Below are 72089 nucleotides of genomic sequence, written 5' to 3'. Positions count from 1 at the left end.
CCCCACATGGTGAAGCACTCACCATAATGGGGCATCTCCCCCCTCCCCTCTTGCTTAGGGTGACCAAATGCCCTTCTGTTCATCCTTCATCAAAACCTTTTCACAAGAAAAGCTCTTGTGAACAGGCAGGAAAGCCTTTTTCAATTGTTTAGAAATAAAAAGATATCAGAAATCATCTAGTCTAATACTCTTACTTTATAAAAGGATACACCAAAACTTAGAAAGATTAGCTTGCTCAAGGTTTAAAACATTCTCAAGCCTACAGCAGCAGTTCTCAAAAGAGAACCACTAAAGACCCCTTAGCTGCTAAGTCACTTCAGTCGTGTCCGACTCTGTGCGACCCCATAGACAGGAGCCCATTAGGCTCCCTCGTCCCTGGGATTCTCCAGGCAAGAACACTGAAATGGGTTGCCATTTCCTTCTCCAATACATGAAAGTGAAGTCGCTCAATCGTATCCCACTCTTCCCGACGCCATGGACCGCAGCCTACCGGGCTCCTCCGCCTGTGGGATTCTCCAGGCAAGAGTACTGGAGTGGGTTGCCATTGCCTTCTCCCCCTTTGTTTACTAAATACCAGCAAAACTTGTCTGATTTTAAGTACTTCAAATACATCTCAATTTGGGCACTTATATACATGAATAGAAAATAGAGTCTTAAGCAAATATTTTTAAGGCTTCCCAGGTGGTGCTAGTAGTGAAGAACCTACCTGCCAACTCAGGAGACATGAGAGACACAGGTTCGATCCCTGGGTCGGGAAGATCCCCTGGAGAAGGAAATGGCAACCCTCTCCAGTATTCTTGCCTGGAGAATATATTTAGTGACATCAAAACTGTAAAAGACCCCTTTACACTCTCAAAAATGAGAATCTCAGGGAGCATTTATGGAAGGAGCATATGTATTGGTATTTACTGTGCTGTGTGCTGTGCTTAGTTGCTCAGTCATGTCTGACTCTTTGCGACCCGATGGACTGTAGCCCACCAGGCTCCTCTGTTCATGGGATTTCCCAGGCAAGAATACTGCAGTGGGTTGCCATGCCCTCCTCCAAGGGATCTTCCCAACCCAGGGATCGAACCCAGGTCTCCCACATTGCAGGTGGATTCTTTACCATCCGAGCCACCAGGGAAGCCCAGTATTTACTGTACCAGAAATTAAAACAGAGAAAAATATGTTCAGTAATCAGTAATTTATTGAAAATAGCAATAATAAACCTATTTTAATAATAAAACTATTTTTCATAAAAATGACTATCTCCTAAAACTAAAAAATATCTAATGAGAGAAGTAACATTGTTTTATACTTTGCACATTTCATTGCTGTCTGATTTAGCAGAGAAGAGCTGAATTCTCAAATCCACTTCTGCATTCAGTCCGGTACAATATTATACATCATGTTACCTGCCAAAAATTCCACTGTACCCTTATGAGAGTGAAAATAATAATGTCTCAACATTATTATGAGAATAGTTTTGACCTTGTATATCCTCTGAAAGGATGCCAGGTTCCACAAGGATTCCCTGACCACATTTTGAGAACTGTAGGTGAACACCTGTAGTCAATGTCTCTCAACTCTCCATCTGCCGCCTTTACATCCTAGGACACTATTATAGTTATTTTATCCTTTACCAATTAAAAAAAAGTCAAAATTTCTGTTAAGAGTGTTACAGAAAACTCTGAAGACTACATTAGGGATGTCAGACTTGTAAAAAGAAGTTGCATGAGTCACTTCAAAAGGTCAGTTTTCTCTTCAGGGAAACTGAACTAAAATTATGAAAGATATATGCAAATATTGCTGTGGGTAGTGAAAACAAGCAGTGGTTTCTAGCACTTGGCAATCCAGATAGGAGCTATTCTTTGGCACTGAACTGTTTTTCTCTAGGAAACTATATATGATACAGTATAGGGTGAAAAACAGTACTGCCTTTAATTTAACAATAGTTGATGGCTTAAGTCATACAGTTTAGGACAATCGGTGAGTTTAGGACTTTTAAAGTCTTCATCCTATGATTGGGAAGACAATAAAGGTTACTGTATGGAGGAAAGTTTCAGTCCTGAGACCTACAGAATGAAGAAAAGGCTCTGCAAAGCCAGGTATCTGCCTGTCTCCTGCTTCTTCATAGCTCTCAGCTCTGTTTAGCTCTGCTTGGCTCCACACTCTCCTACCTATGCCCTCTGTTTCATGACCCCAAGAAAGGTATCCTTTTTTCCAGGTTTAATCCAGACAGGGCCCCAAGTTCCGAGCACAGCAGGGCAGGAGGTCCCAAAGCACTGCACGCACCCCTCAGGGCAGTCAGACTCCCTGGACCTGGACAATGAGCTGCAGAGAAAGAGGAGAGGAAATGCAGGGGCCAGAACTCTGCTGGAGGCAGGCCATGCGGGTGGCAGATTGACCCCAGGGCAGCCAGCAGCAGCAAGGCCAGGAAGCCAGACATCCTAGAGTGTGAAATCAAGTGGGCCATAGAAAGCATTCCTAGGAATGAACCCAGTTGAGATGATGGAATTCTAGCTAAGCTATTCCAAATCCTAAAAGATGATGCTGTTAAAATGCTGCACCCAATATGCCAGCAAATTTGGAAAACTCAGCAGTGGCCGTAAGACTGGAAAAGGTCAGTTTTCATTCCAATCCCAAAGAAAGCAATGCCAAAGAATGTTAAAACTAATGTACAATTGCACTCATTTTACATGCCAGCAAAATTATATTCAAAATCCCTCAAGCAAGGTTTCAGCAGTACATGAACTGAAAACTTACAGATGTACAAACTGGATTTAGAAAAGGCAGAGGGACGGAAGATCAAATTGCCAACATAAACTGGATCACAGAAAAAGCAAGGGAATTCCAAAAAAATATGTACTTCTGCTTCACTGACTATGCTAAAGCCTTTGATTGTGTGGATCACAACAAACTGGAAAAATTAGAGATGGGAATACCAGACCACCTTATCTGTCAAACCTGTATGGGGGTCAAGAAGCAACAGTTAGAATTGGACATGGAACAACAGACTGATTCCAAATTGGGAAAGGAGTACCTCAAGGCTGTATATGTCACCCTGCATATTTAACTTATATGCAGAATACATCATGTGAAACATCAGGCTGGATGACTCACAAACTAGAATCAAGATTGCCAGGAGAAAGCTAGAGCACTTTCTAACACCATACACAAAAATAAACTCAAAATGGATTAAAGACCTAAATGTACGACCAGAAACTATAAAACTGTTAGAGGAAAACATAGGCAGCATACTCGCTGACATAAATCACAGCAAGATCTTTTATGATCCACCTCCTGGAGTAATGGAAATAAAAACAATAATAAATAAATGAGACCTAATTAAATTTAAAAGCTTTTGCACAACAAAGAAAGCTAGAAGCAAGGTGAAAAGACAACCCTCAGAATGGGAGAAAATTACAGCAACTGCAACAACTGAGAAAGAATTAATCTCCAAAATATACAAGTAGTTCATGCAGCTCAATACTAGGAAAACAGCTCAATCAAAAAATGGGCAAAGACCTAAACAGACACTTCTCCAAAGAAGACATACAAATGGCTAATAAACACATGAAGAGACGCTCAACATCACTCATTATTAGAGAAATGCAAATCAAAACCACAATGAGGTATCATCTCACACCAATCAGAATGGCTGCCATCAAAAAGTCTATACAATAAACGTTGGAGATGGTATGGAGAAAAAGGAACCCTCTTATACTATTAGCGGGAATGCAAACTGGTACAGCCACTATGGAGAACAGTGTGGAGATTCCTTAAAAAACCAGAATAGAATTGCCATATAATCCAGAAATCCCACTGCTAGGCATATACTCCAAGGAAACTAAAACTGAAAGAGACACATGTACCCCAGTGTTCACTGCAGCACTATTTACAATTGCTAGGACATGGAAGCAACCTAGATGTCCATCAACAGATGAATGGATAAGGAAGTTGTGGCACATATGCAAAATGGAATATTACTTAGCTATAAAAAGAATGCATATTTGAGTCAGTTCTAATGAAGTAAATGAACCTAGAGCCTATTATATGGAGTGAAGTAACTCAGAAAGAGAAATACAAATACTGTATATTAGCATATTATATGGAATTTTAAAAGATGGTACCAATGATCCTACTTATAGGGCAGCAAAGGAGACATAAAGAACAGACTTTTGGACTCAGTGGGAGGATACGGTGGGATGATCTGAGAGAATAGCATTGAAACATATACATTACCATATGTAAAAAAGATGACCAGTGAAAGTTCGTGCATAAAGCTGAACACCCAAAGCCAGTGCTTGGGGATAACTTAGATGGATAGGGTGGGGAGGGAGTTGGGAGGCGGGTTCAGTGATGGGGGACACATGTGTACCTGTGGCCAATTCATGTTGATGTATGGCAAAAACCATCAAAATATTGTAATTATCCTCTAATTACAATACATGAATTAATTTTTAAAAATAAAAGCAAAAAAAAGAGAAAAGATTGCTGGGAGAAATATCAACAACCTCAGATATACGGATGATACCACTTTAATGGCAGAAAGTAAAAAGGAACTAAAGAGCCCTTTAATGAAATTGAAAGAGGACAGTGAAAAAAGTCGGCTTAAAACTCAACATTCAAAAAACTAGGATCATGGCATCCAGTCCCATCACTTCATGGCAAAAAGATGGGGGAAAAGTAAAAATAGTGACAGATTTTATTTTCTTGGGCTCCAAAATCACTGTGGACAGTGACTGTAGTCATGAAATTAAAAGACATTTGTTCCTTGGAAGAAAGATCATCTATATCGTATTTCTAGATTCCACATATATGCATTAAATACACAATACTTGTTTATCTTCTGACTCACTTCACTCTGTATGACAGTCTCTAGGTCCCTTCACATCTCTGCAAATGGCACAAATTTATTCTTTTTTATGGCTGAGTAATGTTTCTTTGTATTACTTTGCTGACAAAGATCCATATAGTCAAAGCTATGGTTTTTCCAGTAGTCATGTATGGACATAAGAGTTGGACCATAAAGAAGGCTGAATGTTGAAGAATTGATGCTTTTCAATTATGGGGCTGCAGAAGACTCCTGAGTGTCCCTTGGACAGCTAGGAGGATCAAATAAGTCAATCTGAAAGGAAGCCAACCCTGAATATTCATTGGAAGGACTTATGCTAAAGCTGAAGCTCCAATACTTTGGTCACTTGATGCAAAGAGCAAACTCATTAAAAAAAGATCCTGATGCTGAGAAACATTGAGGGCAAAAGGAGATTGAGGCCAACAGAGGATAAGATAGTTGAATGGCATCATTGACTCAATGTATGTGAATTTGAGCAAACTCGGGGAGATAGTGAAGGACAGGGAAACCTGTGTGCTGCAGTCCACGGGGTTGCAAAGAGCCAGATACAACTGAATGATTGAACAACAATCCAGACACTGGAATATAGTTGCAAAGCTGCTAAGAAACACAAATACCCAGATCCAGTAACATATCAAAAGAGTGCGGTGAACTGTGGTGGATGAGTGGCCAGTTAATTTCAGGGTTGTGGATAAGTTCCAATGTTAAGAAATTGTGCACTGTTGTTGGGATTGTAAATTGGCACAGCTACTATGGAAAACAGTATGGAGGTTTCTCAAAAAACTAAAAATAGAGCTACCATATGACCCAACAGTCCCCTCCTGAGAAAACCATAATTCAAAATGATACATGCACCCTGATGTTCCTTGCAATACTATTTACAATGACCAGGACATGGAAGCAACAAAAATGTCCACCAACAGAGGACTGGATAAAGAAGATGTGGTGCATATATACAAAGAAACATGACTCAGCCATAAAAAAGAATGAATCTGTGCCATTTGCAGAGAGGTGAAGGGACTTAGAGACTATCATACAGAGTGAAGTGAGTCAGAAGATAAACAAGCATTGTATATTAATGCATATATGTGGAATCTAGAAATACGATATAGATGATCTTATTTGCAAAGCATCAATAGAGACAGACATAGGGAACAAATGTATGGCTATCGAGGAGGAACGCAGGGAGCGGGGTGGGAGGAACTGAGAGACTGGGACTGACAAATACACACTACTTTATATAAAATCAATAACTTAGGTAAACCTACTGTATAGCACAGGGAACTCTACTCTGTGTGTTCTGTGGTGACCTAAATACGAAGGAAATCTAAAAAAGAGAGGGTATGTGTATATAACTGATTCACTTTGGTGAACAGCAGAAACTAATACAGCACTGTAAATCAATTTTACTCTAATAAAAATTAGGAAAAAATGGATTTAAAAATTAAGGAAATCCAGTCATTTCTGGCAACATGGATGAACCCTGAGGGCATTATACTAAGTGCAATAAGTGAGACAAAGAAAAGCAAATACTGTATGTTATCACTTATATGTAAAAATTTTTTAAAAGGCAATCTCATCAAAACGGAGATCAAATTTGTGGTTACCAGAAGCTGGAGCTGAAAGAATTAGAGGAAAATGGTCAAAGGTACAAATTTCCAGTTATAAGATAAATAAGTACTGGGTATGTAATGCACAGCACAATGACTGTAGTTAACACTGCTATATGGCCTATTTGAAAGTTGTTAAGAAAGTAAATCCTAAAATACGGTTTTCCTTTTTTATTTTTTTAACTATGAGATGATGAATGTTAAATAAACAAATGAAAACAACAACAAAAATGAATCTATGGGGTAATGACTGAAAAACTTTTAGCGTGTACTCAAATCATCTATCACAGTTCAAATTTTACAGTGTTTTAGAAACTCACCTCTACTTAGGAAAAAGGAAGATTTCTTGGGTCCACCTTCCAGCAGTTCCATGACTAAGGAAGCTTTGCTTTCAGAGAAAACGCCAGTTAGTTTTGATGCAGACAGGATTCCACTGCTCTTTGAGGATAAAGGATGGTCAGATGGTGCTAAATGCAGGTTGAAAAGACTCCCACTTAGTGCTTGCCATTTGCAAGGTTTTGGAAGGAGCCAGGAATCCGGGTTTTCATTATACACACAATTGGAATTCGACACAGGTATTCCAAAAACTGCCCTTTAAGAACTCGTGATAAGGACTTCCCTGGTGGTCCAGTGGTTAAGTATCTGCATTCCAGTGCAGAGGATACAGGTTTGATCCCTAGTAAGATCCCATGCGCCCTGGGGCAACTAAGCCATCGCACCACAATGCCTGATCTCTCCTGCCACAACTAAGACAGAATGCAGCCAAATAAATATTGAAAAAAATAAAAGAACTAATGATATAATGATATGGCTACTGTCTCTCACACTTCTAAAACTGCAAGCCAAAGAAATACATTTAACCTTTTATTGAGTACATATTTCTGTATGTGTATCTTTGGAAGGAATGATGCTAAAGCTGAAACTCCAGTACTTCGGCCACCTCATGCGAAGAGTTGACTGATTGGAAAAGACTCTGATGCTGGGAGGGACTGAGGGCAGGAGGAAAAGGGGATGACTGAGGATGAAATGGCTGGATGGCATCACCGACTCGATGGACGTGAGTTTGAGTGAATTCCGGGAAATGGTGATGGACAGGGAGGTCTGGAGTGCTGCGATTCATGGGGTCGCAGAGTCGGACACGACTGAGTGACTGAACTGAACTGAACAGAACTGATGTAAATATGCATGTATGTTCAAAATGGGTACAAAATTCTGGGAACAATACTTACCCTGACATAGCCTATAATTCTAAAGGTTAATGGAACAAAAAATTTCCTTTCATTTTCCTCCCTCTAGGTCTGGTTTCTCTTTGTTGTTCCCCATAAAGGGGAGAGTCCTCCACTTCTCTTTTAAATGTATATTTGGGTCCCTTTCCAAATGCAAATTCCACCTTATCTGTGGTTATTTAGGATAGATTTCAAAGCTTGTGATTTCAAAGGTAGATTGTGTTTACTTTTGAGGACTTCCCAGACTGCAGTGTAGATATTCAAACCAACAGTATTTGGAAGGTGGGGGTGTCTCCTTTTGTTCTCTAAAAGCACCAATAAAATTGTGGAAGTGGGAAATTTAGTGAAGTTAACCAGTGGTTTCTTGATGATCGATACTCCCCTCATTCTTCCTTGCAGATATTGAGAAAACAAAAGCCCTATTTCAGAAACACCTGAGGCTATGGACTCATTTCCAAACTAGAACAATGTGCTCTGATATTTCATCTCCACTAGTACTCTTGCCTGGAAAATCTCATGGACGGTGGAGCCTGGTGGGCTGCTGTCTATGGGGTCGCTAGGAGTCGGACACGACTGAAGCAACTTAGCAGCAGTAGCAGCAGCAGTCTCTTCTATTAAAAAAAAAAAAAAAAAAAGTGTTGGCCCACTACATTGATTAACCCATGTGCAACTCACAGGGTGAAATGCACCAGTCTAAGACCTATCGGGAAAGGAGGATTCGCTGCAAGGTCCCAGGTTTAAAGGGCTTCCCAGGTTGTACTAGTGATAAAGAATCTGCCTGCCAATGTAGGAGACACAAGAGATGCTGGTTCCATCCTTTGTGTCCGGAAACTCCCCTGGAGAAGAAAATGGCAACCCACATCAGTATTCTTGCCTCAGAAATCTCATGGATGGAGGAGCCTTGCCAGCTACAGTCCATGGGGTCACAAAAAGTCATACCGGACAGAACAATCCAGGTTAAAAGAGCTCCCTGTTCTCATTCTGAATGGCATTCAATAGGCAACATGCAGATTTTTTTTTTTTTCTTAAGCCCCAAGCCTCTTGATGAAAGTGAAAGTGGAGAGTGAAAAAGTTGGCCTAAAGCTCAACTTTCAGAAAACAAAGATCATGGCATCTGGTCCCATCACTTCATGGGAAATAGATGGGGAAACAGTGGAAACAGTGTCAGACTTTATTTTGGGGGGCTCCAAAATCACTGCAGATGGTGATTGCAGCCATGAAATTAAAAGACACTTACTCCTTGGAAGAAAAGTTATGACCAACCTAGATAGCATATTCAAAAGCAGAGGCATTACTTTGCCGACTAAGGTCCGTCTAGTCAAGGCTATGGTTTTTCCTGTGGTCATGTATGGATGTGAGAGTTGGACTGTGAAGAAGGCTGAGCGCTGAAGAATTGATGCTTTTGAACTGTGGTGTTGGAGAAGACTCTTGAGAGTCCCTTGGACTGCAACGAGATTCAACCAGTCCATTCTCAAGGAGATCAGCCCTGGGATTTCTTTGGAAGGAATGATGCTAAAGCTGAAGCTCCAGTACTTTGGCCACCTCATGCTGAGTTGACTCATTGGAAAAGACTCTGATGCTGGGAGGGGTTGGGGGCAGGAGGAGAAGGGGACGACAGAGGATGAGACGGCTGGATGGCATCACAGACTCGATGGACGTGAGTCTGAGTGAACTCCGGGAGTTGGTGATGGACAGGGAGGTCTGGCATGCTGCGATTCATGGGGTCGCAGAGAGTCGGACACAACTGAGCAACTGAACTGAACTGAACTGAGAAAAGACCCTGATACAGAGAAAGATCAGAGGCAGGAGGAGAAGGGGATGACAGAGGATGAGATGGTTGGATGGCATCATCGACTCAAAGGGCATGAGTTTGAGCACGCTTTGGGAGATGGTGAAGGACAGGGAAGCCTGGTGTGCTGTAGTCCATGGGGTCACAAAGACTCAGAACAACAACAGGAAATGTGCAAAAGGTGCTATCAGAGAAGTCACTGGAAGTAGAAAGAGAGGGAAGGCAAATTCACAATACCTGGAGAGTAGCTGTAGTTTGAGAAATGGAAGCTCAGACTCAGGCGAGATTTTCCGTGCGGCGATGGTTCTCAACTGTAAGACCAGTTTTTTATTTGCAGATGTGAGGAATCCCCACAGGCACAGACCAGCAGTGGGCACAAGAAAGCCCAGGGAGGGCCACGCCTTTTGTTCCTGCTCATTCCTTCAATTTCTGTCATCAAATCCGAACAATAGAGAGGCATGAACCTGCTAGCTTCTCCTTCTTCCTCTTCTTTTTTTCAGAAATCTCCCTAAGAAAATTACTTGTGTTTAAATTTTCTTTAAACAACCTTTCACCCTAGAAATGGGAGAACTGAAATTCTGGTTAATTCTGATTTCAAACATCTGCACGGCATTTTTGGAATAGATATTGATCCCCGAGGCCTCCCGCAATTTCACCCTTACAATGGTGTTAGGGCCAACATGAGATTTTCTTACAACGGAGTTGGTGTCACAGAACCAAAGTTGTTAACGAGTCATTACCTACTGTGGCGGGCAGCTCCTGGGTCTGGTCATCTGCAGGAGTGCAGCGCCACGGGGTAGGCTGTTTAAAATATATTGCCCACCCTCAGAAATTCCTGAGCCAGGGTGAAATGTACTTGGCTGGATGTGCACACATCTGGACCCTCCCCTTCCCAGTCTGAAGTGACTGACTAGGCCACAGTTCAAGACTCTCCATTATGGCCAGCCCATCCCTCCCTCAGTTCGTGGCCTTTGTAAGGCTCAACCACCCCTGCGTCAAAGAAATTGACCCTGGCAGGGCAGGTCCCCAGAAACTCCTAGAGCCTGGTGTGTGTGTGTGTGTGTGTTCGGGGGGGCGGTGTCCACAGGTTGAAATGGGCTAGGAGAGACATCACTTTGAGGACAAAGGTCCATATAGTCAAAGTGAAAGAAGAAAGTAAAGTTGCTCAGTCGTGTCTGACTCTTTGTGACCCCATGGATCCTCTGTTCATGGGATTTTCCAGGCAATAGTACTGGAATGGATTGCCATTTCCTTCTCCAGTGGATCTTCCCAACCCAGGAATCGAACCCAAGTCTCCCGCATTGTAGACAGACGTTTTACCGTCTGAGCCACCATAGATGGATATGAGAGTTGGACCATAAAGAAGAAGGCTGAGCATAGAAGCTTTAAAGCACTGATGCTTTAAAAATTGTGGTGTTGGAGAAGACTCTTGAGAGTCCCTTGGACAATAAGATCAAACCAGTCAATCCTAAAGGAAATCAACCTTGAATATTCACTGGAAGGACTGATACTTTGGCCACCTGATTCGAAGAGCCGACTCATTGGTAAAGACCCTGATGCTGGGAAAGATTGAAGGCAGGAAGAGAAGGGGTCAATAGAGGATGAAATGATTGGATGGCATCACTAACTCAATGGACATGAGTTTGAGCAAATTCTGGGAGACAGTGAAGGACAGGGAAGCCTGGTATGCTGCAGTCCATGAGTTAGGGGAAGCACAATGACTGAAACTGCCCACCCTGGCCAGGCACCACAGTAACCATTTGCATGAATTATATTTTAAGACAGGAGGTCCCAGTAAGGAACACAGAACTAACAAGCCATCACCAATGGATAAATTTGAAAGAGGTCCAAAGGAGATGCCCCGTGTCCTCAGTTCAGTTCAGTTCAATTGCATCCGACTCTTTGTGACCCCATGGACTGCAGCATGCCAGGCTTCCCTGTCCATCACCAACTCCCAGAGCTTACTCAAACTCACGTCCATTGAGTCAGTGATGCCATCCAACCATCTCATCCTCTGTTGTCACCTTCTCCTTCTGCCTTCAATCTTTCCCAGCATCTGGGTCCTTTCCAATGAGTCAGTTCTTCCCATCAGGTGGCCAAACGATTGGAGTTTCAGCTTCAGCATCAGTCCTTTCAATGAATATTCAGGATTGATTTCCTTTAGGATTCATTGGACCTTGCAGTCCAATGGACTTTCAAGAGTCTTCTCCGACACCACAGTTCAAAAGCATCAATTCTTCTGCGTTCAGCTTTCTTTATAGTCTGACTCTCATATCCATACATGACTACTGCAAAAACCATAGCTTTGACTACCTGGACCTTTGTCAGCAAAGTAATATCTCTGCTTTTTAATATGCTATCTAGGTTGGTCATAGCTTTTCTTCCAAGGAGCAATTGTCTTTTAATTTCATGGCTGTAGTCATCATCTGCAGTGATTTGGGAAAGCCCAAAAATAAAGTCTGTCATTGTTTCCATTGTTTCCCCATCTATTTGCCATGAAGTGATGGGAATGGATGCCATGATCTTCATTTACTGAATGTTGAGGTTTAAGCCAGCTTTTTCACTCTCCTCTTTTACTTTCATCAAGAGGCTCTTTAGTTCTTCCCTTTCTGCCAAAAGGGTGGTGTCATCTGCATATCTGAGGTTATTGATGTTTCTCCCCATGCCCTACTACCTCCCAGAATCCTCAATGGCATCCATTTTGGTTGAGCAATGCTTGACCCACCAGGAAGTACCCTGAGTCAGAGTGACTCGTCAGAGAAAACCCTGAAACTAATCCTATCACCAAATAACCTGAGACTGTGAGCCATGTGGGAATCAGACCTTTATTCCCACACCCTACTCCTCTTTGCATGGGTACCTCTTCTTAATAAAGTCTTTTGCTTTGTCAGCTTATGTGACAATTCTTTTCTTAGACAATACACTTCTGAGTGTCAGACAAGAGCCCAGCCTTGGGCCCTGGAAAAGGGGTTCCCTTCTTTCAACACATGGGGTCTCAAAGAGTCAGACATGACTTTGTAATTGAACAACAACAAGGAGGAATTATGAAAGGTGGGAGGGTCCCATGGAGAACAGAAGAGAAGGCCAAGGGCATGGACTGTCCAGCCTCCAGCAACCAGAAGGCTCTGTTATAACACACCAGGCAGCAGTCCCTGTAAAGAGTCAGAAATCAGAGGTCAGATGAACTTGTTGAGTCCCTGGAAATTCCTTAAATACCCTGTTAACTTTTCCAGGGTTTGTTTTCAACTCAGTTAAAAAGTTTGATGCTGGATAACTTCTGAGGATTTATCAGGGTGTTAACTCTGCACTAGTAGAACAAGTAAATTTTAAAACAAAACAGGCAGACCAAGTTGGGTTGCTGCCACCATTGTGCCAGCTCCTTGGGTCTCAGTGAGGCTGGGTGATGCTCCAGAATGGGAGACAAGCCAGTTTGGGAACAGACTGGCTCCAGCTTCATTCAACATTACTACCAGTTATTTGATAATGATAGAATCCAACTAAGAGCAGTTTATTTTGACATCTCATGCTTCACATGGGAAGGACAGCAATTCCAAGGGAAAGCTGCCATTGTGAAGAAATTGCCTAGCTTCCATTCCAGAGAACCCAGCACAGCATCATGGCTCAGGACCATCAGCCCATGCTGGATAGTTGCATCATCAGCACAGTTGTGGGCCAGCTCAAGGCTAGTGACGACCCCATCATGCAGTCCCACCAGATGTTCCTATTAAAAAGCATCAAGGTTGCTTGGATTTGTACCAATGACATGTTCAGCCTTGCCCTGCACAACTTGGGCTGAACCCCTCCCAGCCAGCCATTCATGCTATTTCTTCTTCCTCTTCCACTTACTATTCAACTATTCACATTCCTCCAGATGCGCCTAATTATCAACAAATGAGCAGGGCCTCAGTGGGAATGAGTGCAGTGTGCTGCTCTACTGAGCTGTTTTACATGATATTTGGATCCTAGACTAGCTGCATCTGATAGAAGTTTGTGTTGTACCAGCATATACCTTGGAATGACTTAAGTAATGCAAAAGGTTGTCTATTTTTCTTTTTTTGGAAGTCTACTGACAAATTGCTTTAGTAACCCATAAAAGTGAAGGAGAAGCCTCACTACTCAGATACTGATTTGTTCAGATGTTTCAATGCCTCATCATGCAATAAAACCATAAATATTTTCCTAACAACAACAAAAAGAACAAGCAATTATATCAAGTAATTGTGAGGATAAAGGCAGGTTTGTTTTTTTTTTTTAAGTGAGGCTAGGGCTTCCCTGGTAGCTCAGAGGTTAAAGGGTCTGCCTGTGATGCAGGAGACCAGAGTTCAATCCCTGGGTTGGGAAGATCCCCTGGAGAAGGAAATGGCAACCCACTCCAGTACTCTTGCCTGGAAAATCCCATGGATGGAGGAGCCTGGTAGGCTACAGTCCATGGGGCTGCAAAGAGTAGGACACAACTGAGTGACTTCACTTTCACTTTCAAGGATACAAGCAAATGATAACCTTTCAACTAGCCTAAATAATGTAAAGAAAGACAATAAGAATACAAAGTAACATTTAAACTATCTGTTTCTAGCTTGGGAGACCTGGATCATTCAGGCCACGAGAGGAAGACAGCTGTGTTCACATCGAGTTGGTTATAGACAGTACATCTGTCTCATTTGTTAAGTCCCAGTAGCCTCCCTTCTGACACAGCTGGGGAGTCTCCAGGAAGGCTACCAGCATGAGCCAGACCCAGGGCCCACTCTACAATTCGGAATTCTGGCTATTACTATTTGTGATGAGGTTTAGGAGCCAGACCTTTATTCCCAAAGCCCACAACACAGGCTTTAGGATGTTATTTCTCAGCAAGTTACTACAAGATGAGTTTTTAGTTCCCAGACTTTCTACAGTTCTGGGAGAGGATTTTTACCTGACAATGCCTTTCCAGAACCTAATGGTGACTGAGACATACAAGAACCCTCGTCAGTGACTGGATTCAATTACAGTTATGGAGTAGCTGACTTTCTGGCCTTCAACTCCCATACTCACTAACAACTGTCTGTTTTCTTGTCAAGTCAGTAAGCCAGCAGCCCACATATCTCTCTCCTGGGTTTTCCCAAAATACTTAACTGAACTCTGGTACACATCACAGTTCCCTTAGCCTAAGGAGAACACTTCATTAACACTCCACTGCGTTAAAAGACCCAAAACAGCCTATAATAGTATTAAAGAAAAATTATTCATGACACTATTTAAAGCACAATAAGGCAGTCTTTATTCAGGGGACTACTGGGATAGGTGTACAGACCACTGAAGTGGGATTTTGCAGTGGAAAGAATGATTGGGCTCAACTCCAAAGGCAAAAAGGAAAGGTGGAAATTCATAGCCAAGGAGCAAGGTCAGTGGATAGAATATTACCAAGGGAAAACCTTAGGAGTAAAGGGGCATTCAGGATAAAGCAACCTGACCTAAGGGGATTCTTGCTTAAGGCAGGCCAGGGTGATCAGATATCACCTGAGGGATGGGGGGGGGGGGGGGGGGAGGCAGAGGATGAGCAACCTGATCAGAGATTTCAAGGGTAATCAGAAATCTTGAGGGTGGGGGCTTCTGGTTAAACTGACTGAGCAGGATTCCTCCTAAATTTGGACAATGTTGAGCAAGAACGGAGGCCTAAAAGTCAGGTCTAGTTGGAAAAATGCTCAGGGAAACCTGGGTAGAGTTTGGCTGAAGAGAGCATCTGCCAACACTCCAGCCTTTTTTCTCCATAATAGAATAGAGCAGAAATTATTGGCATGAATCATGATTTGTATGTCTTTGGGCTGCAGGCAAAAAAATCATGAGAAATACTAGCTTACAAAGTGAAATCCGAATTCTTTAGCCTCTAACCTCATCTGCAGGTTGGTCACACAACTCCCTCCAAATAACAAGTATTTTGCATAATGGTCATTCACCCACTTATTTCATCTTCGTGTTGTGCCAATGAGGTTTTCCCATCTTTCAGAAGAAGCTCCATTTGCTCAACTTGAGCCAGGCTGCTCTGAGTTGACACCCAGTAAATGCTAACTTGAATTAACTTAAAGAGGAGAGTGATTAGGACAGCATATGTGCTGGCAATTACCTCTGTGTTCCGAGGAGATGACCTCAACAAAAACAACCAGAATGCAAAAGAGAAGATGAGTGGGGGACTCTGTCAGTTTTAACCAGTTAGGTAGGTCTAGGAGGTAAAAGGCAGAGGAAAGCTGATAACTTTCACGTTTCAATGCGGGGTCTCAAATTTATCTACAAGAGACTATGAGCAAGGCTGGAAATAATCATAAACAAGCAGAAGTAGGACTGTGACAAGTGTTCTAATATTGTAGGCCAAATTAGTAGGTGTCTGAGGGTGAGTTGAGTCAAGGCCTGTGTTTCATGTTTTTTCTTTTTTAATATTTACTTATTTGGCTGCACAAGGTCTTAGTTGGGGCATGCAGGATCTAATTCCCTAACCAGGGCTCAAACCCAGGCCCCTTGCACTGGGAACACGGAGTCTTGGCCACTGGTCTACCAGGGAAGCACCCAGGCCCGTGTTAGTTCCCTAGGGCTGCTGTAACAGATTGCACAGACTGGGTAACCTGAAACAACAGGAATTTCTTCTCTCACAGTTCTGGAGGCCAGAGTGTGAAATCAAGGTGTGGCAGGACCACGCTCTAGGGGGAGAATCCTTCCCTGCTTTCTCTTAGTGTCTGGTGATTACCAGCAACCCCTGGCATTCCTGGCCTTGTAGAAACACCACTCCCATCTCTGGCTTCATGGTCACATGACCTTCATCCTGGTGTCCACCTTCATATGACCTACTCATATGGAACCCATCATTGGACTTCAAGCTCACTCTAATTCAGTATGACCTTGTCATAACTTGTTCACAACTGCAAAGATCCTACTTCCAAATAAGGCTACTTCCACAGTAATAAGAGATCAGGATTTAAGTATATCATGTTGTGGGATACATTTTGACCCATTACAGGACTCTCACTGCCATCCCTATCTGCCCGTGAAATAAACTGAGCTTGAGGGAATGGGGCTGAAGGGAGACTGGAAAAATTAGAAGGGTCAATAGTATCAGGAAATTCCTGAAATAGATCATACTATGTTTAAAAGATTTAGTGAAAGCACTCAGAACATCTGAGGAATAAGGACTTAGAATTCAGAATTCTCTATGTCTGGAGCAAAAATACATAGTGACTACCATCCAGGTGTTCAGTAGCAGAAACGCAAACTGAGATGCACTATAATTACAGGTGTTGAACACTAAGAAGTTTAAAAGTTCATGTACAGCTAATTGAGGAGGAAAGGGGGATTATGATGTGTAAGTACCTCCTAAGTATCCCTGACTCTGTGCTGATGTGCGTGTGCATGTGCTAAGTCACTCGGTCATGTCTGACTCTTTCCAAACCTATGAATTGTAGCCCACCAGGCTCCTCTGCCCATGGGATTCTCCAGGCAAGAGTACTGGAGTGGGTTACCATGCCCTCCTCCAGGGGATCTTCCCCACCCAGGGATCCAACCCATATCTCCTGCAAATCCTGCACTGCAGGTGGATTCTTTATCACTGAGCCACTGGAGAAGCCCCTGTCACTGGAGTACTTATGCAAAAAATTTTGTTTGATTCATGTGACCCAGGTATTGTATCATCATATATGAGTAGAGAAACTTATCTACTGCCTCCCAGCATCTAGGCAACCTGCAGAGCAAGGGAACAGAAATAAGATTTCCCTGTTCCTGAGACTGATTGAGAAAAAATACCTACTAAGATAAAGGTACTCCATGATTATATGACTTAAACCACACTTGAATAGGAAGGCTAGATAGAGATGAAGGGGCTAGCATAGATTCTATGCTCTGAGAAGGCATCAGGACACACCTTAGAGTGTGGGATCCAGCATGTAGTGAACACTTCTGTCCTACAGGACAGACTCCAAGCTCTTCATGTGGCCCTTAGGGCTCCAGCTTCCTGGGATTCTAGTGTGCATTAAGTGATAAAATGCAGATGGTAAGCCTAGCATATGCCAAACATATTGTGCATGACTTCTGCCTTCCCCACCCTGATCCCCACACATCTGGGATCCTTGACCAGTTTTCTCTCCCTGAGCTCCAGCTTCCTGAAATTCCAGGATCCTGGGATTCACCTCACTTAAGGAACAGACAGAATGAAAGGGAACATTCAAAGAACTGCAATGGCCAGGTTGATTCCCTCCAGAAAGAGTCAAAGACTATGCAGGAGCAAAACTGAAAATCAAGTGGACAGAGAAAACAGGCAGGAGGACTTCCCTCATGATACAATGGTTCAGAATCCGCTTGCCTGTGCAGAAGACACAAGTTCGATCCCTGCTCTGGGATTTTCCACCTGCCTCAAGAGAACCAAGCCCGAGGGTGAGCTCTAGAGACTGAGAGCCACAACTACTGAATCTTACTTGCCCAGAACCCGTGCTCTGCAAGGCACAAAGCCATTACAATGAGAAGGCTGAGCACAGCAACTAAAGAGTAGCCCTCGCTCACTGCAACTAGAGAAAGCCTGTGCACAGCAATGAAGACCGAGCACAGCCAAAATAAATAAAAATTAAAAAAAAAAAAAAACCAGGCAGGAAAGACAGACACAGTAAAGCATCTATGTGTTCACAGGAAACATGGTTTTCCTAAGGTTTTAATAAATAAATTTTTTTTAAGAAAAAGAACAGGCAGGAAAGACAGACACAGTAAAGTATCTATGTGTTCACAGGAAACACGGTTTTCCTAAGGTTTTGCCGCAACTGTGAAATGCCACAATGCACCCATCTTGGAGTGACTCTTATTTTCTTACCACCCACACCCTTGCTTGCTACACTCATGTGTGACTATTCCATTAAGTCACCCTCACCTCCTGACAACTCATGATCCTTAGTTAATCCCACCTGTCCTGAGCCCACCTCTAAAGAGCATCCAAAGCACAAGTGACCCCTACTTCTCTAACACCCTCCTCCTTCTCCTCCATCCTTGGCACCCTTTTCCAGTGAACAATTGGGTTAGTTTAGGTGCTTTCATTGGAGCCCTTGAATAGTTGGTTATGTTCACCTTTGTGTAGTTCTCAAAGTCTTTTTGACTTTGGCAAAAGGAACAAAACAAAACAAAATAAAAAATAGATGAGCAGCCTTCATGTGACAGCTGGGAGGCCTGTACTGCAAGAAAATTAAACAAGCCAAATTTCTTCATTCAGTGGATTCTCAGAGCCCTTTTTTCAGCCATAACCTCTGCTGGATATTGGGGTACCAAGTCAGAACCCTATTGTCCTTGCTTCCTAGAAGTCTATGAATAAGTCATAGTAATATTCAGCACTGTTATTCTTAGGACTGCTGGTCAAGCTATAGTTTGTTGAGCATCTACTCTGCCCAGAATCATGCTGACTCCTTTACAACAGAGCTTCTCAAACTGCAAAGAGCAAAGAGCTGGACCTCCCTGGTGGAAGTGGAAGTGGAGCTTCCACTGCAAGGGCGATGGGTTCGAACCCTGGTCAGGGAACTAAGATCCCACATGCCATTCAACTCACCCAAAAAACAAAACAAAACAAATTGCAAGTAACTAGAAAGTCTAGTCCTAGTATTTGGTTAACGATTCAGACTGTGTTTGGGACCTGAGGGTTCTATTTCTAATAAGCTCTCAGGTAAGCCAGGCATGGCTGGTCCAGGAATCAGACAACAAGGTGACACATTTTATACACCTGTATTTGTCATTCATCCACAAGTATATCCTGTGGAATGATGACCTTCTCCCCAGGGGAAGACGTAATTGCGGCCCTTCTGTTTGTAGATACAGCATTTTTAGGAAAGCTATATGTGATACTTTATGGTGCAAAGTTCACTTTCCATGTTTGGCATAATCTACGGTTTCCTTTGCTACAGTCCATTCACCTTTCTGCTCTGCAAGGTGAGTGTGTCATGCCTTCCTCCTGCTCTCACATCTCTACTCTCTCTTGTTCCTTCCTGTCAGTCAGGGATCTCCAGAAAAAACAAAACCAATAGGGTGTGAGTGTGTGTGTGTGTGTGTGTGTGTGTGTGTGTGTGTGTGTGTGTATGAAGAGGGGAGGGGATCAATTGATTTATTTCTCAAGACTGGTACACATAATTGTGGAGGCTTGCAAGCCCAAAATGTGCAGGGCAGGCCAGCAGATCAGAGACCAAGGGAAGAGATGATGTTGCAGCTCAAGACAGAAGGCAGTTTGCAGGCAGAATTCCTTATGTGTGGGATGGAGGGAGGACAGTGTGTGTGTGTGTGTGTGTGTGTAAACCTCAGTCTTTACTTTTGTTTTAATCTTTTGGCAGTGCCGCATGACATGTGTGATCTTGGTTCCTCAACCAGGGATCAAATTCATGCCCCCCACATTGTTAAAACTCTGCGCTGTCTTAACCACTGGACCACCAGGGAATTCTCTTGGTCTTTACTCTTAAAGACTGACTGATTGAAGCCCATTCATTCATGGAGGATAATCTGTTTTATGCAAAGTCTACCAATTTAAATGTTAATCTCATCCTAAAAGTATCTTCACAGCAAATTTGAGACTTCTGTGTGATCAAGTAACTGGGCACCAAGACCTTGCCAAATTGATGCATAAAATAAACCATCACATCCTGCTTCTTCTTTTGCTGAAGTGTCTGTGTATTCAGAAGTCCACCATGGACTTCCACTCACTTGCTCCCTGTTAGGCTCAGGGTGCAGAGACCACCTTGCCTCCTCTTCTCCCTTCTCTGCTCTTCCTGGCTCCTGCCCAGCCCCTCCTTCCTTTAAGCCACACACTGTAATTCTCCCATCTTTAAGATGGGGCCCATTCTCCCTCAGCTACTGCCACTTTTTCCTACCCAACTGTCTCCACTACCTCACCTCCTTTCTCTCTCCAAACTACCCCATCCCAACAGCTCTACTACCTCTGTTCTGCTCAGGGGGCCTCTATACCAAATACTATGGGTCAATGCTCTTATCAGTGGTTTCTCCTCATTTCATTTGATCTTGCAGCAGCACTTATCCTTATTGACTATCCCTCTTTCTTGAAAACACCTTTGCCTGCATGGGATTCCAAGGCTCAGCACTGCCCAGACTTCTCTCCACCTCATATTGGCTGCTCCTTCACCTCCCCCTACCCCCTTCCCCCTTTCCTCTTTTTCCCCTCTGGATCTCTCTCCTCTCTTTCTAGTCTCCAAAGCTAGTGTGGCCTATTCAACTCCTCCAAGACAGCTCCTCTACCCATGCTAGTCTATCCTAGGATCTCAACTCCTACTGTGTGCTGTGACAACAGATTTCCACCTCTAGCCTTGGCTTTCTTCCAGAACCATCATAGCTATTTGTCTTGAGCATTTCAGACCTAGCAAGTCCAAAACTCATCTTTGTCTCCCAACCCCTTCCCAAAAACTGTTTTGCAGTTTCCTGGGCATACTCTCCAATCACCCAACTGGGGCCAAAACTACACGTTTCTCACTCCTTTAACACCCAGTAGCACACCATGCAGGAAACCACTACTGCTCACCAGCCTCACCTCCATCAGCTGACTCTGGAATGGGCCATGTCCTGCTTGCATTTCTGTGGCTGCTTCAAAAATAGCCTCTGCCTCCCTCCATTCAGATCCAATCTGTTCTGCACAGTGATAATGATAAAATTAAAACCCCATCAAGCCATGCCCTCACTTGAAAACTTCTAAGTGTAAAATTCATGGTCACTCCATTCCAGTCTCCCCTTTCTCTAGCCAGGGGACAAGCCTCCTTCTTTATGGCCTTTGCATATGCTGTTCCTCTGCTGGAATGATCTTCTTGCACACCTCTGTTTAATTTGCCCTCCACCTGCTCTCTGCTCAAATGTTATCTTATGAAGGTCCTACCCAACCACCCTAGCAGGCCCCTTCTTACCTTGTTTTATTTTTTCATGCCATCTATTCATTTGATTCCTCTTCTAGCTCCTAAAAGCCAGGATTGTCTATCCACTATGATCTCCCCAAGGTTGACAAAATTGGTGGTACACAGCAAGGACTTTATAAAAATACATTCAATCAGCAACATAATAGAAACCAAATGAAACATTACTTGTGAGATGGCTCAATGGTCCTGAAGTAGCATTTACATTCAGGATTTTCTTTCTGTTGCTTACTTGTGTCATCTGTCATAATCCCATTTGATGTCAAAGAAAGTACCTTCCCACGATCTCCAGTTGCCTCCCCACCTCCACCCTAAGCTGACACACCATGGCCCTCACTCACTAACTGCCTCCCTGTGCTTCTACACGTTTAGGGCCTTTGCTGTCATGGTGGCCTCCACTTGGGACCCTGTTTTCACCCATGCTTCGGCTTGATCAACTCCCTCATCTCAGATGTCACCATCACAATGGAACCTGCCCTGACCTCTTTCTTAATACTGTGACCATCCCCACTTCATCCCCAGCATCCATTACCTGATATTGCTCAACGTTTTTCTTCCTCTGCAGTGCGAATCAAACATAGCGGATCACGTTACTGATTTTGTCCTGCCCTTCTCACCAATCCCCTCAGCCAATTGTGTTCACAGATGCACCCTGAGAACCTGGAATAGAACCTAGCACCATGAATGCCTAGTGAGTACTTAGTACACATTTGTCAAATAACTGAATGGCCCCACATATTCAGTAAGATAGACAGCATTATCCATTTTTTTTGGGTGAAGAAACTGAGGCACAGAAAGGTTAAGTATAGCCAAGATCATCTGGTTAGGAATTGACGAGGCAGGTTTTAACCTGGGTGCTCTGACTCATAACCACTGCACTGAGCAAAATGCAGTAAATAAACACAAAGCTTCTAAGAGATAGTTCACAGAGAGGTGTCAGTTCAGGGGAAGGAACTAGACAGGGCAGTGAGGACTGATCTGATGCTGTGAGTTAAGGATTGCTGGGCTCTGAATTTACCTGCTTTAGAACAACAGTGGACAGAACTATGAGCTCAGATTACCAACACTTAACAGGTAGTTCCCTCACCCAACCGATCACAGAGCTGGGAACTCAGGCATACAGCATCTGGACTTTTAGGGCAGGCTGCACTATTTGCCAAAGCACCTTAGTCTGACCTGCCTTGGCTAATCTTTGGTTCCTCCCCTAACTCTCCTCCAAGCCATGGTGCCTGGCTGGTGCTCCTGAGAAAGGGGTGCACATGAGTTCTGTTGAATCCAGTTAAATCTGACAGGGGTAGTTCCCACTGGTATCTGCAGATTCCAGGGAGACGGAAGACCCTGCCTACACCTGGCTGTCATTTGGGGGACCAATCACTGTTCACGAAAATGAATTCTACTCCTTTGCTTTATCTCCTGCAAAAGTCACAGAATCCAAGCATATCCCAAACAGTGGCTCCCTGTTAACTCCCTTACTCAGGAATGATTATTTGTTATTTAGAGGAAGAAACAAAAGGCTCCCAAGTCCTTGAAATGAGGAAAGCAATGCCAAGAAATCCAGTTCCAGACCCCTGCTTGGTGGTCCAGTGGTTTAGATTCTGTGCTTCCAATTCAGAGTGTGCAGCTTCCACCCCTGGTTGGGGAACTAAGATGCCACATGCCATGCAGCACCACCAAAAATAAATAAATACAGTTTCACGGTCCATCCACCTCTTTCACATCTGCTCAACCAGCCTACTTCCTTTCTTTAGGGGAACTGGTATTGTTCTGCTTGATGTGACCGGACATCAGTTATCTGCAGTAGTGTATCCTCTCCAGTCTCCATCTGCATGCTCAGTCATGGCAAGAATACTGGAGTGGGCTGCCATCAGGGGATCCTCCAGACCCAGGAATCCAATCCGCATATGCAGTGGCTCCTGCATTGGCAGGCGTATTCTTTACCAATTCTTTACCACTGAGCCACCTGGGAAGCCCATCCTCTTTACCAAATAGACATCTCTTTGCCTTCTTCTACGGGAAAGTTCAACTTCAGTGCTCAGCAGATGAAAAAAGAGAAGTGTTGGTGTCAACCAGCTCTGCTCAGGACCTCCAGACATGCTTTCTCCCAAGCTCCAGAACCTGGAAGATTAAGGATGGTACCCGGAAGACGTGTCTTCGAGCTACATGTTCAGCATAGTGTAGTGGCAAGGAGCCCTGGCTAGACGTCCAGAGGCCTTTACTTCCTGGCCTTCGCTGCGACTGGCCTTCAAGTCAAAGTCCATTAGCCCGTTCCCCTGACCCCGTGTGAACAGCTAGCTACACCCTACACTTAAGGGAGCAATAAGCACCCCGACCACCCACTGGGGGCCAAAACGGACAGAAGTCCCTCTGGGCCCTCCCTGGGTTGTCCTGATGCCCAGAAGGGACGTGTAACGGGTAGCTGTGAAACTCCGCAAACCCTCCGAAAGCCAGGGCATCTGATAGAGGACAGAGGAGGGAGGTGAGTCTTCCTTTCCCGAGCCTTCCTCGCCTCTCCAGCGGCCGCGGGTCGAGAGTAGAGGGGTTTTGGCTGGAAGGAGGTTGGGCCTGCAGGCGTGGGGTGGGGGGTGGGGGTGCCACACGGGAATTCTGAAATGTAACGGCCCGCGGTGTGCCGCAGCCTTCTTCCACCGCTCCCCCTCCCAACTCCAGCATTCAGCCTCGGCTACCGGATCGGCCCTTCTGGGAGTAAACAAGCCCCTTGTACGAGTCCCAAGGGGGAGAACAGAGAAGAGAGGAGCCCCAAGACCAACCTTCCCACACTGGCGGCCGCCCACAGCAGGGCGCACCCGCGCGAGCCCTCCCGCTGACCCGGTTCTCTGCCCCGCCGCTTCGCCACCCGCCTCCAGGCGCGGTCCCCGACGCTCCTTCGAGGCCCCTGCCTCCCGCCCCGCCTCGACGCGCGCCCCCGGCGCAAGCCCGCGGGGAGGCCCGGCAGAGGCGGCTTGACGGACCCACAAAGCCCCCGGCCAGGCGCCGAGGCCTGGGCGCGCGCGAAGCGGGGCGTGGCAGGGCGGGGCGCGCCGGCCGGGCCGGGCCGGGGGTGTCGAATGTCACCCCTAGCGCACACCTCGGCCGGGGGGCGGAGGAGAGAACCACTGAGATGCGGAGACCTCCCCGGTCCTAGAGCGGAGCAGGAAGTGTCCCAGGGGAGGGAGCCGGAGGGCTTCGGCCTTTCCTTTCCTCAGCGTCCGGCGGGCTCCGGAGGCGGTCAGGCCTGTACTGCCCGCCAACTGGGACTCGGTGAGGAGGTGAGTGCGGCCCGGGCGGCCCCGGCTTCTGCGGCCCGCGCACGCGACTGCGCGCTCCTCGGTCCCCTGGCTCCCAGCCCCGCGCGCTCCGGCCTCCCTTCACAGAGCTGAGCTCTGAATCTCTGGGCAGGGGGATGAGACGGCACAAATGTTTTTCAGGCGCCTGCATTTGATCCCACTTCTTCCCTCTTAAGCGGAGCCGTGGTTTTCTGGATGAGCAGGAGACAGGGTCTTGGCTAGCCGGGGACAGAGTGGCCCTTGCAGAGAACCCGCCTCAGGAAGGACACCCGGGAGACCGGGCTGGAAGGATGAGGAGCTGCCGCCGTAGACTTCCGCCGCCGGAGGGCTTTGAGGTAGACGCTGAGAAGGAGTTCCATGCTGTGAGGTGAGGAGCCGGGAGCTGGCTAGAGTGGAGGTGGGTGCGGGTGTACAGGGAGGGAAAAGGGAGCGAAACCTGGATCAAAGGAAAGCTTGCCCCTTTCCCTGGCATACGGTATGCTCATCCCCTTCCCTTTTAGCTCATCCAGCTCCGTTCCTTCTCGTAGAGCTGCTTTTAAGTACGCCCCGCCCCCTGTTGGATCCTCTTGAATTAATCAACGTTAATTCATTCATCACTCATCATCTCTGAGCTTCCTACGTGCCGCTGCCAGGGTGACAGGAACACGGCTCTGGTTAGGCATGATGGGCTAAGCCCAGAGCCAGATGCCCTAGAGTACCAAGGGTGGGTGCAGACCTGAGGAACCTTGAGGCCCTGGAGGTGTGTGATGGCCGAGTTCAGGGAAGGTGGAGTTGAGTAGGGCTGAGATTGGGTGTCAGATGCATGAGCAGACACTGGAGGAAATCCGGTGGTGGGGCAAACTGTAATGTGTGCTGGCATGCTGGGGAGCCTCCTAAACCGGGTGTTGAGAGCAAGGGACCACATCCAAGGATCTCAGAGGCCTGATGGTGGGGGAGGGGACTGTGTGGGACCGTATTTGCCATTCCTTTTCCCTGGGTCCCATACTCTGGTTTAGTGGCTGCTACTGTGATGTTGCCCTGCATATGTTCACTGAGGAGTTGCAGGGGCTCCTGAGCCCCTTCTCTTCATATGTGGAGGCCGTGCCATTAGTGCCCCACCTCTGTCTTGCCTGGGGAAGGTCTGTGAGGTGTGTGTGGTTTTCTTCATTGTGGTTTGAAGATGACAAGAGAAGAGAAGGCAAGATGGGTGGAGGCCAGGTCAAAGGTCCAGACATCTTTAAATATATACTGAAGTTTACTATTCAGAATTACTATTCACTATTTACTTTAGTGAATTGGATGGACGCTCCTTTTAAAACACCGGTGCTTTTAAATACTTACTGTTATTTTTCTCTAGTAAACTCAGGATGTGCCTCTTTTGACTCTCCCCATCTCTTGTTTGGGGGCTTCCCTGGTGGCTCAGCAGTAAAGAATCTGCCTGTAATTCAGGAGATGCAGGTTAGATCCCTGGGTTGGGAAGATCCTCTGGAGGAGGGCATGGCAACCCACTCCAGTATTGTTGCCTGGAGAATCCCCATGGACAGAGGAGCCTGGCGGGCTACAGTCCACCGCATCACAAAGAGTTGGACGCAACTGAGCATGCACACACGCATCTTTTGTCTGGGTGTCTTCTGGGCTGTCTGCTTTCTTCCCTGCTTCCTGGTGCATACTCCACTGAGCAAGGCTTACTCGCTCTGTGTTGGTCTAACTCTGATAGCACTCACTACCAGCAGGGTGAATTTCCTGTCCTGGATCAGCTTTGAAGGCTTTTCCTGTGCATGTCTGTCTTTGTCTTTTCAGCTCATTTTGTAAAGATCTCAAGGGCAAGGACGGTGACTTTGGCTCTGAAGCCTCAAGATAGCGGCCTTCTCAACTCGTCCATTTCAGGTGCCTTCCAGGAGGACCTGGCCATCGAAGGTACCACAGAGTGTTAATTACCATCTCTCTCCTGCATGCGGCCCCATTGGTCTCCTGGGATGCTTGAAACACCAGTGCCACGTTGAAATGTCACTGCTTTTCTCCTGGACTGCCTGCCTTGTTCATCCAATCCTCAGTTAGGGAAATCATATAATGATGCTTTTGGGAATGGGTTTGTTCCTTCTCTGCCTTTGTGTAAGGATCATCCACACTGACACTTGTCACATATCCTGGTGCTTCTCCCAAAGGCTGATCTCTGTGGGCTTTTTCACTTTTCCCATCACCACCCCCCAAAAAACTACTACAGGAGACCAGAACATTGAAGCCAGTGATTTCTGTTTGGAAATAGGGTCGTCTTCTGCTGCTGACCCCCATCAAATCCCATCATGCCCACAGCCCTGTGCCCCCGAGTCTTGGCTCCAAAGGAAAGTGAGGAGCCCAGGAAAATGAGGAGCCCACCGGGAGAGAACCCTTCCTCCCAGGGTGAGCTTCCCAGTCCCGAGTCCTCTCGCCGCCTCTTCCGACGTTTCTGCTACCAGGAGGCTGCAGGCCCCCGGGAGGCCCTACACCGCCTCTGGGACCTGTGCCGGGGCTGGCTGCGACCTGAAAGGCACACCAAGGAGCAAATCCTGGAGCTGCTGGTGCTGGAGCAGTTCTTGGCCATCCTGCCCCGGGAGGTCCAGGGCTGGGTGCGGGCCCAGGAACCTGAGAGTGGTGATCAGGCTGTGTCCGCTGTGGAGGCCCTGGAACGAGAGCCAGGGAGACCCTGGCAATGGGTGAGCAGAGGGGGCTGGGCTAGGCTGGCTGGGAGGATGGGAAGGGTGAGGGAGAGAGTGGGGCTGGGCAGCAGATGTGGAGAGGGTGACCACCTTGTGCTTTGATGCTTTGGTGGAGTCACGTATTCCCTGGCCAGGGATGAGGAATTCCGTCTAGAGCCATGTGCTTTCGTTACGTCCACGTTGAAGTTTGATAACCCCAAAAGACAGAATCCATTACCTAAAGGCTCTAATTTGTGACATGATTATGTCATCCCTCTTTATAGCCCTTAACAAGGTGGGTCTGTGCTTCTAGTGGTTGAGTTAATGGTCAGCAGGCCCAGGGAGTGGGAAGTTTGCCCAATCCCTGGTACAATTGCTGGTCCTCATCTGGCCAGGGACCTCTCCACCGAGCTCTAAAGAGCCCTCTCTGGGATTGCAGCTCAAGCACTGTGAAGACCCTGTGGTGATTGACGATGGGGACAGCCCTCCAGACCAAGAGCAAGAGCAGCTGCCAGCAGAACCCCACAGTGACCTTGCAAAGAGCCAGGATGCCCAGCCCATAGCTCTGGCACAGAGCCCTGGGCTTCCAAGCAGGCTCTCAGGCCAGCTCAGCGGGGACCCAGGTAGGGTGCCCATGGGAGTGGGGGAGGGGCGTTTGTACCTGGCCCTGTGCACTTGGAAGTAGCTCTTGACATTTTTGGTTCTCTCCTGCCCCCTAAGTGGCTCTGAACCTTTTTCAGAGTCTGGTCCTTCCCTAGAACAATTCAGTGAGAATCTCATGAGAGTGTCCTTTTCATGGTGCCAGGTCTGCCCAGAGGGACCTCTACTGTGAGTAGGTATTTTTTGAGACTGCATCATCTCGCTGCTTTGAGGGCACATCTCTGAGTTTGTTTTGTTGGTTTGGAGACAGCTGGGCACCATCACTGTCCAAATAGGGCCTGCATGGGGAGCTGAGTAAAGCCATGTCCTTTTATCTCTCTGAACATCTCTTTTCTCAGCTAAATAGCTTCTGCTCTGAAGATTTTATAATGTTGAAAGAAAATATAAAAATGCCCCCTAGGGAATGGGTGATATCTTTAGGACTTGGGGCATGAATGGTGGCTAGCCATGTCTGTACAAAGTGCACTAATGGCCACAAGCAGTTGGCTTTGGCAGCAGAAACACTTGGCTTTTAATCCTCCAGCTATGACCCAGGTCTTGCTTCTAAACTCTGCAAACCTCAGTGTCCTAGTCTGTCCAATGGAGATAATAAAGTGAATCACATGAACTTGTGGTTTTCCAGTACATAAGAAATTTTTATTTATACTGTAGTTTGTTACGTGCACAATAACATTTATGTCTCAAAAAATTGTACTTATTTTAATTGAAAATATTTTATTGTTAACCATTGTGTGAGCCTTCAGCAAGTTGAAATCTTTTTGCTGATGAAAGGTCTTGCCTCCATGTTGGTGGCTGCTGACTCATCAAAATGGCAGTTGCTGAAGGTTGGGGTAACTGGCAGTATCTTAAAATGAGACAGTAACTTTTGCCTCATCGATTGAATCATTCCTTTCAGGAACAATTTTTCTACAGTATATAATACTGTTTCATAGCATTTTGCCCACAGAACTTCTTTCTTTTTAAAATAGAATCAGTCCTCTCACTGTCATTGTTGTATCAATTCAGTTCATGTAATATTCTAAAACTTTTGTTGCCATTTCACCACCAATCTTCACAGCATCTTTACCAGGAGTAGATGTCATCTCAAGAAACTGCTTTCTCTACTCATCCATAAGAAGCAACTCTTCAAGTTTTATCATAAGATTTTCATAATTCAGTCACATCTTCAAGCTCCACTTCTAATTCTGTTTCTTTGCTGTTTCTACCACATCTGCCATCTCTTCCTCCACTCAAGCCTTGAACCACTCGAAGTCATCCATGAGGACTGGTGTCAACTTCTTTCAAATTCCTATTGTGTTGATGTTGATATTTTGGTATCTTCCCATGAGTGGTTTTTTTTTTTTTTTTCTGGCCATGCTGGCTTGTGGCATTTTTGTTCCCCAACCAGCTGTTGAACCTGAGCCCTGGTAGTGAAAGCGCTGAGTCCTAAGCGCTGGTGGTGGTGGTTTAGTCCTAAGCGCTGGTGGTGGTGGTTTAGTTTAGCGCTGGAGTTGGTGTCCAACTCTTATGATCCCATGGACTGTAGCCTGCCAGACTCCTCTGTCCATGGGATTCTCCAAGCAAGAATACTGGAGTGGGTTGCCATTTCCTTCTCCAGGGGATCTTCCTGATCCAGGGATCGAACCTGGGTCTCCTACATTGCAGACAGATTCTCTACCGACTGAGCTATGTGGGAAGATCCTAACTACTAGACCACCGGGAATGTTCTCATGAATGTTCTAATGGCATCTAGAACAGTGAATCCCTTCCAGGAGATTTTCAGTTTACTTTGTTCAGATCCATCAGAAGAATCACTGTGTATGGCAGCTATAGCTTTGTGAAATGTATTTCTTACCTTAAATAATAAGACTTGAAAGTTGAAACTACTCTTTGATCTATGAGCTTCAGAATGGATGTTGTGTTAGTAGGCATGAAAACAACATTAATCTTGTATATCTCCATCAGAGATCTCTTGGGTGACTATTTAAAAAGCAGTACTATTTTGAAAGGAATCTTTATTTCTGAGCAGGAGGTCTCAACAGTGGGGCTTAAAATATTCAGTAAACCATGTTGTAACCAGATGTGCTGTCATCTAGGCTTTGTTCCATTTATAGAGCACAGGCGGAGTGGCTTTAGCATAATTCTTCAGGGTCCTAGGAGTTTTGGAATGGTAAATGAGCATTGGTTTCAACTTACAGTCACCAGCTGTATTAGTGCCTAACAAGAGAGTCAGCCTGTTCTTTAAAGCTTTGAAGCCAGGCATTGCCCTTTCTGTAGCTATGAAAGTCCTATGTGGCATCTTCTTCCAATATAAGGCTGCTTTATCCACACTGAAAATCTGTTGTGCAGTGTAGGCACCATCGTTAATGATCTTAACTTGATCTGGATAACTTGTTGTTTCACCTTGCACTTTTATATTATGGAGAAGAGCTTTTTTCCTTGAACTTTATGAAACAGCATTTGCTAGTTTCAAACATTTTATTTATGGCTTTTTTACCTCTCTCAGCCTTTGTAGAATAAAGAGAACCACGACCTTGTTCTGGATTAGGTTTTGGCTTAAGTGAATGTTGTGGCTTGTTTGATCTATCCAGACCACTAAAACTTCCACTGTATCAGCAATAAGGCTATTGCACTTTCTTGTGTGTTCATTGGAATAGCACTTTTAATTTCTTGCAATAACTTTTTGTTTGCATTCACAACTTGGCTGTTTGATGCAAGAGGCCTAGCTTTTAGCCTGCCTCAGCTTTTTTAATTTTTAATATTTATTTATTTGGTTGGTGGCATGCAGAATCTTTAATTGCTGCATGCAAACTCTTAGTTGCTACTTGTGGGATCTAGTTCCCTGACCAGGGATTGCAACCAGGCCCCCTACATTGGGAGTGCAGTCTTAGCCACTGGGCTTCACAAGGGAAGTCCCTCAGTCTGTTTCAGCTTTTGATATGCCTTCCTCACTGTTTTAAATCTTTTAATGTGAGAAGTATGTGGCTCTTCCTTTCATTTGAACACTCAGAGGCCATTGTAGGATTGTTGATTGGCCTATTTCAGTATTGTTGTGTCTCACAGAACAGAGGTCCAAGAAGAGGGAGAGAAATGAGGGAGCCAGCACAACACACACATTTATCTGTTAAATTTGCTGTCTTATGTGGGCATAGTTTATGGCCCCCCAAACAATTACAATAGTAGCCAAAGTTACTGTATAGTAATAGTAATCAAAGATCACTGATCACAGGTCACTGTGACAAATACGATAATAATGAAAAAGTTTGAAATATTATGAGAACTCTCAAAATGTGACACAGAAACTTGAAGTAAGCAAATGCTGTTGGGAAATTGGCACCAGTAAGATTGCTTTGATTCCGAGTTGCCAAAAATCTTTACTTTTTAAAACACATAATATCTGCAAAGTGCAATAAAATGAGGTATGCCTGGCTACCCATAAAATACTGACTAGGGGGCCTGAGTTGCCCATGAATTTATTTATTTTTTTTAGCTGTACTGTGGCGTTCACACTCAGTTATGGCATGCAAACTCCTAGGGTTTTTTGTTTTTTAATTTTACTTATTTCTTTTTGCCTGTGCCAGATCTTTGTTGCTGTGAGGGTTTTTCTCCAGTTACGGTACATGGGCTTTTCATGCAGAGCCCAGACCCTAAGATGTGTTTCGGTAGTTGCAGCACATGAGCTCAGTAGTTGTAGTTCCCAGACTCTAGAGCACAGGCTCAGTAGTTGTACTGCACAGACTTAGTTGCTCCGAGACTTGTGGAATCTTCCTAGACCAGGGCTTGAACGTGTGTCTTCTGCATTGACAGGTGGATTCTTTGCCACTGATCCACCATGAAAGTCCAGGGAGTTTTTTTGTTTAAGATTTTTTTTTTTGCTGCACTGTGTAGCATGTGGGATCTAGTTCCCTAATCAGCGATTGAATCTGAGCCCCTTCATTTGGAACATGGAGTCTTAAACGCTGGACCACCAGGGAAGTCCCCTGCCCATGAGTTTTAGTTGTGATCACCATGGAAAAAAATTGGTGCTCTCAGGTTGAAGAGAGTGACCTGTATGGTGTGAGGGTTAGCTCAGGTGGACTTATCACTTTGTACTACAGTTATAGATGGCAGAAGAAAGTATAAGGAGACCAGAAATCCATTCTTGGTGATTCACAGAAATTGTCTTTACTGTAATAAGCTTTGGAGTGTAGAAAAGTTACATATTACGATCCTTTATGTGTGAAACTATACTGATTTTTGTACAGATCAAATAAACTCCAGCCTTTCCTTGGTTGAAAGTCAAGACAGATGTGCTAGTGTTTTGGGGCTGCTGTAATACAGTCCCACAGACTCGGCAGCTGAAACGACAGAAATTTCTGTGTCCTAACATGGTCTTCGTTATGTATGTCTGTGTCTTAATCTCTTATGAGAGCATCAGGCATACTGGATTAGGGCTCATTCCCATTACCTCATTTTAACTTAATTACTGCTTGAAAAATCCTATGTCCAAATATATTCCCGTTCTGAGGTATTGGGGGTTGGGACTTTAATATGAATTCAGCGGAGATGCAATTCAGCCCACAACCACAGGCATGAGAAACAACCATTTGCCCAGATAAACAATGCTTCCCAGGTGGCACTAGTGGCAAAGAACCCGCCTGCCGTTGCAGGAGACCCAAGAAATGCAGGTTCAGTCCCTGGGTTGGGAAGATCCCCTGGAGGAGAAAATGGCAACCCACTCCAATATTCTTGCCTGGAGAATCCCATGGATAGAGGAGCTTGGTGGTCTATAGCCCATAATGTTGCAGAGAGTCAGACATGACTGAAGTGACCTAGCATGCATGCCCATGCCAGCAGCCTGGGTTTTACAGGTTCTACAGGTGTCTATGAGAGGGTCTTAAGGAACTGCATCAGCCTACTCACTTCCTGGTAGAGTTCTGAGATAAGCCAGCTGCTGCATGTCAAAAGGGTCAGTGCTGCCATTTCCCTGAGCAATAATAAATGGACAAAGAAAGCATGATGAGAGTTAGCTATTAGCAATACCTTAAACGTTCAGGTGATTGAGCACTGGGAAGAATTTCCAGTGAAAACCATATAGTTACTAGTCTTGAAGATTTTCCCCAAAATATAATTTTTACTTAGAGGCTGAAAGCTTTTCAGAGTAATCCTCAAAGTATTGATATGCTCATTTATCATGCTGAAAGGTAGGGTAGGGCTGTGTTTTATCCCTCAGAAGGTGGTAGGTATGAGAGCAAAATTAAAACATCCCTTCTTCAAGGGACTTCCTGGGTGGTCCAGTGACTGATACTCTATGCTCACAATGCAGGTGTTCCAAGTTTGATTCCTGGTCAGGGAACTAGATCCCATATGCTGCAACTAAGAGTTTGCATGCCGCAACAAAGGTAAAAGATCCAGAGTGCCACAGCTAAGACCTGACACAGCCAAATAAATAAAATAATTTTTTTTTTTTTTTTTTAAAGAAAATCCCATCCTCAAATCCATGCCCACCAACCCTGAGCTTCTGGCAGCAGAGTGATGAGGCTGCCTCCCATAGGGAACTGCTCCCCAAATGTCACTGCTGGCTGAGCTGGCTCCTGTCTTAGGCTCTTGTTCCAAGTAGTCACACCTGCCCCTGTTTGCAGAAAGCTTTGCATCCCAGCTGTGAAAGGTGAGGAGCATTGGCTTCTATTTGGCACTGATTTTGCGTTATGAGCTGGGGTTAATCTGCATTTTCTCTAACCTGAGAGATGATAGTGCATCCTTCCAAGTTTATTCTATAAAGGAGCACTTTGTGAAACACAGCTCATTTGACATGACTGCACCATAGGCCAGGTATATGGCTCACTTCTTGCAGAAGCGCAGGCAGGAGCTTGTTAGGGGAGAAAAATCACATGAGAATATAGCAGAGTCTCTTGGTAGCCCAGGATAAGGGAGAGTGAGATGATCCCAATGCTACACTCTACATTTTTTGTGTACATTTTTGTGTGATTAGTGGGTAGGGTATTGATACTCTTCCAGGAGCATCTAATAGAGATAAGAAAGACAGATTTCCTTAAGAAGCTTTGCAATTTATAAACTTATAAATGTATAAATTTACATGACACTAGAGTCCCACAAAGTCTTTGTTGCCAATAGCTCTTACTGACCTTTTACTCCATGGAATTTTAACCTTTATTTCCCTCATATTATGGATGGTAGAGCTGAGGTCCTTGCACCTGCATGGAGTCACATAGCTGGTTTGTGGCAGAGCCAACTGAAACCCAAGCATTTCATTTTAAAGCCCACATTGACATGTCTGAAAGCAAAGCAGTAGAAATCCCTATGGTTTACAAATGCTTTTACATACATCATCTGGTAATCCTCTTTCTACAGGTAAGAAAAGAGACTCAGATTTTTATGGGATTCTTTTCTGATCTCTTTCAGTCCTGCAAGATACTTCCATTCTTCAGGAAGCGAGTTTGAGGGACGCACAGCAGGTGACTACCTTCCAGCTACCCCCGGTGAGTGATTTCTGGGGCAATCACTCATGAGCCTTAGTGCTTGGCACATGTGTTTCAGTATCTATCATGTACTGTGATGGTTGCTGAACATAATCCAAAGGAGATGAAACTCATATTTCTTATTAAAAATTGATATATCTTTGATTAGTGTGACATACAGGGAGATATTGTGAATTTAATATCTAATGAGCCTTGATATGCATCTTGTGAAAAAAAAGATGTATATTTTGATATTCAGTGTTATTTTATCACTGTTGAAGATAGTTGCTGCCGAATGAACTAGAAATCACCATCATGAAAATCTTTTTTTTTTTTTTTTTTTGGTTTTAAAAAATTTATGGTAATATAGGCATAACATAAAATATACTATCTTAACCATTTTTAATATAGTGTTTTTAAGTGTTCAGTAATATTAAACGTATTGATATTGTTGTGGAGCCAACCTCTAGTGTTTTTTCATCTGGTGGTGGTGGTGGTTTAGTCTCTTAAGTCATGTCCGACTCTTGAGATCCCATGGACTATAGCCTGCCAGGCTTCTCTGTCCGTGGGATTCTTCAGGCAAGAATGCTGGAGCGGGTTGCCATTTCCTTCTCCATCTGCCCAAGTTGAAATTCCTCACAAATTAAGTAACTCCCTCCATTCCTCATATCCCTCAGCCCCTTGAAGCCACCATTCTTCTACTTCTGTGATTTGACTACTCCAGATAGCTCCTATATGTGGAATCATACAGAATTTTTCTTTTCATGACTGGCTTATTTCATTAAGCATAATAACCTCAAGGTTCATCCTTGAAGTAACATGTGCAGAATCTCCTTCCTTTTTAAGGCTGAATAGTATTCCCTGCTATGTATATAATACATTTTGTCTGTCTGTTCATTCATTGATGGACACTTAGGTTGCTTCGACCTTTTGGCTATTGTGAGTAATGCTGTTCTGAGATCATGGGTGCACGTGAAATTTATATATTTTTAATTTTTTTACATAACTGTAAATTCACATATAGTTCAATTTACATGAAGTTGAGTCTCGTACTCACAAGAGATCCCTTACACTTTTATACTAAGTATAAGATTGCTTATACTTTTATACTAAGTAATATTTGTTATTGTTCAGTCACTAAGTGATGTCTGACTTTTTGTGACCCCATGGACTGTAGCATGCCAGGCTTTCTTGCCTTCACCATTTCCTGGAGTTTGCTCAAACTCTTGTCCATTGAGTCAGTGATGCCATCCAACCATTTCATCCTCTTGTCACCCCCCTTCTCCTCCTCCCCTCAGTCTTTCCCAGCATCAGAGTCTTTTCGATTGTGTCTGCTCTTCGCATCAGGTGGCCAGAGTTTAGGAACCTCAGCTTCACCATCAGTCCTTCCAATGAATATTCAGAACTTATTTCCTTTAGGATTGACTGGTTTGATCTCCTTGCAGTTTAAGAGACTCTCAAGAGTCTTCTCTTGCACCACAGTTTGAAAGCATTGGTTCTTCAGCACTCAGCTTTCTTTATGGTCCAATTCACATCCATCCATACATGACTGCTGGGAAAGCCATAGCTTTGACTATACGGAACTTAGTGGCCAAAGTGATGTCTCTGCTATTTAATATGCTGTCTGTGTTTGTCATACTTTTCCTTTCAAAGATCAAGTGTCTTTTCATTTCATGGCTGCAGTCACCATCTACAGTGATTTTGGAGCCCAGGAAAATAAAGTCTGTCGTTGTTTTCATTGTTTGCCTATTTGCCATGAAGTGATGGGATTGGATGCAGTGATCTTAGTTTTTTGAATGTTGGGTTTTAAGCCAACTTTTTCACTCTCCTCTTAGAGCTTCTTTAGTTCCTTTGTGCTTTCTGCCATTAGGGTGGTGTCTTCTGCATATCTGGGTTATTGATATTTCTCTCGTATTTCACACGTTAGTAAGGTAATGCTCAAAATCCTTAAAGCTAGGCTTCAACAGTACGTAAACCAAGAATTTCCAGATGTACAGCTGGATTTAGAAAAGGCAGAGGAACTAAAGATGAAATTGCCAGCATCCACTGGATCATAGAACAAGCAAGGGAATTCCAGAAAAATGTCTACTTCTGTTTCATTGACTACGCTAAAGCCTTTGACTGTGTGGATCATAACAAACTGTGGGAAGTTCTTAAATGGCAACATCTTGTGAAAATATAGTGTCACAGCTAGCGAATTGACATGGATACCTAAAGGATACAGGTCATTTGCTTCATTGGAGAATCCTTCATTTTGCCTTTTATAGCCAAACCCACTTCTCTTTTACACCATGCTCTCATCTTTCTCTGACAACTGTTAACTTTTTTTACAACTCTGTAACATTGTCATTTCAAGAAAACTACATGAATGAATTCATACAGTATGTAACATTTGGGAATTTACAGCCTAATTCTGTGGAGCTTCAGCCAGGGTTTTGCATGTATCAGAAGTCTGTTCCTTTTGTAGTGCTGAGTAGAATGTCTTGGTATGGCTATACTGCAGTTTGTTTAACCAGTCACCCATTGAAGGACATCTTGGTTGTTTCTAGTTGGGGCTCTCTTGCTGATCCTGCCCACAGTGCCAATTGTCTTGCTTTTCACACTGTCCACACTGTTCGCTGAACCCACGGTAGGCAAGGCACAAGCTAAGAGGCTGGAAGAAGACTTGAGGAGCCATAGGAACTGCATACACGTTTATTCTTTCCTGGCTGGTATGGCGGCCATAATACAGCCTCTCTCCTGGCTGTTGTGGCAGCCATAGCAGCAGCCACAATGTAATCATAATGTAGCCATAACAGACCCATAATATAATCTCATATAACATAATCATGATGTTCCTCCAGCATGGCCCCAATGTAGCTGCAGCCAGAGTTTTTCATGGTGAAGCTCATACAGGGATACCCCACAAAGTAGCCAAGGGAGTACCTCATGAGTGCATGTGCAGTGCTATAAAAATGATTTCAGCTGTTAATAGTCATTATTTACAAAATGTGAGGCGAGAGAGCCTGAATACAGCCATCTTGGCTAATTTACTCTCTCCCCACAGGGGCCATTTTGCATAAAGCTGCTGTAAATATTTGCGTACAGGTTTTGTGTGAATGTCGGTCTTAGTTTCTTTGGGATAAATGCACAGGCATGCAGTTGTTAGGTTTAATGGGAAGTGTTTATTTAGTTTTGTAGGGAAACTTATTTTCCAGAGTAACTTCCTTTTCAAGAGTAACTGTTCATTTTGCATTCCTGTGAGCTATGTATGAATAACTACATTGTCTACATCCTCTCACCGTTTGTTGTTGTCACTTTTTTTTTTAGCCATTCTGATAAGTAATATTGTGGTTTAAATTTGCATTTCCCTCATGGCTAATAAAGTTGGATATCTTTTCATATGCTTCTCCACTGTCTGAATGTCCTCTTATGTGAAATGTTTCTCTATGACTTTTGCCCATGGTTCTAATTGGACCATTTACTTTTTTACTGTTGTTTTAAGAACTCAGTATATATTCCAGATACTTGTCCTTTGTTGTTGTTTTGCAGTTTTTTCCTCTTACTCTGAAACTTATCTTTCCATCCCTTTAACAGAGTTTTTAACAGAGCAAAAGTGTTAAATCTGGATTAAGTCCAGGTTGTTAGTTTTTCCTTTTAAGTATTAGGCTTTTGGTATAAAGTCTAAGAACCCTTGGCTTAGTATTAGATCCCAACGATTTTCTCCTATTTTTTCCTAAAAGTGAGATAGTTTCACATTTTACATTTGAGTCCTTGATACATTTAATCCATGATCTGTGATACATTTACATTTAAGTCAGTGACCTCTAATTTTGTGTAAATGTGAGATTGAGGTCAAGGTTCATATTTTTTACCAGTGGATATCCACTTGCTCCGATACCATTTGTTGAAAAGGCTGTCTCTCCCTCACTGAATTGCTTTTGTCCCTTTGTCAAAATCTGTTGAGCATATTTGTATGAGTCTTTTCCTAGGTTCTCTATTCTGTTCCATTGATCTATTTGTCTCTTTCTCTGCTAGTACTGTACAAGTTTGATTACTGTAGCTATATGCTAAGTCTTAAAGTTGGGTAGATTGATTCTTTTATTTTATTCTTTTTTTTTTTTTCAAAATTATTTTAGCTATTTTAATCCCTCTGATTTTAGCTATTTAAATTTCTTTTCTCTGTAAATTTTAGAATAATCTTGTCCATGACTACAAAGGATCTTACTGATATTTTGATAGGGGTTTTGTTAAACCAACCTATGTATCAGTTTGGGGAACACTGGCATTTTTATCATCTGAGTCTTCCAATCTGTGAATGCAATATGGTTCTTCATTTACTTTTTTTTAAATTTATTTCATCACTGTTATATAAATTCTTAGTATATACATTTTGTACGTGTTTTGTTAGATGTAGACCTAGGTACTTCACTTTATCAGCAGTTGTAAATTATATTAAAAATTGTGGTGACAACACCTTTATTTATAGGAAAAGAAACATACTTGATTCTTGTAAGTTTATTTTGTATTGTAAGACCATGCTGGAATCATTGGTCAGTTTGAGAAGGGTTTTGGTGGGGTTTTTGTTTTTGTTTTTAATTTTAAGCAGTCCTGGATTTTCTGTGTAGACAGTTATGTCATCTGCAAATAAGGGCAGTTTTATTTCTTTCTTTTCAGTTTTTCTTTTATTTCCTTCTCTTGCTCTATTCCACTGGATAGAACTTCCAGCATAATGTTGAATAGCAGGGGCAGGAACAAACCTCCATCCTTGCCCTATTCCCCATCTTAGGGGGAAAGCATTTAGTCTTTCACAGTTAAGCATGTTAGCTGTAAAATTTAAATAAATTCTCTTTATCAAGTTGTGCAAATTTCTTACTTAATTCCTGTTTCTCTGGAGTTTTTACTATGTGTGATGTTGAATTTGTCAAAAGCGTTCCTTTATCAGTTGATATGATCATGTGAATTTTCTTTAGACTGTTAATATTGTGGATTATATTGATTGACTTTTGAATTTGAACCAGCTTTTCATCCCTGGAATAAATGCTTTCTTGTCATTCATGACTTCTTGGTGTGAAATTCTCTTTATATATTGCTGAATTTTATTTGCTATTATGTCATTAAGGATTTTTAATTCTTTATTCATGAGAAATGCCTGTCAGTGGTTTTTGTTTTCTTTACTGTCTTTGCCTAAATTGGCCAGGGTAATACTAGCTTCTGAAGATTAACTATAAAGTATTCCCTCTTCTTGTTTTCTAAAAGAGATTGTGTAGAATTAATGTTCATTCTTTGAATGTTTGGTAGGATTCTTTAGGGAAACTACATGAACTATAGAGGTTTGAGGGTGGAGTGGGGTGTGTGTGGTATTTTAATTATAGATTTAACTTCCTTAATGGTTATAGGACTGTTCATACTATCTGTTTCACAGTGGATGAGTTGTGGTAATCTGTGTTTTTCTTTTCCTTTTTAAAAAATATTTATCTATATTTATTTGACTGCATCAGATTTTAGTTCCAGCATGCAGGATCTACATTGCAATGCAAAAGCTTTCGTTATGGCACACGTGCTGTAGTATTTGTGGGCTCAGTTGGCCCCAAGGCATGTGAGATCTTAGTTCCCTAACTAGGGATCAAAGCTGTGTCTCCTTCATTGGAGGACAATATTCTTAACTGGTAAACCACCAGCTGCTGCTACTGCTGCTGCTAAGTCGCTTCAGTCATGTCCAACTCTGTGTGACCCCATAGACGGAATCCCAGCCCTGTCCCTGGGATTCTCCAGGCAAGAACACTGGAGTGGGTTGCCATTTCCTTCTCCAATACATGAAAGTGAAAAGTGAAAGGGAAGTCACTTAGTCGTGTCTGACTCTTAGCGACCCCATGGACTGCAGCCTACCAGGCTCTGCCATCAATGGGATTTTCCAGGCAAGAGTACTGGAGTGGGGTGCCATTGCCTTCTCCGGTAAACCACCAGGGAAGTCCCCAAATGTAAGCATTTCTTATGTAAGCATTTTCATGCTATCCTGCTTTAACAACATCCCACAAATTGTAGTACAGTGTGTTTTTGTTTTATTATCAATCACTTTAGTGTATTTTTAAATTCTCTTGAGCCTTATTCTTAACCATACTTTAGAAGTGTGGCGTTCAGTTTCCAAAGATTTGAAATTTTTCCTTTTATCTTTCTATTATTGATTTCTAGTTCAATTTCATTGTTTTCAGAGAACATATTGTATGATTTCAAATTTGTTGAGAGTTTCTCCTCTTCTTCCAGGATTTTGATGATCCAGCACAGGGTTGTCTTGTTTATATTCTGTGAGCATTTAAATTAAAAAAATTTTGTGGTTGTTGAGTGAAGTAGTCTATAAATGTTGCTTAGATCTTATTTTTGATGGTGCTATTGAGTTCTTCTATATTCATGCTTCTTTTCTTTTTTTTTTAAATTGCTTTTTTGTTTTTGTTTTTGTTTTTACTTTACTGGATCTTTGTTGCTCAGTTCGATTCAGTAGCTTGGTTCTGTCCGACTCTTTGCAACCCCATGGCCTGCAGCATGCCAGGCTTCCTTGTCCATCACCAACTCTGAGAGCTTTCTCAAACTCATGTCCATCAAGTGAGTGATGCCATCCAACCATCTCATCCTCTGTCATCCCCTTTTTCTCCTGCCTTCTATCTTTCCCAGCATCGGGGTCTTTTCAAATAGGCCAGTTCTCTCATTAGGTGGCCAAAGTATTGGAGCTTCAGGTTCAGCATCAGTCATTCCAATGAATATTCAGCGTTGAATTTCTTTAGGATTGACTGCTTTGATCTCCTTGCAGAATGAGGAACTCTCAGGAGTCTTCTCCAACACCACAGTTCAAAGCATCAATTCTTTGGCACTCAGCTTTCTTTACAGTCCAACTCTCACATCCATACATGACTACTGGAAAAACCATAGCATTCACTAGGTGGACCTTTGTCAGCAAATTAATGTCTCTGCTTTTTAACATGCTGTCTAGGTTGGATGTAGCTTTTCTTCCAAGGAGCAAGTGTCTTTTAATTTCATGGCCACAGTCACCATCTGCAGTGATTTTGGAGCCCAAGGAAATAAAGTCTCTCACTATTTCCATTGTTTCCCCATCTATTTGCCGTGAAGTGATGGGACTGGATGCGATGATCTTCATCTTTTGAATGTTGAGTTTTAAGCCAACTTTTTCACTGTCATCTTTCAGTTTCATCTAGAGGTTCTTTAGTTCTTCTTCACTTTCTGCCATAAAGGTGGTGTCATCTGCATATCTGAGGTTATTGATATTTCTCCCGGCAATCTTGATTCCAGCTTGTGCTTCATCCAGCCTGGCATTTCAGCATTGACTAACTCCTTTCCCAATCTGGAGCCAGTCTGTTGTTCCATGTCCAGTTCTAACTGTTATTTCTTGACCTGCAAACAGATTTCTCAGGAGGCAGGTAAGGTGGTCTGGTATTTCCACCTCCTGAAGAATTTTCCACAGTTTCTTGTGATCCGCACAGTCAAAGGCTTTGGCCTAGTCAATAAAGCAGAAGTAGATGTTTTTCTGCAACTGTCTTGCTTTTTCTATGATCCAGAGAATGTTGACAGTTTGGTCTCTGGTTCCTCTACCTTTTCTAAATCCAGCTTGAACATCTGGAAGTTCATGGTTCATGTATTGTTGAAGCTTGGCTTGGAGAATTTTGAGCGTTACTTTGCTAGTGTGTGAGACGACCGCAGTTTTGCGGTACTTTGAACATTCTTTAGCATTGCCTTTCTTTGGGATTGGAATGAAAACTGGCCTTTTCCAATCCAATGGCCACTGCCAAGTTTTCCAAATTTGCTGCCATATGGACTGCAGCACTTTCACAGCATCATCTTTTGGGATTTGAAATAGCTCAACTAAAACTCCATCACCTCTACTAGCTTTGTTAGTAGTGAAGGCCTGCTTGATTTTACATTCCAGGATGTCTGGGTCTAGGTGAGTGATCACAGCATCGTGTTTATGGGTCATTAAGATCTTTTTTGAATAGTTCTGTGTATTCCTGCTACCTCTTCATAATATCTTCTGCTTCTGTTATGTCCATACCATTTCTGTCCTTTATAGAGCCCATCTTTGCATGAAGTGTTACCTTGGTATCTCTAATTTTCTTGAAGAGATCTCTAGTCTTTCCCATTCTATGTTTTCCCCTATTTCTTTGCATTTATCACTGAGGAAGGCTTTCTTACCTCTCTTTGCTAGTCTTTGGAACTCTGCATTCAGATGGATATATCTTTCCTTTTCTCCTTTGCCTTTAGCTTCTCTTTTTTTCCCAGCTGTTTGTAAGGCCTTTGCAGATAGCCATGTTGCTTTTTTGCATTTCTTTTTCTTGGGAATGGTCCTGATCCCTGTATTCTGTACAATGTCACAAACCTCTGTCCATAGTTCATCAGGCAGACTGTCTATCAGATCTAATCCCTTGAATCTATTTCTCACTTCTACTGTATAATCGTAAGAGATTTGATTTAGGTCATACTTGAATGGTCTAGTGGTTTTCCCCACTTTCTTCAATTCAAATCTGAATTTGTCAATAAGGAGTTTATGATCTGAGCTCCCAGTCTTGTTTTTGCTGACTGTATAGAGCTTCTCGATCTTTGGCTGCAAAGAATATAATCAATCTGATTTTGGTATTAACCATCTGGTGATTTCCATATGTAGAGTCTTCTCTATTAGCCTTTGCCCTATTTCATTTTGTACTCCAAGGCCAAATTTGCCTGTTATTCCAAATGTTTCTTGACTTTCTACTTTTGTATTCCAGTCCCCTATAATGAAAAGAACATCTTTTTTTGGAGTTAGTTCAGAAGGTCTTGTAAATCTTCATAGAACCATTCAACTTAAGCTTTTTCAGCATTACTGGTTGGGGCATAGGCTTGGATTACCGTGATATTGAATGGCTTGCCTTGGAAATGAACAGAGATCATTCTGTTGTTTTTGAGATTGCATCCAAGTACTGCATTTCACACTCCTTTGTTGACCATGATGGCTACTCCATCTCTTCTAAGGGATTTTTGCCTTCAGTAGTAGATATAATGGTCATCTGAGTTGAATTCATCCATTCCAGTCCATTTTAGTTCGCTGATTTCTAAAATATCTACGTTCACTCTTGCCATCTCCTATTTGACCACCTCCAATTTGCCTTGATTTACGGACCTAACATTCCACGTTCCTATGCAGTATTGCTCTTTACAGCATCGAATTTTGCTTCTGTCACCTGTCACATCCACAGCTGGGTGTGCTTTTTGCTTTGGCCCCATCTCTTCATTCTTTCTGGAGTTATTTCTCTACTGATCTCCTGTAGCATATTGGGCACCTGCTGGCCTGGGGAGTTCATCTTTCAGTGTCCTATCTTTTTGCCTTTTCATACTGTTCGTGGGGTTTTCAAGGCAAGAATACTGAAGTGGTTTGCCATTCCCTTCTCCAGTGGACCACATTTTGTCAGAACTCTCCACCATAACCCATCCGTCTTGGGTGGCCCTACACAGCATGGCTCATAGTTTCATTGAGTTAGACAAGGCTGTGGTCCATGTGATCAGACTGGTTAGTTTTCTGATTGTGCTTTTCACTATGTCTACTCTCTGATGGTGAAGGATAAGAAGCTTATGGAAGCTTCCTGATGGGAGAGACTGACTGAGGGGGAACCTGGGTCTTGTTTTGATGGCCAGGGCCATGCTCAGTAAATCTTTAATCCAATTTTCTGTTGATGGGTGGAGCTGTGTCCCGTCCCTGGTATTTACCTGGGGCCAAACTATGGTGGAGGTAATGAAGGTAAAGAGGACCTCCTTCAAAATATCCCATGCCAAGTACTGCTACACTAACTGCCCTGAACCCTGCAACAGGCCACCACCAACCCACACCTCTGCTGGAGACTCCTGGTGCACACAAGGTTCTGTTTGTGCCCTCCAATAGTCTATTTCCCAGTCCTGTGTAAGTTCTGGCAGCTCTATGGTGGGGTAAATGGCAACCTCCTCTAAGAGGACTTATGCCATACCCAAGTCTGCTGCACCCAGAGCCCCTGTCCCCGTGGTAGTCCACTGCTGACCCATACTTCCAGTCAGTCAGTTCAGTCATGTCCGACTCTGCAACCCGATGAACCACAGCATGCCAGGCCTCCCTGTCCATCACCAACTCCTGGAGTCTCCCCAAACCCATGTCCATGGAGTCAGTGATGCCATCCAACCATCTTATCCTCTGTCATCCCCTTCTCCTCCTGCCCTCAATCTTTCCCAGCATTAGGGTCTTTTCTAATGAGTCAGCTCTTCGCACCAGGTGGCCAAAGTATTGGAGTTTCAGCTTCAACATCAGTCCTTCCAATGAACACCCAGGACTGATCTCCCTTAGGATGGACTGGTTGGAGCTCTTTGCAGTCCAAGGGACTCTCAAGAGTCTTCTCCAACACCGCAGTTCGAAAGCATCAATTTTTCTGTGCTCAGCTTTCTTTATAGTCCAGCTCTCACATCCATACATGACCACTGGAAAAACCATAGTCTTGACTAGATGGACCTTTGTTGACAAAGTAATGTCTCTGCTTTTTAATATGCTCTCTAGGTTGGTCATAACTTTCCTTCCAAGGAGTAAGCGTCTTTTAATTTCATGGCTGCAATCACCAGGAGACACTCAAAACAGTTCTGTCTCAGTCTCTGTGGGGTCCCTGGGTCCTGGTGTGCACAAGGTTTGTTTGAGCCCTCTGAGCGTCTCTGGCAGGAATGGGGTTTGATTCTAAATGTGAATTTGCCCCTCCTACCCTCTTGCTGAGGCATCTCCTTTGCCCTTGGGTTTGGGGTATCTTCTCATAGCTGCTCAAGTGCCACGTAGCCACCGCTCCAGCACCTGCTGTCTTGCTCGGGTTTCTCTGAACTTGGATGTGGGGTATCTGGTCACGGCCACTCCAGCGAAGTCAGCCGCCGCTCCTGGTCTTGGACGTGGAGTATCTCCTCAGTTCAGTGTAGGCTTCAAACTCCTATGAGAATCTAATGTTGCCACTGATCTGATAGGAGGCAGAGCTCAGGCAGTAATACGGTGATGGGGAGCATCTGTAAATACTGATGAAGCTTTGCTCACTTGTCCACCACTCACCTCTTAACTGTGTGGCCCAGTTTATCTAACAAGACACAGACCTTTACCAGTACATGGCCCGGGCGTTGGGGACCCCTGGACCAGGGTGATCAGACATGATCTAGGGGGTGGTAAGGGATGAGGAACCCAATCAGTTGTGGAAGACAGAAGATTCTGGTTAAACTGCTATGCTGTGCTAAGCTTAGTTGCTGGTTAAACTGACTTAATGCTGAAATTGGGTTTTATGAGGAAGTGCACAGAGGGCATAGGGGAAGGTTCAGGAGCCTGACCTAAGTTTGATCAAGCAAAGAATTTTTGTCATATAACTTTTTAGTGATAGTGTTGCAGAAAAAGTATGGCACACATGAGACGATGGTCATGTCCTAGGTCTTGAATGATTCCCTGGGACAGTCCACCAAGTGAGGATCCTTGGCTTTGTACAGGAGGGAATTCACTAGCAGACCATAGTAAGGTGGAAGCAAGTTTAGAGAAATACGACTCTGTAGATGGGCTTCCTTGGTAGCCCAGGCAGTAAAGAATCTACCTGCAGTGTGGAAGACCCAGGTTTCATCCCTGGATTGAGAAGATCCCCTGGAGAAGGGAATGGCTACTCACTCCAGTATTCTTGCCTTGAGAATTCCATGGACAGTGGCTACAGTCAGTGGAGTCACAGAGTCGGACACGACTGAGCAATGAACACTTTCACTTTCACACTCTGTGGACAGTGTGGGTCATTTCAAAAGTTGAGAGCAGCAGCCCCAGAGCATGAGAGCGGGTTCTGGGGAAGTACGAGGCGCTCGGAGAAAACACTCCACGGTGTGTATGGTCTGGGAAGGCAGGAGTGGCCCTGAGGTGTGGTGGTGGTTATTTTTATTAGCTGAGTAACTTCATAGGCTAACGAGTGGGAAGATTATTCTGATTTGGGGAAGAAGGAGAGATTTCCAGGAATTGGGCCACCACTTACTCTTTGGCCTCTTATGGTTGTCCTCTGAACTGCCATGGCCTCTGTGGATGTGTCATTTAGATACTAATGTGTTTCAAGAGTGTATAATGAGGCTCAAGTCCGCTAGAAGGGAAATCTTCCACCCTCCTGGGCCTAGTTGGTTCTAACCAGTTTATATCCTATTCTGTTGTTAATGGTTGTGTCATTCTTTTAATGGTTGTGCCCTGCCCTCTTCCTTCCCGTCTTACTTTCTCTAGGTATTACACGTAACTTATCCCAATGCTTTACATCCCTTCACCCTTCCCATTTTATAATACAATAGATTTAAATATTTTTTCTGCATACATTAAGAACCATGTCTGATATTTAGAACTATGTTAGAGTGTTACAACCTTTGCTTCAACTGTCAAACATTATTTAGTAAACTTAAAAAGAAGGAAAGCCTGTTGTCTTTGCTCATATTTTGGCTTAACATTTTCTTCGTTTCTTATGTTCCACAATTCCTTTTATTGTTTCCTTGTTTCCTTTCTGTTTAGGGAATTTTCTTTAGGCATTCTTTTAAGATAAATCTGCTGGTGGCAAGTGTAACTATTTTTGATTCCTCTGGGAATGTCTAGATTTTCCCTTCACTCCTGAAGTATATTTTCATCAGATATAAAATCTACACTTGACAGTTCTCTTTCAGCACTTGAAAAGTACAGTTGGTACACAGTTTCTGACCAGAAATCTGCTATCACATGAATTTCCTTTCTTGCTATGGAAAAGATCGCATTTTTTTTTAATTTTGTCTTTAGGTTTCAGAAGTTTCTTATGATATCTCTTTCGGGTCCTTCACTATCTCCTGGAGTTTGCTCAAATTCATGTCCATTGAGTTGGTGATGCTATCTAACCATCTTATCCTCTGCTGCCCTCTTTCTTTTGCCTTCAATTTTTCCCAGCATCAGGGTCTTTTCCAATGAGTTGGCTCCTCACATCAGGTGGCCAAAGTATTGGAGTTTCAGCTTCAGCATCAGTCCTTCCAATCAATATTCAGGACTGATTTCCTCTAAGATCTACTGGTTGGATCTTCTTGCAGTCCAAGGGACTCTCAAGAGTCTTCTCTTAACACCACAGTTCAAAAGCATCAATTCTTTGGCTCTCAGCTTTCTTTATTGGTCCCACTCTCACATCCCCACATGACTACTGGAAAAACCATAACTTTGATTATGGACCTTTGTCAGCAAAATGATGTCTCTACTTTTTAATATGCTGTTAAGGTTTGTTATAGCTTTTCTTCCAAGGAACAAGCGTCTTTTAATTTCATGGCTACAGTCACTGTCTGCAGTGATTTTGGAGCCCAAGAAAATAAAATCTGCCACTGTTTCTACTTTTTACCCATCTATTTGCCATGAAGTTATGGGCCTGTCTGCCAGGATCTTACTTTTTTGAATGTTGAGTTTTAAGCCAGATTTTTGACTCTCCTCTTTCATCCTCATCAAGAGGCTCATTAGTTCTTTGCCTTCTGCCTTCAGAGTGGTATCATCTGCATATCTGAGCTTATTGACATTTCTCCTGGCAATCTTGATTACAGCGTGTGATTCATCCAGGCCAGCATTTAGTCTGATGTACTCTGCATGTAAAACATACTCCCCTCCCAATTTTGAACCAGTCTCTTGTTCCATGTCCAGTTCTAACTGTTGCTTCTTGACCTGCATACAGGTTTGACAGGTAAGGTGGTGTGGTATTCCCATCTCTTTAATTGCACTCATTAAGTACAACTAAAATCCCAGGAAATTATACATTTTTTAAAAAACAAAGCAAAATCTTAAAGGTGGAGAGAGGAAAACGAGCAGGTAGGCTACCATAATACTGACAGGTGAGGGAACAAATCCAGCTTCCCCCTTAACTTGTCTCCATTGGCTCCAAAGTCAGAGGGCTCCTGAGGGGGTTGGTAGTTCCTGATACGGTCTCCACTGATACAGTCTCCACTGATACAGTGTTGATGGTGAGGAGGACTGTTATCAGCAGCAGGGATGGAAGTTCCAGATCCCTGCTTTGCATTCTCTGAGACCTCCCCAGCGGGAGTGTTTGGACACTTCATTGCAGCCTAATGGGGGTGGAACTTTAGACTCACTCTCTCACTCCTATCATGAGCAAGGTTGGAGGGTTTTTTTTTCTGTAGTGCTTGGCTGGAGTAGAGCAGGTATTGTCTGTCTAGCTACTTTCTCAGTCCTGTGCCTGAGAACAGGCTTTTGTTAGGGTTTTATTTTTATCTGTGCCTATTGGGGTTTTGGAGTCACTGGCTCCTTCAGCTTCAAGTTTTGATTTGATATATGAGGCAGAAAGAAAAATGAGGGTACTCACCACTGTTGTTCCTCCTGATCCAAGGTTTCTAGCTGGTGTGCCTCCCTTTCTCCACTTCTCATAGTCTGCTGTGTTTGTTTGTTTTTAATATATCATTTCCTAGGATTTTAGTTTTACTTAGTGGGAGTACTTAAAGAAAAATATGTCTCCTCTATCTTCAAGAAGGAAACGGGTCTCCTCTGCAAATCTGATTTTAAATGGACCTATATATTTCCCCCACCCATTCTTGTTATAAAAGTTGGCACAATTTTAGAAAAGTAAAAGAATATTGCATGTTTCCAGTTTTCTGAGATTTCTGAGTATTTTCATGAATTTCTTTCTTTTCTCTTTTTTCTGTTTTCTGATTTCTTTCATATTTCATCAGTAGTGTCAATTACTATCTTTTCCTTATCAATTTCTCATATTGAGAGACTTCCCAAGGAGGGGGAAAATAAAACTTTTTCCTCTACTTTCTAAGGTTTAGTGGCAGGAAACTGCAAATTGAACTGATAGAAGATAGGTTAACAGGTGAAATTTTTTTATTTTGTATGCCTATGGGATGCCTTACAGGAATGAAAACTAGAAAGCAGTCAGATCCAGAGATTTATATACCATTTTAACCATGTGCGTGTGTGCTCAGTCATGTTAGACTCTGCGATCCCAAGGACTGTAACCCACTAGGCTCCTCTGTCCATGGAATTTTTCAGGCGAGAATACTGGGAGTGGGTGGCCATTTCCTCTTCCAGGGCATCTTCCTGTCGCAGGGATTAAACCGGAGTCTCTTGTATCTACTGCTGCTGCTGCTTCTAAGTCGCTTCAGCCGTGTCCGACTCTGTGCAACCCCATAGATGGCAGCCCAGTAGGCTCCCCTGTCCCTGGGATTCTCCAGGCAAGAACACTGGGGTGAAAAGTGAAGAGGAAGTCGCTCAATCGTGTCCAACTCTTAGCAACCCCATGGACTGCACCCTACCAGGTTCCTCCATCCATGAGATTTTCCAGGCAAGAGTACTGGAGTGGGGTGCCATATGCCTTCTCCACCAGCAGGAAAATTCTTTACCACTGCACCACCTGGGAAACCCATTTTAACCACAGGCAGTTCATTTATGGAGAAATGACAAGAGGATTTTGAGCTTCAAGGGCTAATAAATTGTCGGAAGGTAGATATGTAAACTAATGCAAGATAAAGATGATTTAGTTAACTTTGCTATGCTCTCTCTGGGCTGATAAGAGTCTAGAGTTCTGTCTGTTGATTGAGTCACCTTACCTCCCTGGTAGGAGGGGAGGCATACTTTCACAGAGGAACATTTACGACTGGCCTTTAGGCAAGTGGGGGGAGGGTACTTTTTTTTTTTTTTTTTTTTTGCAGTCTTTCTGTTTATCCATTCCCTGCCTGCCTGCCAAGTCGCTTCAGTTGTGTCCGACCCTGTGCCACCCCATAGATGGCAGCCCACCAGGCTCCCCCATTCCTGGGACTCTCCAGGCAAGAACACTGGAGTGGGTTGCCATTTCCTTCTCCAATGCATGAAAGAGAAAAGTCAAAGTGAAGTCGCTCAGTCATGTCTGACTCTTAGTGACCCCATGGGCTGCAGCCCACCAGGCTCCCCTGTCCATGGGATTTTCCAGGCAAGAGTACTGGAGTGGGGTGCCATTGCCTTCTCCGATCCATTCCCTACAACTCAAAAAGAATTTTGGGCCAAAGTGGTGTATTTCAGGGTGGCATATTTCTTATCCCCTCTAAGACCAATATCAATTTCTCTCCTGCAGGCCCTTGAGAAGAGAGCCTGTGACTTCTTGAGCCTTGTCTTCCATTCTGTGGAACTTATCTTGGAGGACAGATTTCCCCCACACTGGCCTCTGGCCAGCAGTAAAGCCACTTGAGAAATGTGAGCTCTCAGGTTCCACCCTAGACCTGCAGAGGCAGAATGTGCATTTTTACCAAGATGCTTGAGTGATATGTATCCAAGTTTGAGAAGTCCAGTTCCAAACTTATTCAGCCTTAGAAAATTTTGATTTTTTTTTTGCCTCACTGCACAGCATGCAGGATCTTAGTTCCCTGACCAGGGATTGAACCCATTCCCCCTGCAGTGAAATCAGGGAGCCTTAACCAGTGGACTGGCAGGGAAGTCCCTGAAATATTTGTGTTTATTTTATTTTTAACTTTTTCTTTGGCATTGATATCAAATTTGGGAAGATTGCCGGAATAGTAGACTTGCAAATAGCCTTACTTTATTTATTTGTAATTGTATTATATTTTTATTTTTGGCTGTGCTGAGCCTTCATTTTCATCTAGTTGTGGTGAGCAGGGGCTATAGCTGTGGTGCACAGGCTTCCCATGGCAGGGGCTTCTCTTGTTGCAGAGCATGGGCTCTTGGGCACACAGGCTTCATGTGGGCTCAGTAGTTGCAGCTCCTGGGCTCTAGAGCACAGGTTCAATAGTTGTGACACACTGACTTAGATGCTCTGTGGATCAGGGATGAGACCCATGTCTCCTGCATAGGCAGGCAGACTCTCTACCACTGAGCCACCAGGGGAGCCCTGGTCTTTGCTTTAATTCCCCCATCCTCTGTCACTTTCTCTCGCTTGTCCCTCCCTCTCTCCCACTGTCTTTCTGTCTCTGCCTCACCTCTACCCGCCCACCCGCCCCGCCCCCCCCCCTTTTTTTTTTCCAGAAGTTTTAGGGAGTTATATGCAGACATTCTACCCCTTTTATCACTTTGTTCATGCCAAGGGGGCATATTTCCTAAAAGCAGGGCAGGTCCTTCCATAACCATAATGCAGTTACTACATTTTGGAAATTCAGCATTGAAATAGTAATCTTAGAGCATCATGCTTCCGAATTAGTTGTCCTGTGTCCGACACTTTCTCCTTGGAATTTCAGTGTTTGTCACAGTGTCGATAGTTCTGAAGAGTGAAGACTAGTTGTAATGCAGACTCTGCTCAGATAGGTTTTAACTCACATTGAGATTCAGGTTACATGTTTTGGTGAAAGTGCCAAGCTGGGTTGTATCTTTCCCCATGTGGCATGTTTTGGCCACATATGGGTGGTTTTCCCCAGATAGGTGATGCCAGCTCTGACCTCAGGGGTAAGGATCTCAGGTGATTTTTAATGTGACCCACATATATAGAATTTATATATAATTGTTACATAGATATTTTTTAATATAATATAGTGTTTTTATATCTTTGCTGAAATGACGGCTAAAGGTGGTCTCTATATTTTCACTTTTTTTAATCTAGTTTTTGTGCTATGATTTGCGTACAACACACCTATTTTGGGGCATGAATCTGAGTAAACTTTGGGAGATAGTGGAGGAGAGGAGCCTGGCATGCCACAGACCGTGAGGTTGCAGAGTCAAGACATGACTTAGCGACTGAACAGCAACAACACCTGTTTTAAATGTTAAGTGTAGAGAGTTTTTGACAACTGTCTACACATGTAACCATTAACTAATCAAGATATAAAATATCTCCATCATCCTAGGAGGTCCCTGTGTCCTTTCGCATGCTCTTTTTCCCAGACCAGCATTGATTTCCTTTTTGTCACAATAAGGTTTGTTCTTGTTTTAAAATGTTATATAAATGGAATCATACAGTATGTATCTTTGGAGTCAGGCTTCTCTTTCTCAGCCCAGTGATTTAAGCATCATTCATCTTGTGTGTGTTAGTAGTTTGTCCCTTCTTATTGCCGAGTAGTATTCCGTTGTATAACTGTGTCACAGTTAGTTTGTCCAGGATAATTCTCTGGCAGTCCAGTGGTTAAAACTCCTCTCTCTCACTGTGGAGAGCCCACACTGGTCAGGTAACTAAAATCCCACAAGCCACATAGTGTGGCCAAAAACAAACACACATAGTTGCTTTATCCACTCACCTGTTGGTGAATATTTGGGTCACTTCAGCTTTTGAATGTTATGAATGAAGCTTTTATAAACATTCATATGCAAGTCTTTTTGTGAATATATGTTTTCCTTTCTCTTGGGCAATTATCTAGGAATGAATATGGTATATACACTTGCCATAGGGGAAGTGTATATAATGAATTATAGGAGAACTGGCTGTTTTCTATAGTGATCTAACCACTTATACTCCTACCTGCAATGAATATGAGTTCCAGTTTTTTACATATCTTCACCATAACCTGGCACTGTCATTTTTAAAAACATGTATTTTGGTTATTGAAATGGATATCTTAATGTGGTTTTGATTAGCACTTCTCTGTTGACTTGGAAATGGCAACCCACTCCAGTGTTCTTGCCTGGAGAATCCCAGGGATGGGGGAGCCTGGTGGGCTGCCGTATATGGGGTCACACAGAGTCAGACACGACTGAAGTGACTTAGCAGTTGACTTGGAGAAGGAAATGGCAACCCACTCCAGTGCTCTTGCCTAGAAAACCCATGGACAGAGAAGCCTGGTGTCCATGGGGTCGCAAAGAGTCGGACACGACTGAGTGACTTCACTTTCTTTCACTTTCTCTGTTGACTAATGATGTTGGGTATCTTTTCATGTACTTGTGCATCATTTCTGCATCTTTTGTGAAGTGTCCAAATGTTTTCCCTGCTCATCGGGTTGCTTGTCTTTCTGTGTTTTAGGAACTTTTTAAAGTGTATATGTTCTAGATTAAGTCCTTTGTCAGATACATGTATTGAAAGTATGTTTTACCAGTCTTCAGCTTGCCTTTACATTGTTTTAATGATGTCTTGAAGATCGTAGCTTCCCTGGTGGCTCAGATAGTAAAGTGTCTGCCTGCAGTGCGGGAGACCTGGGTTTGATCCCTGGGTCAGGAAGATCCCCTGGAGAAGGAAATGACAACCCACTCCAGTACTCTTGCCTGGAAAATTCCATGGACAGAGGAGCCTGGTAGGCTACAGTCCATGGGGCTGCAAAGAGTCAGACATGACTGAGCAACTTCACTTTCACTTTTGAAGATCATATATCTTCAATTTTAGTGAGATTAAATTTATCAGTTTTTTCTTTTATTATTTAATACTTTTTATGTCCTATCTAACAAATCTTTGTCTAGCCTACAGCCACAAATATTTTCCTACTGTGTTTTATAGTTCTGGGTTTTGCATTTAGGTCTTTGCCTCCTTTTTTTTTTTTTTCTCTTTTTCCCCTCCAGCTGCAATGAGCGGCATGTGGGAATTTTAGCTCCCTGACCGTGGTGGATTGAGTCCCCTGCCATGGAAGCATGGAGTTTTAACCAATAGACAGCAAGGGAAGTCCCTTTGGTTCCTTTTAAAACATTTTGTGTATGGTGTGAGGCGTAGGGTTTGTTTTTTGTTTTGGTTTGGTTTGGTTTTTTTATGTTGATATTTAGTTATCACGACTTACTGAAAGATTTCCCTTTCTTCCATTGAATTACCTTGGTACCTTTGTCAAAAATTGATTGTCCACATATGTCTGGACATCGGGCTCTAACAGTGCACTGATTTATGTTTTGATCCTTTATGTCAAGAACACTATAACATTATACTTTGTCCTTGCAGTTGGTAGTGAGTCCTCCAGGTTCACTTTTGTTTTACAGAGTTTGTTTGGCTAGTCTTAAGTTCTTAGTATGTCATAAATTTTTGAATCAACACATCAACTTAAATAAATAAAGCCTCCTGGAATTTTTATATGAAATTTCACTGATTTTATAGATCATTGTGGGGTAACTGACATCTTAATAGTTGGAAGTCTTCCCATCTAGAAACATTTAAATCCTTCCATTTACTTAGTTCTTCAGTGTTTGGATAGGGTACATATTTAGTAAACATTTTCCTTAAGAATTTCATGATTTTTGATGCTATTGTAAGTGGTATGGTTTTTTAATATTTCATCTTCCACTTGTTCATATATGGAAATAAAATTGATTTTTGAATATTGACACTCTATCTAGCAACCTTGTTAATTTTACTTATTGGTATAGAAGCTCTGTGAAGATTCCAGGGGATTTCTGTGATTGGATTGTTGGACTTTTGACCTCTGGGCTCAAATGAAATTTACCTTTCTTTTTGAAACTTCATCAAAGAGAACATTAGTACTGGTATTTTATATATATATTTTTCATGTACTAGTAAAGGTGAATTTTTTTATATGTTTTAACATATTTACTTGGTTCCCTCACCTTTTTTTACTATATTAGAAAGCTATACCAGTTGTGTTGTAAGGGCTCCATGTATTTTACATACTCATTGCCTTTCATTAATGGTGTATCTTTGTTCCCAGTCTGTCATTTGTCTTTTAATTTCATTCATGCTGTTTCATTACTATGAATATTTATAATTTATGTGGAGTATCTGCCAATTACTTTTTCATATGGCCTCTCTATTTTTAGTGCTTGAAAGCTTTTTAGTTGGGGAATGGTCCTCAAGGCTTTTTTTTGTCTTTTTTTTTTTGTAGTAATTATGATAAAAGATCAGAATCTAATTTTATTTCTAAGTAGTTAGCAACTGTATCAGGCACATCAGATGAAAATCATATTTTTCCCCCCCCATGGTTAGGGTCCTGTTTTTACTTATAGATTTTTTCCATAAGTAAAATTTATTAATTAAATTTTTACATATTATCAAATTTTGTTTCTGAACTTTTTCTTCTCCTCTGTGTTCCAAAGCTACATTTCTGATATTAAAGCTCTTTTCTAAAATGATCACCCTACTAACTTGTTAAACATTTTCTTGCAATTCTTTTTGTGTCACTAATATTACTGATTACTCATACCATCATAAAGTGATTGAAGCATATTTAGAATTTTTCTAATTGAAATCATACTATTATTTTTTATTTTATGATAGTTAAGTATAGCCACAGTTAATAACAAGCTGATTTTACTTAAAAAAAGGAAGAGCAACTCATTAGATAAACAAGCATCTTCTCAACATTGCTAATTGTTATTGTTGTTTAGTCTCTAAGTTGTGTCTGACTCAATCCCACCAGGCTTCTCTGTCAAGGGATTTCCTAGGCAAGAATACTGGAGTGGTTACCATTTCCGTCTCTGCTAAATCGCTTCAGTCGTGTCCGACTCTGTGCGACCCCATAGATGGCAGCCCACCAGCCTCCCCCATTCGTGGGATTCTCCAGGCAAGAACACTGGAGTGGGTTGCCATTTCCTTCTCCAATGCTTGAAAGTGAAAAGTAAAAGTGACGTCGCTCAGTCGTGTCCGACTCTTAGCGACCCCATGGACTGCAGCCCACCAGACTCCTCTGTCCATGGGATTTTCCAGGCAAGAGTACTGGAGTGGGGTGCCATTGCCTTCTCCAATTTCCTTCTCTAGGCATTCTCAACCCAGGGATTGAACTCATGTCTCCTGCATTGGCACATGGATTCTTTACCACTGAGCCACCAGGGAAACCCTAAGCTAATTATTAGGGAAATGCAAATCAAAACTGTAGTGAGGTTACCACCTCACACTGGTCAGAATGGTCATCATTTAAAAATCTACAAATAATACATGCTGGAGAGCATGTGGAGAAAATGGAACCCTCCTACCCTGTTAATGGGAATGCAAGCTTGTGCAGCCACTGTAAAAAAATAAGTGGAAAAAAATGTATGGAAACATATGGAGGGTCCTCAGAAAACTAAAAATGGAACTGCCATATGGTTCAGCAATTCCACTCCTGGAAATAAACCCATATAAAACTATAGTTCAAAAAGATATATGCACCCCGGTGTTCATGGCAGAACTATTCACAATAGCCAAAACATGGAAGCAGCCTAAATCTCCTTGGACAGATAAATGGATAAAGAAGATGTGGTGCATATATACAATGAAATACTACTCAGCCATAAAAAATAATGGAATATTGCCATTTGCAGCAACATAGATGCAACTAGAGATTACCCTACTAAGTGAGTCAGAAAGAAAAAGACAAATACCGTATGATATTATATGTGGACTCTAAAAAAATGGCACAAATGAACCTATACAAAATATAGACTCACAGACATAGAGAACAGACTTGTGGTTGGGGAAGGATGGAGGGAGAGGATTGAACTAAGATTTTGGGATTGGTAGATTCAAACTCTTAAATTTAGAATGGATAAACAGGGTCCTACTGTATAGCACTGGGAACTATATTCAGTATCCTGTAATAAACCTTTATGGAAAAGTATGTGAAAAAAAGGAATGCATATTTGTGTATAACTGAATCCATACAGCAGGAACTGGCACAACACTGTAAATCAGCTATACTTCAGTGAACACTAGCATAAAGAAATAAATGAGCCTCTTAAGACAAAAGCCAATTGACCAGTAAATCCACAACAAGATGTTCATGGAGGTAAGGGGAGTTACACTGCCATGACTGCCTCATACCCACAGTGTTGCTAGAACCTTAGATTTTTCACAATACCCAGTGTATTGGCAAAGGTGTATGGGAACAGGCATGCCACTGGGTTGCCAGTGGGAATGTCCTTTAGGTACTGTACCTGAAAACCAATGGGGAAATACTTAATATCAGTCAAAATGTGTGTTCCCATTGCTCCCTCTACACATACACTCTGGAGACACTCTTACAGATGGACGAGGTGACAGATGAGAACTTACAGAGCAATGCTGTCGTTTTATGCTGCATTCGTATGTAGTGGGAGTTCGAAAGACATGCACAGAATATTAAACACCAATTCCATAGCGAAGCCTCCTTCTGGGAAGGTTTAGTGGTGGGACCTTCATTTATACTTACATCTCTAATGATTTACTAGAAGTAGAATTACTAGATCACAGGGTATCCTTCTGCTACATTCTCTCAAATGTTGTTCAAGTGTTCATTTTTCCCAATTGTGTATAAAGGCCTACTTTTCTATATCCTGAAGTACCTGGGGGAGAATCACACTTTTAATTTTTTCTAATCAATGGATTTTGGCCAAAAAAAAAAAAAAAATTATAAATAAGTAATTGTAAGCATACACTTATGGTTATATGAGCATAAGACTGTTGAATTTTATTTATATTTGGATGATTGACATTTTAAGGCAATGCATGTTTAGAAAGACTTCTAGGGACCTATTAGAAAGCTTTAACCCAGTAAATTCCTATCTTGACTTTTTGTCACAGTTACCTGTGTAACTCTTCATGATTTTTTTCCGTGAAAGGATAATGCTATTTCATAATTCAGAAGATGCTTATTGAACCAGTGTTGTTTCTTGGGTGTTGTAGAACAGTTTCTTGACCATGGCTCTGTTGACATTTGGGCTAAATAATTCTTTGTCACATTGGGCTGTCTTGGGCACCACCGCCCAGGGATGTGTTAGGCAGCATCCTTGGCCTCCACCCCCTCGATGCCAGTAGTGCCCACCCCTCAGTGGTGATAAAAATGTCTCCAGACATTGCCAAATATCCTCTGAGCACAGAATCAGTCCCACCTTGGTTGAGAACCACTGTGCTAAAAACAAAAAAAATTGTACTGATGTAGGAGAATAACTTTTTAGTAGTAGGAGATTCACATTGATGCATGTTGGGAGAAACGTACTGTGGACAAAATGTTAATTTATTGACTCTAGCTGCAGAGTTGTATATCCTTTGTGTTTATTGTATTACTCTGTTTTCTCTATGCTTAATTTTAAAAAATTAAAAAGTGTGTATGTGGCTGGGAGGAAGGGTCCCAAGATACTGGAGGAGATTCACTGAAAAGTCTCCTGGGACTCCCCTGGTGGGCCAGTGTTTAAGACTCCATGCTTCTAATGCAAGATACATGGGTTCAATCCCTGTTCAGGCGATTAAAATCCTATATACCGCATGGTCAGAAACAGAAAACTAACAAAAATTCTCCTTACCCAGCCTTCCCCATGCCCCTTCCTCCTGGCACCTGGCCCCAGGGCAACCATATGGCAATAACTGGTAATATTTTGAAGTCTTTTCCAATTAAATGTATAAAGGGCTTTTTTTAAAAACCCCAAATAGAATTTTATTTTAAATGCTTTGTGGATTAAAACCCTTTGCAGAAAATGTGTGCACGTTAAGCCAATGTATAGTGACATGCTTAGTAGAAATGTATTTATGTATTTCTGTTCTGGAATTAGAAGGTGCAAACAGAAATGTCAGCCAGTAATTGTCCATCTTTCACATTTTACATTTCCCAACTATTCTGTCAAATGATCGAAGTTCCAGATTACTACAAACAAAATGAGTAATTTTTCAGTGACGTTTACATTTGCCATTAATCTATTGTTATATCAGTATTTACAGGAAATTTGAGAACCTAGCATCATGCTCCAACTGGCAAAGAATTTTAAAAGACTTCTTTATTTTTATGGTCTCTTGATATTATGTGGATGTGCCATCATGTCACAAATCAAAGTTAATTTTTGATACATTCCCATGGTTCATGACATAGAGTATAAGAAAAGTCTCAATATTACATTTATCTGGGAAGTCCTAGCTCACTCTGCAGAAGCAGCCAATGGTCAAGACTTCTAAGTGGGACCTAGACCATCTTTGCACGATGCTTTTTTCATGTAACAATACACCTTGGAGGACTTCTACTCAGGACAAACAAGCTCTTATTTTTTTCTAATACTGGTGATTATGCCTTATAGGATATTCTGCAGCATACATAAACAGTCTTCTGTTGAGAATAAATTTAACTGTCATCACCAGTGCTGCAGCAGAGGAGCTCATATAGACCTCATGCTGCACATGTGCAGAATAAACTCTAGAACTGGGATCTCTGCATTACATTGATCATCTGGGGACATTCTGCATTTGCCTGCTTGGGGTTGTAAATATGCAGCCTCTCCAGCACTGTGTAGGAAGACCTGTCCTACACATCCTTGGCCACCCTGTGAGGTATCCACTGTTTGGATTCTGCCAAACCATATACATCTAAGGGTGGATATCAGGCTAGAATTGGGGAGACTGTGAGCTCTGGAGCAGCCTCTCTGCTTTGTCTTTATCCCAGCTGTATATGTTGCTAGGGGCTCTGCCTCAGACTCATCTTCCTTCCCACATTCCTCCCCTAGCTTGTGCCTGGATTGAGGTATACTTGTTCTGTGGTTTCAGAACCGGGTTTCTCCTTTCAAGGATATGATCTTCTGCTTCTCAGAAGAGGACTGGTCCCTTCTAGACCCTGCCCAGACTGGCTTCTATGGAGAGTTCATCATTGGAGAAGACTGTGGGGTCTCACTGCCTCCAAGTAAGACTTCACTCAGCTCTCTCCTGAGACCTGGGACCTGGGGGTCCACATCTCACCTCACTGTCCACCCCCATACCCTAATGGGAGGCACCTGTGCACAGTGGTGCCAAGGCCACTCTGCAGATTAACCATTGCTTGGTGCTATCACATGAAAGTTAGGCTTGTTACCTGACTGTTTTACATACACAACCAAATACAACTTGTATCCCTTGCATTTACTCTTCTTCTATCGTTCTTATTCTGACTCTTTTCATTGCTGGTTTTCTGATAGGCCTGAAAGAGTTATCCCAAGCCCACAACTTCCCCTTTAGTGTCCCCTCCCCTGCCCTCTCCCTGCTTGCTCTGGTCCTTCCACTTCCCCTGCATGGCCCCTGTTGGTGTTCTTGGTGTGTTGTGTGTCCCTCTGACTTCCCTCTCCTCTACCTGTCTCAGAGTCACCACTGTCCTCCCACCCTGGTTTTCTGTGGGAGCAGAGGCCTGATGAGTTACATATCCTTCCCTTTTCTGTGAATAGATGATGCAGCTGCCCAGCTGGATCTCTCCCAGGGAGAAGAGAATGAGCCACGTGTTCCAGAGTTGCAGGACTTCCAAGGGAAGGACATGTCCCAGGTCTCCTACTTGGGTGAGGAATGATACCAGAACTCAGTGGAATGGAAGGCTGCTGCCAGCCAGAGGCAGGCCTGTTCCTTCTGCCACTCTCTGAGCCCTCTGTCACCCCTGGACCATGTCTTGGTAGAATGAATCCTGCCTCATCCCTCATTCCTTACGGAAAGAATGTGGTATTTCAGTTTTCCCAGGTGTGGGGATTGCCTTTTTTCAACCAGGAACTAGGATATAATAGGAATATCTTTCTCCTCCGCTGTAAGTAACACCTGGCTTGTGGTAACAACGCAATGACCCCTTTATAAGTGAGGTCAGATCTCCAAAAGTCAGGTACGAGAAGAAGAGGGCATGCCACCTCTTGGCTGGGCACTGGGCACAGTGCCTCTGGATGCCTCACCTGTCTTCTTCCAGCCACATACTGCAGGAAGTATAAGGAAACTGAGGCTTGGGGAGGTGCTAGAGTTTGGTTGACATGCCACAGCTTAAAAGCAGCATTTCCCACCCGCCTACCCCCACCCCCAGCCTTCCATGTCACCAGAGCTTGTGTTTGTAACCACTGTGCTTTAATGCCGTAAGATGCCTGCTTCTTCAGGGGAAAAGCTTTGTACCATGCCAGCAGTACCCCCAGGCCTCCTTTCTCTTGGGACTTTGAGCTGGCACAGAGCAGATTCCACTTGCCACCCCCACCTAGAGCAAGCAGCCAGGGCCTCTGGTGTGCTCAGTTTCCCATCCCATCTCTGCCCCAGCAGACTGTCCAGACTGTGTTCATTCAGTGTCTGCATGAGTACTGGAAATCCCACCACAGAAAGTGAAAAGGACAGCATGGATGGCAGTTCCTTGTCCACAGTCAAGCGGATGGGGCAGAACCCAGATCCACGTTCATGCTGTCTAGCTTCAAAACCCATGTTCATGGTGTTGGCCCATTTTGCCTGCAGGTTCATATGCTCATCACACATTAATTTACTGAGTGACTGCCCTGAGAGAGAGCCCAGGCCTGCTCTTGGATCATAGCCTGGCATCTCTTAAGATGCCTCTTCCAGGTAGTGCTGCAGCAGCAGGAAAAATGAATTTTTCATTTTCTTCTCTGGAAAGACTTTCCAAGTCTCCAGCCATTCCAGGTAGAAGAAAGAAGAAAGCGGGATGAGCTGCAGGTGCCAGAGTTCCAGACAAGCCAACAGACAGTGCTCCCTCAAAGCACCTGCCCAGGTAAAGGAATTCTTAGGAGGGTGTGGGGGTGGGTGCACCTGTGTGTGATGTGTGGCTTGAGTATATATGTACGTGTGTAGTATGTGGGTACATGTAGCATGGGGGTATGATGTGTACATGTGCATCTGTGTATGTGTGTGCATGAATGTGGTAATGGCATGTATGCTGTATGTGTGTGTAGTGTGTTTGGTGTGTTGTGTGTGAATGTGTACATGTGTAGGGTGTATGGGATCTGTTGCATACATGTGAGCATGCCTGCGGGCATTTATGTATGTGGTACATATATGTTTATATAATGTCTGCTGTGTTGTGTGTGTGAAATTGTGCATGTGTGGTATATGTGCATGCATGTGTGTTGTATATGTATATACGTCTGTGCTGGTGGGGGTGGGGGCGTTGTAGGTTCAGGAATTGAACTTTCTGAAATTTCTGCTGACAGTTCCTGAGAGTTCCTGAGGCTGCTTGCCCTAGTTTTGTTTTTCTAGGATCTTTTCCAGCTGACTCCCAATCTGAGGCCCTCCCCTCCATGCCTTTCTCTTGAGGGTTGGTTGAGGCAGGGTGCTGACATAGTGCTTTTGGACACATGGTCTGTGTATTTCGTCTCTGAGCATAAAGACCAGAGTCCCTGGACAGTGTTGCAATTAAAGAACAGGTTAGCAGAATGCTAAAAGGAGGACCACTGGAGAGTGTGCCCAGCAACATTTAGACTCTGAGTCTCCAGTCCTTACTTCAGTCCACTGTGTCACAGAGGGCTTTTTGCAAATACAGTGACTCATGCACAGTTTGATACCTTCTGGAGGCAAGATTTGCGTGATATTCTGGTATTTCCACCTAGTATCATGCAGAGTTCACAGTCATTTGTATTCACCCCCTATCCTGTGTAGACTAAAGGGATTTTCTGTTTTTGTAAATCTACAGCAGATCTAGGTTGACAGTACTCCCTCCCAAGCTTTGATGCCCTGGTTTTCTGAGGAGCCTGCTTCTGCGTGCCGAGGGTGATCATCCCTGTGTGGCTTATTCCCAGTTCAGCTTGATTCTCAAGATGAAGTTTGAATCCTCTCTGCTTCTGCCTGCTCATAGGAGGTCTCAGCCCTGGCAGCATACTTACAGAATGTGGATTTTCATTACCACAGGGGAGTTTTCACTCTCCCATTGCTGAGCTCTGATACCGAATCTATTTTGAAATGACAAGAAGCTAAGGGTTGCTATCTTTCTCAGATCAGTGAGACATGATAGATTGCAGAGAATAGGCATCGTTTTTATTTTGGTAGTTCTTCCCACACTTCTCTCACAACAGGTAAAGGGTCTGCATAGCCACATCCACGCTCACAAAGGGTCCTTCCAACCAGTTCCATTTGTGTCAGTCCAACCACACATTGTAATGCTACCACTGAGACTGAATATCTTTTCTTGTTTATTTTGTTTTCTCTGTGAATTGCCTAGTGAATACTCTGTGGTCCTTTTCTTTTTTCTTCATTTTTGCCCTTCCCCCTTCACATTTGGTAAGCTCTGTGTCTTTATGGCCCAAGCACTACACCAGTATAAGGTCTTCTTATGATTATATTCATGTATCTTTATGCACCTTCTGAGATAAATACCATCTTAGTCAGCACAGGCTACTAGATCAGAATACCAAAGAGATATTTTCTGTTAAACAGTATAAATTTATTTCTCACAGTTCTAGAGGTTGAGAAGTCTGAGATCAGGTTAGCAGCAGATTCAGTGTGTGGTGAAGACTCTCTTCCTGGCTGTAGTTGGCTTCCTTCCCCCTAATGTGCTCACATGACCTTTCCTTGGTACACAGAACTCTTGTCTCCTCTTCTTATAAAAGTACTAATCCCATCACAAAAGTCCCACCTTCAAGATCTCATATAAACCTAATTACCTTCCAAAGACCCTACTTTACATACCATCACATTGGGAATTAGTGCTTCAACATACAAATTTTGGAAGGACACAAATCCTTGGCCCATAGTATCAAACTGAGGATCTGAACCCATGTGATTAGGCTCCAGACCCCATGCTCTTCTTTCCGTATCTGTTTGCCTTTTCCATGAATTGCCTTCTAAGTGCATGCATGTGTGCTCAATCGCTTCAGTTGTGTCCGACTCTTTGGGACCCCATGGACTGTAGCTCGCCAGGCTCTGCCCATGGGATTCTCCAGGCAAGAATACTGGTGTGGGTTGTCATGCCCTCCTTTAGGGGATCATCCCAGCCCAGGATCTATCCTGCATCTCCTGTGTCTCCTGCATTGCAGGTGGATTCTTTACTGCAGAGCCACTGGGGAAACCCTGTCCCAATTATTTGTACATAATTCTTACTACTTTTTAACTTTATGTGTCTTTTAGCACATAATTTTAAAATTTTATTTATTTATTTTTGACTGCACTGAGTCTTTACTGCTGCTTGCCAGTTTTCTCTAGTTACAGTGAGCAGGGGTTACTCATCGTTGTGGTACATGGGCTTCTCATTGCGGTGGCCTTTCTTATTGTGGAGCATGGGCTCTAGGCACTCAGGCTTTAGTAGCTGTGGTACATGGGATTAGTTACCCTGTGACAACATGGATCTTTCTGGAGAAGGGGTCAAACCTGTGTCCCCCACATTAGCAGGCGGATTCTTAACCACTGGACTATCATGGAAGTCTGCACATAAATGTTCTTCTAAGAAACATTTTAAATATGTAAATACAATTATTCATCTCTTTTTTTGTGTATCTTGCTTAAAAAAGCCTCCCCATCCTAATGTTATAAGGATATATTTGTTATGGTGTCTTTATTTACTTATTTTTTTACATATAGCTTCCTATCCTCCTGCTTCTCTCCTTAGCACCTCCAGCTGACAGGAAATGATTTATTCCCAAGCCAAGGCTTACCCTTCTTGAGGAGTTAGCCATCAACCTGATCATGAGCTTTTTGGTCTTGAAAGTACAAAGCAGCCTTTGTTCCTTGGCCTTGGAAGAGCATGGTCATAATCTTAGTACACACCCCTATCCCCACCCCCAGTTAAGCACAGTTCCCCTGAACCTGGAGCTATTTTATCTCTGTTTTAAATTTTTCTCCTGTAAGATAGAGATAATAGTCAAGTCTACCTTACGGGGTTATTGTTGAAGATTGATACAATACAGGTAAAAGCACTTATAACCAGTAACTTTTCCCTGTTTTCTCTACTGTTATCCTAACAGTTTAGCTTCTCTCTTGCCCTGCACCTTCTCCCAATCACCCATATTTATCTCAGTGCTGACCTGAGGCATCCCTAATGTTACGTTTTCTCTGCAGTGTTATGGACACACCTCTGTAAGTCTCACCTCATCTACTAGAAATTCTTTACACTGTTGTGTCAATGGCACACAGCAACATTATTATTGAATTATTTCCCCCTTTTTAGAAACTATGCATCCATTTTTAGTCACTTCATCTGGTTTCAGGGGGCTGTCATCCCGTATGTGGGCTTCCCAGGTGGTGCTAATGATAAGGAAACCATCTGCCAATGCAGGAGACCTAAGGCACACAGGTTCGATCCCTGGGTTTAGAAGATTCCCTGAAGAAGGACATGACAACCCATTCCAGTATTCTTGCCTGAAAAATCACATGGACAGAGGAGCCTGGTGGGCTACAATCCACAATGTTGCAAAGAGTCGGACACTATTGAAGTGACTTAGCACATATGCATGAATCCCATATGTACTATATTAGTCTCCTAGGAATGATATAATAAAGTACCACAGACTGGAAGGCTCAAACAACAGAAATTTATTTTCTCAATATTGTGGAGGCTTAGAAGATTGAGATCAAGTTTTCAGTGGAGAGGTTTCTCCTGCGGCCTCTATTCTTGGCTTGCAGACAACTGTCTTCTCCCTGTGTCTTCGCATGGTCCTCTCTCTGCATGTCTATGTCCTAATCTCGTCTTCCAAGAGGCCTCTTGCATATTATCTCTTGAAAGATCTTATCTCCAACTATAGTCACATTCTTGATTACTGGGGGTTAAGACTTCATCATGTATTTTTAGGAGGGTGCAATTCAGCCTGTAATACTTCACCCTCTGTTCCCCCATAATCCATACTTCTTGTTCCCGTTCACTCTGTTCTCCCATAATTCATACTTCTCATATATAAAATACATCCATTCTATCCCAACATCCCTTAATCTATTCCAGCATCAGCTTGAAATCCATAATTTAATCTAAATATCATCTAAGAAGAAAGACTGATGGTTCCCAAGAAAGTCCGAGTCCTAACAGGGCAAATTCCATTAGATTTTAGGGTTTGAGATCCATCTTTGGCTCAGTGCTTTGTCCACCCTACGCGCCTGTGGATGCAGTGGCAGTTCTGTCAACCTCTGAACTGCCTTTGGGGCTGTCTTCCTTTTCTTTCAAGGATAATCCATGTTTGCATCCAGATAGCTCTATTAGTTTGTTTTAGAAGTTTGATAGAGGTAGTAGTGTTAGTTGCTCAGTCTTGTCCAACTCTTTGACCCCATGGACTGTCTGAAATGAAAGCCTTCCTTTATTTCATCCTCTTTCCTTTTTATTCCAAGATGGATATTCTCAGAAACACTGTTGGCCGCCCATGAAATTTACAAGGGTCCAGGCCATCAGACAAGAGGGTCCTCTACAGACCATTCCTGGATTATCTCATCTCCACTCTTGGCTTCTTAGATGGTCAATAGGATCTGTGGTTGTCCTGCCACACACTTGGTATTCTCTCCAGAACATACTTTCTCATTTTTTGCAGGATAGATAGACTGAAAATTTTCTAAATCTTCAAGTCCCTTCCCACTCCCCCATTTCACATTGTACCCAGTCCCCTCACACTTGTGCTCTGATGTATGGGTAAATACCCGCATAGACTCTTCCACTACCCAGTGTCTCTCCTGCTTGCTGTGGTATTGGGTCTTCCTGCTATGTTCTGTCCAGTTTCACCTGCTCTCACTTCCCTAAGCTGCCACAACTCTCCTTCTAGCAGTTAAGTCCAGAATAACCATATTCCTATCATTGTCTCAAAGGACCTGGCACCACTATTCCCCAGCCCTGTTTTAGACCTGAGCCCCTCATTTCAAAAAAATGAGGAAACAACTGTAAGGAGAGCCGTGTAGTGGTCTCTGGGCTGCAGCCAAGGACCTTATATCAGGGTCCCCACTGCCCACCCAACTCCTCCCCACAGTAGTACATCTTTCCAACATCACAGACTCAAGATCCATTGAGCCAGCTTCAGTTAGTTTATAAAGTCCAGTGCATCTTTATGCATTACCATTAGTGGCTGTTGGTTGGCCTCTGATATGATACTGAGAGGAAGAGATGACCTTGAGTAATCTGGAGCCTTTGAACAGCCCTACCATCACAGCAGGGCTCAATATCACTAGCCCTGAGCCCTTAAGCACATGACCTGAGTGCCTATGTTTATAATGGCAAGTAGTACATTATTGGCTTGTGTCCAGGATCAGATGGCCTTGTGCATGTCAGAAGTCTTGTACAGCCCCTAGGGAATTTAAGTGCCTAGTATATGGTAGCTGGCAGCCTCCTGTCACTGTTTATAGAATATAGGACCCTTCTCTGTCCCAAGGCTTTTAATGCACCCTGACAATTTTTCCCTTGTCTGATTAAGAGAGGCAGAGTTAAATGATGTGTAAATGGTCAAGGTTTACACAGATAGATACAAAGTCTTAGAGCTTGGAGGGATCTCAGTGGCTAGAAAAGAAATGAATAAAAGGACTGGGTCTGGGGATTTAGGAGAAAAAGGTAGGGAAGTGAGAGAAGAAAGAGGTATGCAGAATGGGTTAGCAGTGTGGCCCGTGCCAAGGGATTCCTTCTCACAAGATATACCACAGAGATACCTGCAGGGGAAGATTCCTTACAGAAATGTGTGTTTCTGGACCAACGCAGAACCTTCTTGGGTAGGGTTTGCAGGGGCTCGGATGTGGCCTGGGCAGCATCACTGACCACCTTGTTGCTTTCTGGTAGTGGGAGGTGATGCACCATTTCCCGAGAATAGCCTGGATGAGGAGGTGACGATCGAGATTGTGCTCTCCAGCTCCGGAGATGAGGACTCCCAGCTCGGCCCCTACTGCACAGACGAGCCACGGAGCCCCACAGAGAAGCAGCACAGCCTCCCCATCTCCCGCCGGAGCGGCATTGAGGCAGCGGGTGAGGTGCAGACCTCCTCTAAAAAGTCCTACGTGTGCCCTAACTGTGGCAAAATCTTCCGCTGGAGGGTCAACTTCATCCGACACCTGCGGAGCCGCAGGGAGCAGGAGAAGCCACACGAGTGCTCGGTGTGCGGGGAGCTGTTCAGTGACAGCGAGGACCTAGACGGGCACCTGGAGACCCACGAGGTTCAGAAACCTTTTAGGTGCGGTGCTTGTGGGAAGAGCTTCCGCCTCAACTCCCACCTGCTCTCACACAGGCGGATACACTTGCAGCCAGACGGACTCGAGTTAGTGAAGAAGAAAGAACAGGAGGCGTCAGGGACCATGGGTGGGGATTCTGACGACCCGCTAACAAAGGGCAAGGCCAAGCTGCGCTGCCAGTGCTGTGACTGCGGGAAGGTGTTCCAGCGGCCTGAGCACCTGGCCCGGCACCGCAGTAACATTCACATGGACAAGTCCCGGCCCTTTCAGTGCAGGTACTGCGTCAAAAGCTTTTCCCAGAACTCTGACCTCCTCCGCCACCAGCGCCTGCACATGAAACGCCGGTCCAAGCAGGCTCTGAACTCCTACTGAGTCGGGGGCTTAACACACATTTTTGCGTGCAGCTCCAGCGTGGGTAGAGTGTATCCCACTTGTGCTTGGTACTGACCGGTTTCAGACTCCTCCCCAGGACAGAGACCACGTCCTCCTGACCTTTAACTCTCAGGTAGAAACGAGATAGTGGCCAGTTAAGTATTTGCTCTGTCTCTGCTGTGCCAAAAGCTAGGAGAGTGTGTCAGCACCAGCTTTGACTTGCCCGGTGTTTCGGGTCTAAGAGAACCCTGTTCAGTGCTTCCCACATGGTAGAGGGACTGGGGTACCCCCTACCACAGGAAACCTTTGAGGGGTCTGTCCCTTGCCAGCTTGCAGTGCACTCCCTTCCAGCCCTGTCTGAATTCCTACCCTATCCTGCGGTCTGGAGGTAATTTCTCCCTACCTGACAGCAGGAAGCTGCCGGTGGGGTGATGGGTTAGGAGGAAGATAATAAGGTGGGGCTGGACCTGTGGGCACAAGGGCAGCAGGGCCAAGCACACCAAGCCATGTCACGTCATCAGAAGTCTGTGTCCCAGGCACCATCTGGTCCATAAGAACACCTCAGAATGATCAGATGGCCCTTCCAGGCTCAGAAGCCTCTGTGGGGGACTTTATAGCTTGCCAAAGGGAAAGCTTTCTTTCATGGTGGTGACTGGTTATTGGGAATTGTGAGCTCATTCAAGGCAAACCCCACGTTAAAGGCCACGTTTTAATTTGTTTGTTGGCACACACTACAAAGAAAGTGTCCTTTCTTTGTACCCTGAAGGTCCTTGGTATACTTGGTTGTGGGATAGAAGTGACAGCATCATCATTTGAAAGGCGCTTAACTTTCCCTTCCCCATTGTGTCATGTCTAGGAAAGGAGAGCTCACTCAGGTCCCGTAAAGGAGAGCTCAGGTCCCATGAATGAGAAGTTCTTTTGTCTGGATGAGCTGAGCAGGAGAAACAGAACTTTTGGTGAAGTCATTCTATATATATATTAACTTCGTGTGCCAGTTGTATTAATTCCTTAAGGCTGCTGTATCAAAGTACCAAAAGCTGAGTGGCTCAGAACAACAGAAATTCATCATCTCAATTCTGGAGGCCTGGAGTCCAAGATCAGGGTGTCAGAAAGGTTGGATTCTTGTAAAGGAAGGATCTGTTCCTTGCCTCTCCTTTAGCTTCAGTGATTGCTAACAGTTGTTGATGTTCTTTGTCTTGTCGAAGCATCACCCCATCTCCTTCGTCTTTACATGGTGTTCCTGTGTATGTGTCTGTCTGCAAATTTCCCCTTTTCATAAAGATACCAGTCATACGGAGTAGGGCCTGCCCTACTGATTCCAGACTGTTCCCATTTTAATTATATCTGCAATGACCCTATTTCCAAATAAGGTCACATTCTGAGGTACTGGGGTTAGGACTTCAATATGAATTTCGGGGATGGGAAGACAATTTAACCCACAACACTAGATAATCCTGAGGTTCTGGTGATATTTCTCATTCTCAGATGAATTAGTACAAAGTTGATTTAGCTTACTCTGAGTTGCATTGGAAGCAGAACTCAGATTCAAGATTCTGTTCCCAGAGTGGGGGATCCTCTGCAGGATAGCCTTTAAAGTTCGTAGCCTGGGGTTCTGGACTGGGAGTGACACTGGTAGTGAAGCCTCAAGCAATGAAAACCATTGTCTTGATCCTGAAAGACTGGCCAGGTTGGCTCAGCTCAGTGATGAAAAAGCATGGAAGCTGTGGTGTATCGGTGGCTGAGTCAGAAAGCCGGCCACCAGGCCTGTGTTTTATATTTATATGTCAGGTCCCATTAGCAGGCAGTAAGGCCGGGCAAATGAATGCAAGACCCTTTGCTCATTGTCACTTCATTATCACATCAAGAGAAAACAAAGCCAATGAAATAGTCACAGTTTTACAGTTATGATTGCTGTGCCTGTATAGATGCATCTATATTCCCAGGAACAGTAAATACAATAAAATAATTTGGTTATACCCTGAACAAGAAATAAACTATTGGGGCTCTTTGTTTTGGAATAGTTTCCCTCTTGGGTTGACCTTGCCAGATAGTGGGAAAATATGTATCTTGAAGGACAAGGGAAGAGAAAATTTCAAATAGAGGCCAGATTCTATGTACATTTGCCCTACCCACCTATGCACTCTTGCCCAACAGTCCCATTAAGGGAGGAAGTTATGAACTCACCCACTTTAGATATTTGTATAAAAGAAGAAAACTGGTCTATTTAGTATATTTTCTCTGTAAAATCAGATCATAAGTAAGAAAGACAAAAGGGAGTGTAACAGAATTGAACCCGTGGGGAGGCTATGCATCTGATCAGTACCCACCAAATATTGTGAGGGAGTATCAAATTCACTGACGCAAACCTGACCAGGGTACGTAACTAATCAGAAGTTCACCTTCCCCCTGTATTCAGAAGCCCCTCTGGGTGGTGCAGCTCAAATCCCAGGTTCTTCCCGAGCAGAGGAACCATTGGGTTCTGGAAAAAGCTTCTCCAGAAGATAGAACTGACCCACTTCATCCTTTCTACCCTCCCTTCCTGGGTGGCTGGGCAGACAGATGAGCTGTGTGCATACCTTCCCATGGATGTTCAGAGACCCCACATCCGAAAAGCATCTGTCTTCCCTCTTCCTCTGATCCCTTGGCATTGTTCCCATAAATTCACAGGTGCAAAATAAACATTTGACTTGCTGAATTAATACTCGTTTTTGACTTTTCTATTGAAAGAGTATGAGAAGCACAGCTGAGAGAGCTAGTCAGTTGGCCTGACAAAGAGAACTTGAGGGCTTCCCTGGTGTCTCAGTGGTAAAGAGTCTGCCTGCCAATGCAGGAGTCTCGGGTTCAGTCTCTGATCTGGGATGATCCCACATGCCACAGAGCAACTAAGCCTGTGCGCCACAACCACTAAGCCCGTGCTCCACAATAAGAGAACCCACCACAATGAGAACCACATGCACCACAACTAGAGAGCAGCTCCTGCTCGCCACAACTAGAGAAAGCCTATACAAAGCAAGGAAAACCCAGCACAGCGAAATAAAATTTTTAGAAAAGTGGGAGGATGCTGAAAATAGCCCTTCTGGATGTCAGACATTACCTTATAAAACTTTTAGGCCTCAGATAGGTAGTTCTGATCACCTGATCTGATCACCTCTCTTTTTAGAAGAGAGAGGAAGTAATGGCTTTTTGTTTAATGTTTCATTTATATATACCAGGTCTTAGTTGTGGCATGTGGGATTTTTCTGGCATGCAGGATCTTTAGTTGCAAGATGTAAACTCTTAGTTGTGGCATGTGGGATCAACCTGGGCCATGGAATCTTAGCTACTGGACCACTAGGGAAATCCCAGTAACCAGGAACAGGATTAGGATACACTCCTGATCGCACCATAGCTGATAGCTGTTTCACCCAACTTCAGCCATTTTCATACAACCTCTGTCTCCTAACCTCTTGCCCCAGCTGGGAAAAACCAAAATGAAGCCAGTGGTGGAAAGGTCCCTTGCTAATAAGTTTTCAACTACAAATTGGCACTTGTCAAGAGCATTGCCAGTGACTGAACAAGGGCATCTGCCTCTGCGGAGAGTGAACCCTGTGCTGCTGCAGCTGTTGACCTTCAACACCCCAAGGGAATTCAGGGTGGAGTGGAGGCACTTTGTGCTCCCGGGAATCGCGTGGAACCAGGTCTTCAGATAGTTTTTCAGGAACTGATTTCATGATCCCAACCCTTGCATCTTCATATCTTAAAAAGCACTAAATCACTAAATGATGCCATC

The 72089-nt window shown here is 43.6% G+C and overlaps 1 protein-coding gene and 1 pseudogene across 1 annotated transcript; both read left to right on the top strand.

The window, feature by feature from the left end:
- The first annotated feature begins 12875 nt into the window (after positions 1 to 12875).
- LOC138085124 (nuclear transport factor 2 pseudogene) lies at positions 12876 to 13258 on the top strand (annotated as a pseudogene).
- Positions 13259 to 26916: 13658 nt separating this feature from the next.
- On the top strand, positions 26917 to 68320 carry ZNF496 (zinc finger protein 496). The gene is made up of 7 exons (XM_068979480.1): positions 26917 to 27306; positions 27728 to 27911; positions 34330 to 34406; positions 59666 to 59798; positions 60313 to 60420; positions 61494 to 61607; positions 67563 to 68320. The coding sequence occupies exons 1-7, from the start codon at positions 26917 to 26919 to the stop codon at positions 68318 to 68320; spliced, it is 1764 nt and encodes a 587-aa protein (XP_068835581.1).
- Positions 68321 to 72089: the final 3769 nt, after the last annotated feature.

Source organism: Capricornis sumatraensis, chromosome 9, assembly GCF_032405125.1.
Source record: "Capricornis sumatraensis isolate serow.1 chromosome 9, serow.2, whole genome shotgun sequence".
NCBI lineage: Eukaryota > Metazoa > Chordata > Mammalia > Artiodactyla > Bovidae > Capricornis > Capricornis sumatraensis.
The sequence above is the reverse complement of the archived record's forward strand: the minus strand, read 5'-3'. Positions and strand labels throughout refer to the sequence as shown.

Excerpts from the sequence above, each read along its gene's own strand:
- ZNF496 (XM_068979480.1), top strand. The coding sequence starts at position 26,917 with ATGCCCACAGCCCTGTGCCCCCGAGTCTTGGCTCCAAAGGAAAGTGAG. Across the intron at positions 34,407-59,665 it reads CTACCTTCCAGCTACCCCCG|AACCGGGTTTCTCCTTTCAA; the intron begins GTGAGTGATTTC and ends CTGTGGTTTCAG. Across the intron at positions 59,799-60,312 it reads TGGGGTCTCACTGCCTCCAA|ATGATGCAGCTGCCCAGCTG; the intron begins GTAAGACTTCAC and ends TTCTGTGAATAG.